The sequence below is a fragment of the Telmatherina bonti genome, assembly GCF_933228915.1.
Source record: "Telmatherina bonti genome assembly, chromosome: 10".
Classification (NCBI taxonomy): domain Eukaryota; kingdom Metazoa; phylum Chordata; class Actinopteri; order Atheriniformes; family Telmatherinidae; genus Telmatherina; species Telmatherina bonti.
Window position 1 is genome coordinate 41,917,571 of NC_136628.1, and position 70,969 is coordinate 41,988,539.

Here is a 70,969-nt window from a genome sequence, read left to right on the forward strand (position 1 = left end):
GGCCTGGAGCTGGCCTGGAGCTGGGCTGGTGCTGGGCTGGTGCTGGGCTGGTGCTGGGCTGGTGCTGGGCTGGTGCTGGCCTGGAGCTGGCCTGGAGCTGGCCTGGAGCTGGCCTGGAGCTGGCCTGGAGCTCACTTGGTGCTCACTTGGTGCTCACTTGGAGCTCACTTTGTGCTCGCCTGGAGCTAACTTGGTGCTCACTTGGTGCTCGCCTGGAGCTAACTTGGTGCTCGCTTGGTGCTCGCCTGGAGCTAGCTTGGTGCTAGCTTGGTGCTCGCCTGGAGCTAGCTTGGTGCTAGCTTGGTGCTAACCTGGAGCAAACCTGGTGCTACCTTGGTGCTAACTTGGTGCTAACCTGGAACTGGCCTGGTGCTAACCTGGAACTGGCCTGGTGCTAACTTGGAGCTGGCCTGGTGCTGGCCTGGAGCTGGCCTGGAGCTGGCCTGGAGCTGGGCTGGAGCTGGGCTGGAGCTGGGCTGGTGCTGGCCTGGAGCTGGCCTGGAGCTGGCCTGGAGCTGGGCTGGTGCTGGGCTGGTGCTGGGCTGGTGCTGGGCTGGTGCTGGGCTGGTGCTGGCCTGGAGCTGGCCTGGAGCTGGCCTGGAGCTGGCCTGGAGCTCACTTGGTGCTCACTTGGTGCTCACTTGGAGCTCACTTGGAGCTCACTTTGTGCTCGCCTGGAGCTAACTTGGTGCTCACTTGGTGCTCGCCTGGAGCTAACTTGGTGCTCGCTTGGTGCTCGCCTGGAGCTAGCTTGGTGCTAGCTTGGTGCTCGCCTGGAGCTAGCTTGGTGCTAGCTTGGTGCTAACCTGGAGCAAACCTGGTGCTACCTTGGTGCTAACTTGGTGCTAACCTGGTGCTAACCTGGAACTGGCCTGGTGCTAACCTGGAACTGGCCTGGTGCTAACTTGGAGCTGGCCTGGTGCTAACTTGGTGCTGGCCTGGAACTGGCCTGGTGCTAACCTGGAGCTAGCTTGGTGCTAATCTGGACCTGGCCTGATGCTAACTTGGTGCTGGCCTGGAGCTGGTGCGGTGCTCGCCTGGATTCTAACCTGGAGCTGTGCGAACTTGGTGCTAACTTGGTGCTGGCCTGGAGCTGACCTGGTGCTAACCTGGAGCTGGCCTGGAGCTGTACTAACTTGGTGCTAACCTGGTGCTGGCCTGGATCGGTGCTAACTTGGTGCTAACCTGGAGCTGGCCTGATGCTAACTTGCTGCTAACTTGGTGATGGCCTGGTGCTAACTTGGTGATGGCCTGGTGCTAACTTGGTGCTAACCTGGAGCTGGCCTGATGCTAACTTGCTGCTAACTTGGTGCTGGCCTGGTGCAAACTTGGTGCTGGCCTGGTGCTAACTTGGTGCTGGTGCTGGCCTGGAGCTGGCCTGGAGCTGGGCTGGTGCTAGCTTGGTGCTGGCCTGGAGCTGGGCTGGTGCTAGCTTGGTGCTGGCCTGGAGCTGGGCTGGTGCTGGCCTGGAGCTGGGCTGGTGCTGGCCTGGAGCTGGGCTGGTGCTGGCCTGGAGCTGACCTGGAGCTGACCTGGAGCTGGCCTGGTGCTGGCCTGGAGCTAGCTTGGTGCTGGCCTGGAGCTAACTTGGAGCTAACTTGGAGTTAACTTGGTGCTCACTTGGTGCTCGCCTGGAGCTAACTTGGTGCTAGCTTGGTGCTAACCTGGAGCAAACCTGGTGCTACCTTGGTGCTAGCTTGGTGCTAATCTGGACCTGGCCTGGAGCTGGCCTGGAGCTACCTTGGTGCTCACTTGGTGCTCGCCTGGAGCTAGCTTGGTGCTAACCTGGAGCAAACCTGGTGCTCACTTGGTGCTCGCCTGGAGCTAGCTTGGTGCTAACCTGGAGCAAACCTGGTGCTACCTTGGTGCTAACCTGGTGCTAACTTGGTGATGGCCTGGTGCTAACTTGGTGCTAACCTGGAGCTGGCCTGATGCTAACTTGCTGCTAACTTGGTGATGGCCTGGTGCTAACTTGGTGCTGGCCTGGTGCTAACTTGGTGCTGGTGCTGGCCTGGAGCTGGCCTGGAGCTGGCCTGGAGCTAACTTGGTGCTCACTTGGTGCTCGCCTGGAGCTAACTTGGTGCTAGCTTGGTGCTAACCTGGTGCTAACCTGGAACTGGCCTGGTGCTAACTTGGAGCTGGCCTGGTGCTAACTTGGTGCTGGCCTGGAACTGGCCTGGTGCTAACCTGGAGCTGGCCTGGAACTGGCCTGGTGCTAACCTGGAGCTAGCTTGGTGCTAATCTGGACCTGGCCTGGAGCTGGCCTGGAGCTACCTTGGTGCTCACTTGGTGCTCGCCTGGAGCTAGCTTGGTGCTAACCTGGAGCAAACCTGGTGCTACCTTGGTGCTAACTTGGTGCTAACTTGGTGCTCGCCTGGAGCTAGCTTGGTGCTAACCTGGAGCAAACCTGGTGCTACCTTGGTGCTAACTTGGTGCTACCTTGGTGCTAACCTGGTGCTAACCTGGAACTGGCCTGGTGCTAACTTGGAGCTGGCCTGGTGCTAACTTGGTGCTGGCCTGGTGCTAACTTGGTGCTGGCCTGGAACTGGCCTGGTGCTAACCTGGAGCTAGCTTGGTGCTAATCTGGACCTGGCCTGATGCTAACTTGGTGCTGGCCTGGAGCTGGTGTGGTGCTCGCCTGGATTCTAACCTAGAGCTGTGCGAACTTGGTGCTAACTTGGTGCTGGCCTGGAGCTGACCTGGTGCTAACCTGGAGCTGGCCTGGAGCTGTACTAACTTGGTGCTAACCTGGTGCTGGCCTGGATCTGTGCTAACTTGGTGCTAACCTGGAGCTGGCCTGATGCTAACTTGCTGCTAACTTGGTGATGGCCTGGTGCTAACTTGGTGCTGGCCTGGAGCTGGCCTGGTGCTAGCCTGGAGCTGGCCTGGAGCTGGCCTGGTGCTGGGCTGGTGCTGGGCTGGTGCTGGGCTGGCCTGGAGCTGGCCTGGAGCTGGCCTGGTGCTAACCTGGAGCTAGCTTGGTGCTAATCTGGACCTGGCCTGATGCTAACTTGGTGCTGGCCTGGAGCTGACCTGGTGCTAACCTGGAGCTGGCCTGGAGCTGTACTAACTTGGTGCTAACCTGGTGCTGGCCTGGATCGGTGCTAACTTGGTGCTAACCTGGAGCTGGCCTGATGCTAACTTGCTGCTAACTTGGTGATGGCCTGGTGCTAACTTGGTGCTGGCCTGGTGCTAACTTGGTGCTGGTGCTGGGCTGGTGCTAGCTTGGTGCTGGCCTGGAGCTGGGCTGGTGCTGGCCTGGAGCTGACCTGGTGCTGGCCTGGTGCTGGCCTGGAGCTAACTTGGAGCTAACTTGGAGTTAACTTGGTGCTCACTTGGTGCTCGCCTGGAGCTAACTTGGTGCTACCTTGGTGCTAACCTGGAGCAAACCTGGTGCTACCTTGGTGCTAACTTGGTGCTAACCTGGTGCTAACCTGGAACTGGCCTGGTGCTAACTTGGAGCTGGCCTGGTGCTAACTTGGTGCTGGCCTGGAACTGGCCTGGTGCTAACTTGGTGCTGGCCTGGAACTGGCCTGGTGCTAACCTGGAGCTGGCCTGGTGCTAACCTGGAGCTGGCCTGGTGCTAACCTGGAGCTAGCTTGGTGCTAATCTGGACCTGGCCTGGAGCTGGCCTGGAGCTAACTTGGAGCTGGCCTGGAGCTGGCCTGGAGCTAACTTGGTGCTCACTTGGTGCTCGCCTGGAGCTAACTTGGTGCTCGCCTGGAGCTAACTTGGTGCTCGCCTGGAGCTAACTTGGTGCTAGCTTGGTGCTAACCTGGAGCAAACCTGGTGCTACCTTGGTGCTAACTTGGTGCTAACCTGGTGCTAACCTGGAACTGGCCTGGTGCTAACTTGGTGATGGCCTGGAACTGGCCTGGTGCTAACCTGGAGCTAGCTTGGTGCTAATCTGGACCTGGCCTGATGCTAACTTGGTGCTGGCCTGGAGCTGGTGTGGTGCTCGCCTGGATTCTAACCTAGAGCTGTGCGAACTTGGTGCTAACTTGGTGCTGGCCTGGAGCTGACCTGGTGCTAACCTGGAGCTGGCCTGGAGCTGTACTAACTTGGTGCTAACCTGGTGCTGGCCTGGATCTGTGCTAACTTGGTGCTAACCTGGAGCTGGCCTGATGCTAACTTGCTGCTAACTTGGTGATGGCCTGGTGCTAACTTGGTGCTGGCCTGGAGCTGGCCTGGAGCTGGCCTGGTGCTAGCCTGGAGCTGGCCTGGTGCTGGGCTGGTGCTGGGCTGGTGCTGGGCTGGCCTGGAGCTGGCCTGGAGCTGGCCTGGTGCTAACCTGGAGCTAGCTTGGTGCTAATCTGGACCTGGCCTGATGCTAACTTGGTGCTGGCCTGGAGCTGACCTGGTGCTAACCTGGAGCTGGCCTGGAGCTGTACTAACTTGGTGCTAACCTGGTGCTGGCCTGGATCGGTGCTAACTTGGTGCTAACCTGGAGCTGGCCTGATGCTAACTTGCTGCTAACTTGGTGATGGCCTGGTGCTAACTTGGTGCTGGCCTGGTGCTAACTTGGTGCTGGTGCTGGCCTGGAGCTGGCCTGGAGCTGGGCTGGTGCTAGCTTGGTGCTGGCCTGGAGCTGGGCTGGTGCTGGCCTGGAGCTGACCTGGAGCTGACCTGGTGCTGGCCTGGAGCTGGCCTGGTGCTGGCCTGGAGCTAGCTTGGTGCTGGCCTGGAGCTAACTTGGAGCTAACTTGGAGTTAACTTGGTGCTCACTTGGTGCTCACTTGGTGCTCGCCTGGAGCTAACTTGGTGCTACCTTGGTGCTAACCTGGAGCAAACCTGGTGCTACCTTGGTGCTAACTTGGTGCTAACCTGGTGCTAACCTGGAACTGGCCTGGTGCTAACTTGGAGCTGGCCTGGTGCTAACTTGGTGCTGGCCTGGAACTGGCCTGGTGCCAACCTGGAGCTGGCCTGGTGCTAACCTGGAGCTGGCCTGGCGCTAACCTGGAGCTAGCTTGGTGCTAATCTGGACCTGGCCTGGAGCTGGCCTGGAGCTAACTTGGAGCTGGCCTGGAGCTGGCCTGGAGCTAACTTGGAGCTGGCCTGGAGCTGGCCTGGAGCTAACTTGGTGCTCACTTGGTGCTCGCCTGGAGCTAACTTGGTGCTCGCCTGGAGCTAACTTGGTGCTAGCTTGGTGCTAACCTGGAGCAAACCTGGTGCTACCTTGGTGCTAACTTGGTGCTAACCTGGTGCTAACCTGGAACTGGCCTGGTGCTAACTTGGTGATGGCCTGGAACTGGCCTGGTGCTAACCTGGAGCTAGCTTGGTGCTAATCTGGACCTGGCCTGATGCTAACTTGGTGCTGGCCTGGAGCTGGTGTGGTGCTCGCCTGGATTCTAACCTGGAGCTGTGCGAACTTGGTGCTAACTTGGTGCTGGCCTGGAGCTGACCTGGTGCTGACCTGGTGCTGGCCTGGAGCTGTACTAACTTGGTGCTAACCTGGTGCTGGCCTGGATCTGTGCTAACTTGGTGCTAACTTGGTGCTAACCTGGAGCTGGCCTGATGCTAACTTGCTGCTAACTTGGTGATGGCCTGGTGCTAACTTGGTGCTGGCCTGGTGCTAACTTGGTGCTGGTGCTGGCCTGGAGCTGGGCTGGAGCTGGGCTGGAGCTGGGCTGGTGCTGGCCTGGAGCTGGACTGGTGCTGGCCTGGAGCTGGCCTGGTGCTGGCCTGGAGCTGGCCTGGAGCTGGCCTGGAGCTCACTTGGTGCTCACTTGGTGCTCGCCTGGAGCTAACTTGGTGCTAGCTTGGTGCTAACCTGGAGCAAACCTGGTGCTACCTTGGTGCTAACCTGGTGCTAACCTGGAACTGGCCTGGTGCTAACTTGGAGCTGGCCTGGTGCTAACTTGGTGCTGGCCTGGAACTGGCCTGGTGCTAACCTGGAGCTAGCTTGGTGCTAACCTGGAGCTAGCTTGGTGCTAATCTGGACCTGGCCTGATGCTAACTTGGTGCTGGCCTGGAGCTGGTGCGGTGCTCGCCTGGATTCTAACCTGGAGCTGTGCGAACTTGGTGCTAACTTGGTGCTGGCCTGGAGCTGACCTGGTGCTAACCTGGAGCTGGCCTGGAGCTGTACTAACTTGGTGCTAACCTGGTGCTGGCCTGGATCGGTGCTAACTTGGTGCTAACCTGGAGCTGGCCTGATGCTAACTTGCTGCTAACTTGGTGATGGCCTGGTGCTAACTTGGTGCTAACCTGGAGCTGGCCTGATGCTAACTTGCTGCTAACTTGGTGATGGTCTGGTGCTAACTTGGTGCTGGCCTGGTGCTGGCCTGGAGCTGGCCTGGTGCTGGCCTGGAGCTACCATGGTGCTCACTTGGTGCTCGCCTGGAGCTAGCTTGGTGCTAACCTGGAGCAAACCTGGTGCTACCTTGGTGCTAGCTTGGTGCTCGCCTGGAGCTAGCTTGGTGCTAACCTGGAGCAAACCTGGTGCTACCTTGGTGCTCACTTGGTGCTCGCCTGGAGCTAGCTTGGTGCTAACCTGGAGCAAACCTGGAGCAAACCTGGTGCTAACTTGGTGCTAACTTGGTGCTAACTTGGTGCTAACCTGGTGCTAACTTGGAGCTGGCCTGGTGCTAACTTGGTGCTGGCCTGGTGCTAACTTGGTGCTGGCCTGGAACTGACCTGGTGCTAACCTGGAGCTAGCTTGGTGCTAATCTGGACCTGGCCTGGAGCTCGCCTGGATTCTAACCTAGAGCTGTGTGAACTTGGTGCTAACTTGGTGCTGGCCTGGAGCTGACCTGGTGCTAACCTGGAGCTGGCCTGGAGCTGTACTAACTTGGTGCTAACCTGGTGCTGGCCTGGATCTGTGCTAACTTGGAGCTGGCCTGATGCTAACTTGCTGCTAACTTGGTGATGGCCTGGTGCTAACTTGGTGCTGGCCTGGTGCTCACTTTGTGCTCGCCTGGAGCTAACTTGGTGCTCACTTGGTGCTCACTTGGTGCTCGCCTGGAGCTAACTTGGTGCTAGCTTGGTGCTAACCTGGAGCAAACCTGGTGCTACCTTGGTGCTAACTTGGTGCTAACCTGGTGCTAACTTGGTGCTGGCCTGGAACTGGCCTGGTGCTAACCTGGAGCTAGCTTGGTGCTAATCTGGACCTGGCCTGATGCTAACTTGGTGCTGGCCTGGAGCTGGTGCGGTGCTCGCCTGGATTCTAACCTGGAGCTGTGCGAACTTGGTGCTAACTTGGTGCTGGCCTGGAGCTGACCTGGTGCTAACCTGGAGCTGGCCTGGAGCTGTACTAACTTGGTGCTAACCTGGTGCTGGCCTGGATCGGTGCTAACTTGGTGCTAACCTGGAGCTGGCCTGATGCTAACTTGCTGCTAACTTGGTGATGGCCTGGTGCTAACTTGGTGATGGCCTGGTGCTAACTTGGTGCTGGTGCTAACTTGGTGATGGCCTGGTGCTAACTTGGTGCTGGTGCTAACTTGGTGCTGGCCTGGTGCTAACTTGGTGCTGGTGCTGGCCTGGAGCTGGGCTGGAGCTGGCCCGGTGCTGGCCTGGTGCTGGCCTGGAGCTGGCCTGGAGCTGGGCTGGAGCTGGCCCGGTGCTGGCCTGGTGCTGGCCTGGAGCTGGCCTGGTGCTCACTTGGTGCTCGCCTGGAGCTAACTTGGTGCTAGCTTGGTGCTACCTTGGTGCTAACTTGGTGCTAACCTGGAACTGGCCTGGTGCTAACTTGGAACTGGCCTGGTGCTAACCTGGAGCTAGCTTGGTGCTAATCTGGACCTGGCCTGATGCTAACTTGGTGCTGGCCTGGAGCTGGTGTGGTGCTCCACTGGATTCTAACCTGGAGCTGTGCGAACTTGGTGCTAACTTGGTGCTGGCCTGGAGCTGACCTGGTGCTAACCTGGTGCTGGCCTGGAGCTGTACTAACTTGGTGCTAACCTGGTGCTGGCCTGGATCGGTGCTAACTTGGTGCTAACCTGGAGCTGGCCTGATGCTAACTTGCTGCTAACTTGGTGATGGCCTGGTGCTAACTTGGTGATGGCCTGGTGCTAACTTGGTGCTAACCTGGAGCTGGCCTGATGCTAACTTGCTGCTAACTTGGTGATGGCCTGGTGCTAACTTGGTGATGGCCTGGTGCTAACTTGGTGATGGCCTGGTGCTAACTTGGTGATGGCCTGGTGCTAACTTGGTGCTGGCCTGGAACTGGCCTGGTGCTAACCTGGAGCTGGCCTGGAACTGGCCTGGTGCTAACCTGGAGCTGGCCTGGAACTGGCCTGGTGCTAACCTGGAGCTGGCCTGGAACTGGCCTGGTGCTAACCTGGAGCTGGCCTGGAACTGGCCTGGTGCTAACCTGGAGCTAGCTTGGTGCTAATCTGGACCTGGCCTGGAGCTGGCCTGGAGCTGGCCTGGAGCTCACTTGGTGCTCACTTGGTGCTAGCTTGGTGCTAGCTTGGTGCTAACCTGGTGCTAACTTGGTGCTAACTTGGTGCTAACCTGGAACTGGCCTGGTGCTAACTTGGAGCTGGCCTGGTGCTAACTTGGTGCTGGCCTGGAACTGGCCTGGTGCTAACCTGGAGCTAGCTTGGTGCTAATCTGGACCTGGCCTGATGCTAACTTGGTGCTGGCCTGGAGCTGGTGTGGTGCTCGCCTGGATTCTAACCTGGAGCTGTGCGAACTTGGTGCTAACTTGGTGCTGGCCTGGAGCTGACCTGGTGCTGGCCTGGAGCTGTACTAACTTGGTGCTAACCTGGTGCTGGCCTGGATCTGTGCTAACTTGGTGCTAACTTGGTGCTGGCCTGGATCTGTGCTAACTTGGTGCTAACTTGGTGCTAACCTGGAGCTGGCCTGATGCTAACTTGCTGCTAACTTGGTGAATGCCTGGTGCTAACTTGGTGATGGCCTGGTGCTAACTTGGTGCTGGCCTGGTGCTAACTTGGTGCTGGTGCTAACTTGGTGCTGGTGCTAACTTGGTGCTGGCCTGGTGCTAACTTGGTGCTGGTGCTGGCCTGGAGCTGGGCTGGAGCTGGCCTGGAGCTGGCCTGGTGCTGGACTGGTGCTGGCCTGGAGCTGGCCTGGAGCTCACTTGGTGCTCACTTGGTGCTCACTTGGTGCTCGCCTGGAGCTAACTTGGTGCTCGCTTGGTGCTAACTTGGTGCTAACTTGGAGCTGGCCTGGTGCTAACTTGGAGCTGGCCTGGTGCTAACTTGGTGCTGGCCTGGAACTGGCCTGGTGCTAACTTGGTGCTAGCTTGGTGCTGGCCTGGAGCTGGGCTGGTGCTGACCTGGAGCTGGCCTGGTGCTGGCCTGGTGCTGGCCTGGAGCTGGCCTGGTGCTGGCCTGGTGCTGGCCTGGAGCTGGCCTGGTGCTGGCCTGGAGCTAACTTGGTGCTCACTTGGTGCTCGCCTGGAGCTAACTTGGTGCTCACTTGGTGCTCACTTGGTGCTCGCCTGGAGCTAACTTGGTGCTAGCTTGGTGCTAACCTGGAGCAAACCTGGTGCTACCTTGGTGCTAACTTGGTGCTAACCTGGTGCTAACCTGGAACTGGCCTGGTGCTAACTTGGAGCTGGCCTGGTGCTAACTTGGTGATGGTGCTGGCCTGGAGCTGGCCTGGAGCTGGCCTGGTGCTAACTTGGTGCTGGCCTGGTGCTAGCCTGGTGCTAGCCTGGTGCTGGCCTGGTGCTGGCCTGGAGCTGGCCTGGTGCTGGCCTGGTGCTGGCCTGGTGCTGGCCTGGAGCTAACTTGGTGCTCGCTTGGTGCTCGCTTGGTGCTCGCCTGGAGCTAACTTGGTGCTAACCTGGAGCAAACCTGGTGCTACCTTGGTGCTAACCTGGTGCTAACCTGGAACTGGCCTGGTGCTAACTTGGTGCTGGCCTGGACCTGGCCTGATGCTAACTTGGTGCTGGCCTGGAGCTGGTGTGGTGCTCGCCTGGATTCTAACCTGGAGCTGTGCGAACTTGGTGCTAACTTGGTGCTGGCCTGGAGCTGACCTGGTGCTAACCTGGAGCTGGCCTGGAGCTGACCTGGTGCTAACCTGGAGCTGGCCTGGAGCTGTACTAACTTGGTGCTAACCTGGTGCTGGCCTGGATCTGTGCTAACTTGGTGCTAACCTGGAGCTGGCCTGATGCTAACTTGCTGCTAACTTGGTGATGGCCTGGTGCTAACTTGGTGATGGCCTGGTGCTAACTTGGTGCTAACCTGGAGCTGGCCTGATGCTAACTTGCTGCTAACTTGGTGCTGGCCTGGTGCTAACTTGGTGCTGGCCTGGTGCTGGCCTGGAGCTGGCCTGGTGCTGGCCTGAAGCTGGCCTGGTGCTGGCCTGGTGCTGGCCTGGTGCTGGCTTGGTGCTGGCCTGGTGCTGGCTTGGTGCTAGCTTGGTGCTGGCCTGGTGCTGGCCTGCTGCTAGCTTGGTGCTGGCCTGGTGCTGGCCTGGAGCTGGCTTGGAGCAGGCCTGGTGCTAGCTTGGTGCTGGCCTGGAGCTGGCTTGGAGCAGGCCTGGTGCTAACTTGGACCTAACCTGGAGCTAGCTTGGTGCTGGCCTGGTGCTAGCTTGGTGCTGGCCTGGTGCTAACTTGGTGCTAACTTGGACCTAACCTGGAGCTAGCTTGGAGCAGGCCTGGAGCTAGCTTGGTGCTGGCCTGGAGCTGGCTTGGAGCAGGCCTGGTGCTAAGTTGGACCTAACCTGGAGCTGGCTCGGAGCTGGTCTGGGGCTGGCCCGGTAGTGTAATTAATGAATATTCCCAACATAAACCTAAATATTCTAGTCATCTACTTTTGTCTGTTTAGGACCTTTTTATGAAGATGTGGGAAAATTACATTTAAATTGAAAATGTTTTGTGAAGGAATCTCTGTGTGTGCAGTGACTTCCTGTTCTGTCAGCAGCTGGAGAGGAGCCATCAGACTCACCAGTCTCCTCCTGGTCAAAGTTATTCCATCAGGGGTCCGCCAACTTCCAATGACAACGTGAACTATTGGCTGCGTCTCCAAATGGAAAGTGACCACACCGCAGGTAAGGAGACTAACCTGGGACCACGTTGAGCGTCACACTGCAGGAGACGCCAGCTGCAACAAAGAGCTTCATTAAGAACGTTGAGTTGAGGAACACTGTCTACCTGTTGAGGTTTTAACTTTTACAACTATATTGATCAGCTGATTGGCTGCTGGATTCCATACGCAGTCATGTGACTTCAAAAGACTTGCCTACTTCCTGTAAACAAAGTGCTGGACAACCAAAACCAGATGTGAGACCAGGTCTGAATGTTCACATGAGTCCAGCTGGCTCCCTTTTCACATCTATGATGTAAAAAATCTTATGTTGTCTAGTTCCTGGTTTCTGGACCCATCTGCTGGTGATCTCCTCCGGGTTTCCTGACTTTTCCACTCTGTTCTTGCAGATTCCGGCTCTGATGACCAGCAGGTTCCGGTATATTCTGACCAGCTCTTCTGGAATCCATATTGATGTTCCGCTTGAGACCCGTCTTCACGGATCCAAATCCTCATTTTTGAGGAAATGGAATGAGACCAGGCCCTCTGATCCGACATTTGTTGTTTCCTGGATTTTCTCATGTTTTTAAGACTACCTCACTGGGAGCAGGGATGTAATTGGACCGTCATCAAGCTTCATTCGTCCATCCAATGGTTGGTTGGACAGTAACACTGTGCACTTTATCACCTCTGTTTGTCCTGATCGGCATCGGATTGATGACCTTTCACTGCCTCACGTTGGAAAAGTCACCGTTTGTCACCCCGTCTTGGTCTCTGGTCCCCCTCGGCCTCACTTGGGCTCCTGGTGTCTTTGTATTGTCCTGAGTTTTTTTTTTTTTTTTCTTTTTTACTTTTTCTGCTGCTAGATTTTGTCGCGCAAACCTGAAAGATGTTACAAATAAAGATGTAAATAAAGTATTGGAATTCCAATGTTTTCTGTGAGCATTGAATGCACCTCTAGCAAGACCTGGTCTACATAATGTTTGTGTAAACTGTTCTCACATTAGGGGGGGGTCTGCAGCCCCACCGCTTCCAGCCAGGAGTTTCTCTATGCCTCGAAACACTCTGATGCAGATTTTATTATCAAGAAACCAATGCTGATTTGACACATTTTATTTAGCCAACGTATAAATTGTCTGAAAAAAAGACTAAAGGTGAAACACAATGTCGTTTCTGTCAATGTCATGTCGCGGCATTGTTAAATCGCAACGCCCTCGTGTCGCGGCGTCGTCAAATCGCAACGCCCTCGTGTCGCGGCGTCGTCAAATCGCAACGCCCTCGTGTCGCGGCGTCGTCAAATCGCAACGCCCTCGTGTCGCGGCGTCGTCAAATCGCAACGCCCTCGTGTCGCGGCGTCGTCAAATCGCAACGCCCTCGTGTCGCGGCGTCGTCAAATCGCAACGCCCTCGTGTCGCGGCGTCGTCAAGTCGCAACGCCCTCGTGTCGCGGCGTCGTCAAGTCGCAACGCCCTCGTGTCGCGGCGTCGTCAAGTCGCAACGCCCTCGTGTCGCGGCGTCGTCAAGTCGCAACGCCCTCGTGTCGCGGCGTCGTTAAGTCGCAACGCCCTCGTGTCGCGGCGTCGTTAAGTCGCAACGCCCTCGTGTCGCGGCGTCGTTAGGTCGCAACGCCCTCGTGTCGCGGCGTCGTTAGGTCGCAACGCCCTCGTGTCGCGGCGTCGTTAGGTCGCAACGCCCTCGTGTCGCGGCGTCGTTAGGTCGCAACGCCCTCGTGTCGCGGCGTCGTTAGGTCGCAACGCCCTCGTGTCGCGGCGTCGTTAAGTCGCACCGCCCTCGTGTCGCGGCGTCGTTAGGTCGCAACGCCCTCGTGTCGCGGCGTCGTTAGGTCGCAACGCCCTCGTGTCGCGGCGTCGTTAGGTCGCAACGCCCTCGTGTCGCAACGCCCTCGTGTCGCGGCGTCGTTAGGTCGCAACGCCCTCGTGTCGCGGCGTCGTTAGGTCGCAACGCCCTCGTGTCGCAACGCCCTCGTGTCGCGGCGTCGTTGGGTCGCAACGCCCTCGTGTCGCGGCGTCGTTGGGTCGCAACGCCCTCGTGTCGCGGCGTCGTTGGGTCGCAACGCCCTCGTGTCGCGGCGTCGTTGGGTCGCAACGCCCTCGTGTCGCGGCGTCGTTGGGTCGCAACGCCCTCGTGTCGCGGCGTCGTTGGGTCGCAACGCCCTCGTGTCGCGGCGTCGTTGGGTCGCAACGCCTTCCTTTCGCAGCGTCGTTGGGTGGCAAAGCCTTCCTTTCGCAGCGTCGTTGGGTGGCAACGCCTTCCTTTCGCAGCGTCGTTGGGTGGCAACGCCTTCATGTCGCAGCGTCGTTGGGTGGCAACGCCTTCATGTCGCAGCGTCGTTGGGTGGCAACGCCCTCATGTCGCAGCGTCGTTGGGTGGCAACGCCCTCATGTCGCAGCATCGTTGGGTCGCAACGCCCTCATGTCGCAGCATCGTTGGGTCGCAACGCCCTCATGTCGCAGCTTCGTTGGGTCGCAACGCCCTCATGTCGCAGCTTCGTTGGGTCGCAACGCCCTCATGTCGCAGCTTCGTTGGGTCGCAACGCCCTCATGTCGCAGCTTCGTTGGGTCGCAACGCCCTCATGTCGCAGCATCGTTGGGTCGCAACGCCCTCATGTCGCAGCATCGTTGGGTCGCAACGCCCTCATGTCGCAGCTTCGTTGGGTCGCAACGCCCTCATGTCGCAGCTTCGTTGGGTCGCAACGCCCTCATGTCGCAGCTTCGTTGGGTCGCAACGCCCTCATGTCGCAGCTTCGTTGGGTCGCAACGCCCTCATGTCGCAGCGTTGTTGGGTCACGATGCCCTCATGTCGCAGCGTTGTTGGGTCACGATGCCCTCATGTTGCAACACTTATGTTGCAGCATTAAGTCGCAACTCCCTCCTGTCTCAATGCCCTCCTGTTGCAGCATTGTTGGGTTACAAAGCCCTCACGTCGCAACATTCATGTCGCAGCATGGTTAGGTCATAATGCCTGTATGTCGCAGCATCGTTGGGTTACAACGCCCATGTCACAGCATGTTTGAGTCCCAATTCCATTTTCTTGCAACACCCTTATGTCGCATTATTGTGGGGTCGCAAGGCCCTCATGTCGCAGTATGGTTAGGTCGCAAAGCCCTCGTGTCACAGTATGGTTAGGTCGCAAGGCCCTCATGTCACAGTATGGTTAGGTCGCAAGGCCCTAATGTCGCAGTATGGTTAGGTCGCAAAGCCCTCATGTCGCAGTATGGTTAGGTCGCAAAGCCCTCGTGTCGCAGTATGGTTAGGTCGCAAGGCCCTCGTGTCGCAGTATGGTTAGGTCGCAAAGCCCTCGTGTCGCAGTATGGTTAGGTCGCAAGGCCCTCGTGTCGCAGTATGGTTAGGTCGCAAAGCCCTCGTGTCGCAGTATGGTTAGGTCGCAAGGCCCTAATGTCGCAGTATGGTTAGGTCGCAAAGCCCTCGTGTCGCAGTATGGTTAGGTCGCAAAGCCCTCGTGTCGCAGTATGGTTAGGTCGCAAAGCCCTCGTGTCGCAGTATGGTTAGGTCGCAAAGCCCTCGTGTCGCAGTATGGTTAGGTCGCAAGGCCCTCGTGCCGCAGTATGGTTAGGTCGCAAGGCCCTCGTGTCGCAGTATGGTTAGGTCGCAAAGCCCTCGTGTCGCAGTATGGTTAGGTCGCAAGGCCCTCGTGTCGCAGTATGGTTAGGTCGCAAGGCCCTCGTGTCGCAGTATGGTTAGGTCGCAAGGCCCTCGTGTCGCAGTATGGTTAGGTCGCAAGGCCCTCGTGTCGCAGTATGGTTAGGTCGCAAGGCCCTCGTGTCGCAGTATGGTTAGGTCGCAAGGCCCTCGTGTCGCAGTATGGTTAGGTCGCAAAGCCCTCGTGTCGCAGTATGGTTAGGTCGCAAGGCCCTCGTGTCGCAGTATGGTTAGGTCGCAAGGCCCTCGTGTCGCAGTATGGTTAGGTCGCAAGGCCCTCGTGTCGCAGTATGGTTAGGTCGCAAGGCCCTCGTGTCGCAGTATGGTTAGGTCGCAAGGCCCTCGTGTCGCAGTATGGTTAGGTCGCAAGGCCCTCGTGTCGCAGTATGGTTAGGTCGCATGGCCCTCGTGTCGCAGTATGGTTAGGTCGCATGGCCCTCGTGTCGCAGTATGGTTAGGTCGCATGGCCCTCGTGTCGCAGTATGGTTAGGTCGCAAAGCCCTCGTGTCGCAGTATGGTTAGGTCGCAAGGCCCTCGTGTCGCAGTATGGTTAGGTCGCAAGGCCCTAATGTCGCAGTATGGTTAGGTCGCAAGGCCCTCGTGTCGCAGTATGGTTAGGTCGCAAGGCCCTAATGTCGCAGTATGGTTAGGTCGCAAGGCCCTCGTGTCGCAGTATGGTTAGGTCGCAAGGCCCTCATGTCGCAGTATGGTTAGGTCGCAAGGCCCTAATGTCGCAGTATGGTTAGGTCGCAAAGCCCTCATGTCGCAGTATGGTTAGGTCGCAAGGCCCTCATGTCGCAGCACTGACAGGTCGCAAGGCCCTCGTGTCGCAGTATGGTTGGGTCGCAAGGCCCTCGTGTCGCAGTATGGTTAGGTCGCAAGGCCCTCGTGTCGCAGTATGGTTAGGTCGCAACGCCTTCATGTTGGAACATCGGTGGGTCGCAACGCCTTCATGTTGGAACATCGGTGGGTCGCAACGCTTTCATGTTGGAACATCGTTAGGTTGCAATGCCCTCATGTTGGAACATCGGTGGGTCGCAACGCCCTCGTGTCGCAACGGCGTCAAATCGCAACGCCCTCGTGTCGCGGCAGCGTCAAATCGCAACGCCCTCGTGTCGCGGCGTCGTCAAATCGCAACGCCCTCGTGTCGCGGCGTCGTCAAATCGCAACGCCCTCGTGTCGCGGCGTCGTCAAATCGCAACGCCCTCGTGTCGCGGCGTCGTCAAATCGCAACGCCCTCGTGTCGCGGCGTCGTCAAATCGCAACGCCCTCGTGTCGCGGCGTCGTCAAATCGCAACGCCCTCGTGTCGCGGCGTCGTCAAATCGCAACGCCCTCGTGTCGCGGCGTCGTCAAATCGCAACGCCCTCGTGTCGCGGCGTCGTCAAATCGCAACGCCCTCGTGTCGCAGTATGGTTAGGTCGCAAAGCCCTCGTGTCGCAGTATGGTTAGGTCGCAAAGCCCTCGTGTCGCAGTATGGTTAGGTCGCAAAGCCCTCGTGTCGCAGTATGGTTAGGTCGCAAAGCCCTCGTGCCGCAGTATGGTTAGGTCGCAAGGCCCTCGTGCCGCAGTATGGTTAGGTCGCAAGGCCCTCGTGTCGCAGTATGGTTAGGTCGCAAGGCCCTCGTGTCGCAGTATGGTTAGGTCGCAAGGCCCTCGTGTCGCAGTATGGTTAGGTCGCAAGGCCCTCGTGTCGCAGTATGGTTAGGTCGCAAGGCCCTCGTGTCGCAGTATGGTTAGGTCGCAAGGCCCTCGTGTCGCAGTATGGTTAGGTCGCAAGGCCCTCGTGTCGCAGTATGGTTAGGTCGCAAGGCCCTCGTGTCGCAGTATGGTTAGGTCGCAAGGCCCTCGTGTCGCAGTATGGTTAGGTCGCAAGGCCCTCGTGTCGCAGTATGGTTAGGTCGCAAGGCCCTCGTGTCGCAGTATGGTTAGGTCGCAAGGCCCTCGTGTCGCAGTATGGTTAGGTCGCAAGGCCCTCGTGTCGCAGTATGGTTAGGTCGCAAGGCCCTCGTGTCGCAGTATGGTTAGGTCGCAAGGCCCTCGTGTCGCAGTATGGTTAGGTCGCAAGGCCCTCGTGTCGCAGTATGGTTAGGTCGCAAGGCCCTCGTGTCGCAGTATGGTTAGGTCGCAAGGCCCTCGTGTCGCAGTATGGTTAGGTCGCAAGGCCCTCGTGTCGCAGTATGGTTAGGTCGCAAGGCCCTCGTGTCGCAGTATGGTTAGGTCGCAAGGCCCTCGTGTCGCAGTATGGTTAGGTCGCATGGCCCTCGTGTCGCAGTATGGTTAGGTCGCAAGGCCCTCGTGTCGCAGTATGGTTAGGTCGCAAAGCCCTCGTGTCGCAGTATGGTTAGGTCGCAAAGCCCTCGTGTCGCAGTATGGTTAGGTCGCAAAGCCCTCGTGTCGCAGTATGGTTAGGTCGCAAAGCCCTCGTGTCGCAGTATGGTTAGGTCGCAAGGCCCTAATGTCGCAGTATGGTTAGGTCGCAAGGCCCTAATGTCGCAGTATGGTTAGGTCGCAAGGCCCTCATGTCGCAGTATGGTTAGGTCGCAAGGCCCTCATGTCGCAGTATGGTTAGGTCGCAAGGCCCTCATGTCGCAGTATGGTTAGGTCGCAAAGCCCTCATGTCGCAGTATGGTTAGGTCGCAAGGCCCTCATGTCGCAGCACTGACAGGTCGCAAGGCCCTCATGTCGCAGTATGGTTAGGTCGCAAACCCTCATGTCGCAGTATGGTTGGGTCGCAAGGCCCTCGTGTCGCAGTATGGTTGGGTCGCAAGGCCCTCGTGTCGCAGTATGGTTGGGTCGCAAGGCCCTCGTGTCGCAGTATGGTTAGGTCGCAAGGCCCTCGTGTCGCAGTATGGTTAGGTCGCAAGGCCCTCGTGTCGCAGTATGGTTAGGTCGCAACGCCTTCATGTCGGAACATCGGTGGGTCGCAACGCCTTCATGTCGGAATATCGGTGGGTCGCAACGCCTTCATGTCGCAGCATCGTTGGGTCGCAACGCCTTCATGTCGCAGCATCGTTGGGTCGCAACGCCTTCATGTCGCAGCATCGTTGGGTCGCAACGCCTTCATGTCGCAGCATCGTTGGGTCGCAACGCCTTCATGTCTCAGCATCGTTGGGTCGCAACGCCTTCATGTTGGAACATCGGTGGGTCGCAACGCCTTCATGTTGGAACATCGGTGGGTCGCAACGCCTTCATGTTGGAACATCGGTGGGTCGCAACGCCTTCATGTTGGAACATCGGTGGGTCGCAACGCCTTCATGTTGGAACATCGGTGGGTCGCAACGCCTTCATGTTGGAACATCGGTGGGTCGCAACGCCTTCATGTTGGAACATCGGTGGGTCGCAACGCTTTCATGTTGGAACATCGTTAGGTTGCAATGCCCTCATGTTGGAACATCGGTGGGTCGCAACGCCCTCGTGTCGCAACGGCGTCAAATCGCAACGCCCTCGTGTCGCGGCGTCGTCAAATCGCAACGCCCTCGTGTCGCGGCGTCGTCAAATCGCAACGCCCTCGTGTCGCGGCGTCGTCAAATCGCAACGCCCTCGTGTCGCGGCGTCGTCAAATCGCAACGCCCTCGTGTCGCGGCGTCGTCAAATCGCAACGCCCTCGTGTCGCGGCGTCGTCAAATCGCAACGCCCTCGTGTCGCGGCGTCGTCAAGTCGCAACGCCCTCGTGTCGCGGCGTCGTCAAGTCGCAACGCCCTCGTGTCGCGGCGTCGTTAAGTCGCAACGCCCTCGTGTCGCGGCGTCGTTAAGTCGCAACGCCCTCGTGTCGCGGCGTCGTTAAGTCGCAACGCCCTCGTGTCGCGGCGTCGTTAGGTCGCAACGCCCTCGTGTCGCGGCGTCGTTAGGTCGCAACGCCCTCGTGTCGCGGCGTCGTTAGGTCGCAACGCCCTCGTGTCGCGGCGTCGTTAAGTCGCAACGCCCTCGTGTCGCGGCGTCGTTAAGTCGCAACGCCCTCGTGTCGCGGCGTCGTTAGGTCGCAACGCCCTCGTGTCGCGGCGTCGTTGGGTCGCAACGCCCTCGTGTCGCGGCGTCGTTGGGTCGCAACGCCCTCGTGTCGCGGCGTCGTTGGGTCGCAACGCCCTCGTGTCGCGGCGTCGTTGGGTCGCAACGCCCTCGTGTCGCGGCGTCGTTGGGTCGCAACGCCCTCGTGTCGCGGCGTCGTTGGGTCGCAACGCCCTCGTGTCGCGGCGTCGTTGGGTCGCAACGCCCTCGTGTCGCGGCGTCGTTGGGTCGCAACGCCCTCGTGTCGCGGCGTCGTTGGGTCGCAACGCCCTCGTGTCGCGGCGTCGTTTGGTCGCAACGCCCTCGTGTCGCGGCGTCGTTTGGTCGCAACGCCCTCGTGTCGCGGCGTCGTTTGGTCGCAACGCCCTCGTGTCGCGGCGTCGTTGGGTCGCAAAGCCTTCCTTTCGCAGCGTCGTTGGGTGGCAAAGCCTTCCTTTCGCAGCGTCGTTGGGTGGCAAAGCCTTCCTTTCGCAGCGTCGTTGGGTGGCAACGCCTTCATGTCGCAGCGTCGTTGGGTGGCAACGCCTTCATGTCGCAGCGTCGTTGGGTGGCAACGCCCTCATGTCGCAGCGTCCTTGGGTCGCAACGCCTTCATGTCGCAGCGTCGTTGGGTGGCAACGCCTTCATGTCGCAGCGTCGTTGGGTGGCAACGCCTTCATGTCGCAGCGTCGTTGGGTGGCAACGCCCTCATGTCGCAGCATCGTTGGGTGGCAACGCCCTCATGTCGCAGCTTCGTTGGGTGGCAACGCCCTCATGTCGCAGCTTCGTTGGGTCGCAACGCCCTCATGTCGCAGCATCGTTGGGTCGCAACGCCCTCATGTCGCAGCTTCGTTGGGTCGCAACGCCCTCATGTCGCAGCTTCGTTGGGTCGCAACGCCCTCATGTCGCAGCTTCGTTGGGTCGTAACGCCCTCATGTCGCAGCGTTGTTGGGTCACGATGCCCTCATGTTGCAACACTTATGTTGCAGCATTAAGTCGCAACTCCCTCCTGTCTCAATGCCCTCCTGTTGCAGCATTGTTGGGTTACAAAGCCCTCACGTCGCAACATTCATGTCGCAGCATTGTTGGGTTACAAAGCCCTCACGTCGCAACATTCATGTCGCAGCATGGTTAGGTCATAATGCCTGTATGTCGCAGCATCGTTGGGTTACAACGCCCATGTCACAGCATGTTTGAGTCCCAATTCCATTTTCTTGCAACACCCTTATGTCGCATTATTGTGGGGTCGCAAGGCCCTCATGTCGCAGTATGGTTAGGTCGCAAAGCCCTCGTGTCACAGTATGGTTAGGTCGCAAGGCCCTCATGTCACAGTATGGTTAGGTCGCAAGGCCCTAATGTCGCAGTATGGTTAGGTCGCAAAGCCCTCATGTCGCAGTATGGTTAGGTCGCAAGGCCCTAATGTCGCAGTATGGTTAGGTCGCAAGGCCCTCATGTCACAGTATGGTTAGGTCGCAAGGCCCTAATGTCGCAGTATGGTTAGGTCGCAAGGCCCTCATGTCACAGTATGGTTAGGTCGCAAGGCCCTCATGTCGCAGTATGGTTAGGTCGCGAAGCCCTCATGTCGCAGTATGGTTAGGTCGCAAAGCCCTCGTGTCGCAGTATGGTTAGGTCGCAAAGCCCTCGTGTCGCAGTATGGTTAGGTCGCAAGGCCCTAATGTCGCAGTATGGTTAGGTCGCAAAGCCCTCGTGTCGCAGTATGGTTAGGTCGCAAGGCCCTCGTGCCGCAGTATGGTTAGGTCGCAAGGCCCTCGTGTCGCAGTATGGTTAGGTCGCAAGGCCCTCGTGTCGCAGTATGGTTAGGTCGCAAGGCCCTCGTGTCGCAGTATGGTTAGGTCGCAAGGCCCTCGTGTCGCAGTATGGTTAGGTCGCAAGGCCCTCGTGTCGCAGTATGGTTAGGTCGCAAGGCCCTCGTGTCGCAGTATGGTTAGGTCGCAAGGCCCTCGTGTCGCAGTATGGTTAGGTCGCAAGGCCCTCGTGTCGCAGTATGGTTAGGTCGCAAAGCCCTCGTGTCGCAGTATGGTTAGGTCGCAAAGCCCTCGTGTCGCAGTATGGTTAGGTCGCAAAGCCCTCGTGCCGCAGTATGGTTAGGTCGCAAGGCCCTCGTGCCGCAGTATGGTTAGGTCGCAAGGCCCTCGTGCCGCAGTATGGTTAGGTCGCAAGGCCCTCGTGCCGCAGTATGGTTAGGTCGCAAGGCCCTCGTGTCGCAGTATGGTTAGGTCGCAAGGCCCTCGTGTCGCAGTATGGTTAGGTCGCAAGGCCCTCGTGTCGCAGTATGGTTAGGTCGCAAGGCCCTCGTGTCGCAGTATGGTTAGGTCGCAAGGCCCTCGTGTCGCAGTATGGTTAGGTCGCAAGGCCCTCGTGTCGCAGTATGGTTAGGTCGCAAGGCCCTCGTGTCGCAGTATGGTTAGGTCGCAAGGCCCTCGTGTCGCAGTATGGTTAGGTCGCAAGGCCCTCGTGTCGCAGTATGGTTAGGTCGCAAGGCCCTCGTGTCGCAGTATGGTTAGGTCGCAAGGCCCTCGTGTCGCAGTATGGTTAGGTCGCAAGGCCCTCGTGTCGCAGTATGGTTAGGTCGCAAGGCCCTCGTGTCGCAGTATGGTTAGGTCGCAAGGCCCTCGTGTCGCAGTATGGTTAGGTCGCAAGGCCCTCGTGTCGCAGTATGGTTAGGTGGCAAGGCCCTCGTGTCGCAGTATGGTTAGGTGGCAAGGCCCTCGTGTCGCAGTATGGTTAGGTCGCAAGGCCCTCGTGTCGCAGTATGGTTAGGTCGCAAGGCCCTCGTGTCGCAGTATGGTTAGGTCGCAAGGCCCTCGTGTCGCAGTATGGTTAGGTCGCAAGGCCCTCGTGTCGCAGTATGGTTAGGTCGCAAGGCCCTCGTGTCGCAGTATGGTTAGGTCGCAAGGCCCTCGTGTCGCAGTATGGTTAGGTCGCATGGCCCTCGTGTCGCAGTATGGTTAGGTCGCATGGCCCTCGTGTCGCAGTATGGTTAGGTCGCAAAGCCCTCGTGTCGCAGTATGGTTAGGTCGCAAAGCCCTCGTGTCGCAGTATGGTTAGGTCGCAAAGCCCTCGTGTCGCAGTATGGTTAGGTCGCAAAGCCCTCGTGTCGCAGTATGGTTAGGTCGCAAGGCCCTAATGTCGCAGTATGGTTAGGTCGCAAAGCCCTCGTGTCGCAGTATGGTTAGGTCGCAAGGCCCTAATGTCGCAGTATGGTTAGGTCGCAAGGCCCTCGTGTCGCAGTATGGTTAGGTCGCAAGGCCCTAATGTCGCAGTATGGTTAGGTCGCAAGGCCCTAATGTCGCAGTATGGTTAGGTCGCAAAGCCCTCATGTCGCAGTATGGTTAGGTCGCAAGGCCCTCATGTCGCAGCACTGACAGGTCGCAAGGCCCTCATGTCGCAGTATGGTTAGGTCGCAAACCCTCGTGTCGCAGTATGGTTGGGTCGCAAGGCCCTCGTGTCGCAGTATGGTTGGGTCGCAAGGCCCTCGTGTCGCAGTATGGTTGGGTCGCAAGGCCCTCGTGTCGCAGTATGGTTGGGTCGCAAGGCCCTCGTGTCGCAGTATGGTTGGGTCGCAAGGCCCTCGTGTCGCAGTATGGTTAGGTCGCAAGGCCCTCGTGTCGCAGTATGGTTAGGTCGCAAGGCCCTCGTGTCGCAGTATGGTTAGGTCGCAACGCCTTCATGTCGGAACATCGGTGGGTCGCAACGCCTTCATGTCGGAACATCGGTGGGTCGCAACGCCCTCGTGTCGCGGCGTCGTTGGGTCGCAACGCCCTCGTGTCGCGGCGTCGTTTGGTCGCAACGCCCTCGTGTCGCGGCGTCGTTTGGTCGCAACGCCCTCGTGTCGCGGCGTCGTTGGGTCGCAAAGCCTTCCTTTCGCAGCGTCGTTGGGTGGCAAAGCCTTCCTTTCGCAGCGTCGTTGGGTGGCAAAGCCTTCCTTTCGCAGCGTCGTTGGGTGGCAACGCCTTCATGTCGCAGCGTCGTTGGGTGGCAACGCCTTCATGTCGCAGCGTCGTTGGGTGGCAACGCCCTCATGTCGCAGCGTCGTTGGGTCGCAACGCCTTCATGTCGCAGCGTCGTTGGGTGGCAACGCCTTCATGTCGCAGCGTCGTTGGGTGGCAACGCCTTCATGTCGCAGCGTCGTTGGGTGGCAACGCCCTCATGTCGCAGCGTCGTTGGGTGGCAACGCCCTCATGTCGCAGCTTCGTTGGGTCGCAACGCCCTCATGTCGCAGCTTCGTTGGGTCGCAACGCCCTCATGTCGCAGCTTCGTTGGGTCGCAACGCCCTCATGTCGCAGCTTCGTTGGGTCGCAACGCCCTCATGTCGCAGCATCGTTGGGTCGCAACGCCCTCATGTCGCAGCTTCGTTGGGTCGCAACGCCCTCATGTCGCAGCTTCGTTGGGTCGCAACGCCCTCATGTCGCAGCATCGTTGGGTCGCAACGCCCTCATGTCGCAGCTTCGTTGGGTCGCAACGCCCTCATGTCGCAGCTTCGTTGGGTCGTAACGCCCTCATGTCGCAGCGTTGTTGGGTCACGATGCCCTCATGTTGCAACACTTATGTTGCAGCATTAAGTCGCAACTCCCTCCTGTCTCAATGCCCTCCTGTTGCAGCATTGTTGGGTTACAAAGCCCTCACGTCGCAACATTCATGTCGCAGCATTGTTGGGTTACAAAGCCCTCACGTCGCAACATTCATGTCGCAGCATGGTTAGGTCATAATGCCTGTATGTCGCAGCATCGTTGGGTTACAACGCCCATGTCACAGCATGTTTGAGTCCCAATTCCATTTTCTTGCAACACCCTTATGTCGCATTATTGTGGGGTCGCAAGGCCCTCATGTCGCAGTATGGTTAGGTCGCAAAGCCCTCGTGTCACAGTATGGTTAGGTCGCAAGGCCCTCATGTCACAGTATGGTTAGGTCGCAAGGCCCTAATGTCGCAGTATGGTTAGGTCGCAAAGCCCTCATGTCGCAGTATGGTTAGGTCGCAAGGCCCTAATGTCGCAGTATGGTTAGGTCGCAAGGCCCTAATGTCGCAGTATGGTTAGGTCGCGAAGCCCTCGTGTCGCAGTATGGTTAGGTCGCAAGGCCCTCGTGTCGCAGTATGGTTAGGTCGCAAGGCCCTCGTGTCGCAGTATGGTTAGGTCGCAAGGCCCTCGTGTCGCAGTATGGTTAGGTCGCAAGGCCCTCGTGTCGCAGTATGGTTAGGTCGCAAGGCCCTTGTGTCGCAGTATGGTTAGGTCGCAAGGCCCTCGTGTCGCAGTATGGTTAGGTCGCAAGGCCCTCGTGTCGCAGTATGGTTAGGTCGCAAGGCCCTCGTGTCGCAGTATGGTTAGGTCGCAAGGCCCTCGTGTCGCAGTATGGTTAGGTCGCAAGGCCCTCGTGTCGCAGTATGGTTAGGTCGCAAGGCCCTCGTGTCGCAGTATGGTTAGGTCGCAAGGCCCTCGTGTCGCAGTATGGTTAGGTCGCAAGGCCCTCGTGTCGCAGTATGGTTAGGTCGCAAGGCCCTCGTGTCGCAGTATGGTTAGGTCGCAAGGCCCTCGTGTCGCAGTATGGTTAGGTCGCAAGGCCCTCGTGTCGCAGTATGGTTAGGTCGCAAGGCCCTCGTGTCGCAGTATGGTTAGGTGGCAAGGCCCTCGTGTCGCAGTATGGTTAGGTCGCAAGGCCCTCGTGTCGCAGTATGGTTAGGTCGCAAGGCCCTCGTGTCGCAGTATGGTTAGGTCGCAAGGCCCTCGTGTCGCAGTATGGTTAGGTCGCAAGGCCCTCGTGTCGCAGTATGGTTAGGTCGCAAGGCCCTCGTGTCGCAGTATGGTTAGGTCGCAAGGCCCTCGTGTCGCAGTATGGTTAGGTCGCATGGCCCTCGTGTCGCAGTATGGTTAGGTCGCATGGCCCTCGTGTCGCAGTATGGTTAGGTCGCAAGGCCCTCGTGTCGCAGTATGGTTAGGTCGCAAAGCCCTCGTGTCGCAGTATGGTTAGGTCGCAAAGCCCTCGTGTCGCAGTATGGTTAGGTCGCAAAGCCCTCGTGTCGCAGTATGGTTAGTTCGCAAGGCCCTAATGTCGCAGTATGGTTAGGTCGCAAAGCCCTCGTGTCGCAGTATGGTTAGGTCGCAAGGCCCTAATGTCGCAGTATGGTTAGGTCGCAAGGCCCTAATGTCGCAGTATGGTTAGGTCGCAAAGCCCTCATGTCGCAGTATGGTTAGGTCGCAAGGCCCTCATGTCGCAGCACTGACAGGTCGCAATGCCCTCATGTCGCAGTATGGTTAGGTCGCAAACCCTCGTGTCGCAGTATGGTTGGGTCGCAAGGCCCTCGTGTCGCAGTATGGTTGGGTCGCAAGGCCCTCGTGTCGCAGTATGGTTGGGTCGCAAGGCCCTCGTGTCGCAGTATGGTTGGGTCGCAAGGCCCTCGTGTCGCAGTATGGTTGGGTCGCAAGGCCCTCGTGTCGCAGTATGGTTAGGTCGCAAGGCCCTCGTGTCGCAGTATGGTTAGGTCGCAAGGCCCTCGTGTCGCAGTATGGTTAGGTCGCAACGCCTTCATGTCGGAACATCGGTGGGTCGCAACGCCTTCATGTCGGAACATCGGTGGGTCGCAACGCCTTCATGTCGCAGCATCGTTGGGTCGCAACGCCTTCATGTCGCAGCATCGTTGGGTCGCAACGCCTTCATGTCTCAGCATCGTTGGGTCGCAACGCCTTCATGTTGGAACATCGGTGGGTCGCAACGCCTTCATGTTGGAACATCGGTGGGTCGCAACGCCTTCATGTTGGAATATCGGTGGGTCGCAACGCCTTCATGTTGGAACATCGGTGGGTCGCAACGCCTTCATGTTGGAACATCGGTGGGTCGCAACGCCTTCATGTTGGAACATCGGTGGGTCGCAACGCTTTCATGTTGGAACATCGTTAGGTTGCAATGCCCTCATGTTGGAACATCGTTAGGTTGCAATGCCCTCATGTTGGAACATCGGTGGGTCGCAACGCCCTCGTGTCGCAACGGCGTCAAATCGCAACGCCCTCGTGTCGCGGCGTCGTCAAATCGCAACGCCCTCGTGTCGCGGCGTCGTCAAATCGCAACGCCCTCGTGTCGCGGCGTCGTCAAATCGCAACGCCCTCGTGTCGCGGCGTCGTCAAATCGCAACGCCCTCGTGTCGCGGCGTCGTCAAATCGCAACGCCCTCGTGTCGCGGCGTCGTCAAATCGCAACGCCCTCGTGTCGCGGCGTCGTCAAATCGCAACGCCCTCGTGTCGCGGCGTCGTCAAATCGCAACGCCCTCGTGTCGCGGCGTCGTCAAATCGCAACGCCCTCGTGTCGCGGCGTCGTCAAATCGCAACGCCCTCGTGTCGCGGCGTCGTCAAATCGCAACGCCCTCGTGTCGCGGCGTCGTCAAATCGCAACGCCCTCGTGTCGCGGCGTCGTCAAATCGCAACGCCCTCGTGTCGCGGCGTCGTCAAATCGCAACGCCCTCGTGTCGCGGCGTCGTCAAATCGCAACGCCCTCGTGTCGCGGCGTCGTCAAATCGCAACGCCCTCGTGTCGCGGCGTCGTCAAATCGCAACGCCCTCGTGTCGCGGCGTCGTCAAATCGCAACGCCCTCGTGTCGCGGCGTCGTCAAATCGCAACGCCCTCGTGTCGCGGCGTCGTCAAATCGCAACGCCCTCGTGTCGCGGCGTCGTCAAATCGCAACGCCCTCGTGTCGCGGCGTCGTCAAATCGCAACGCCCTCGTGTCGCGGCGTCGTCAAATCGCAACGCCCTCGTGTCGCGGCGTCGTCAAATCGCAACGCCCTCGTGTCGCGGCGTCGTCAAATCGCAACGCCCTCGTGTCGCGGCGTCGTCAAATCGCAACGCCCTCGTGTCGCGGCGTCGTCAAATCGCAACGCCCTCGTGTCGCGGCGTCGTTAAATCGCAACGCCCTCGTGTCGCGGCATCGTTGGGTGGCAACGCCTTCCTTTCGCAGCATCGTTGGGTGGCAACGCCTTCATGTCGCAGCATCGTTGGGTGGCAAAACCTTCATGTCGCAGCATCGTTGGGTCGCAACGCCCTCATGTCGCAGCATCGTTGGGTCGCAACGCCCTCATGTCGCAGCATCGTTGGGTCGCAACGCCCTCATGTCGCAGCATCGTTGGGTCGCAACGCCCTCATGTCGCAGCATCGTTGGGTCGCAACGCCCTCATGTCGCAGCATCGTTGGGTCGTAACGCCCTCATGTCGCAGCGTTGTTGGGTCACGATGCCCTCATGTTGCAACACTTATGTTGCAGCATTAAGTCGCAACTCCCTCCTGTCTCAATGCCCTCCTGTTGCAGCATTGTTGGGTTACAAAGCCCTCACGTCGCAACATTCATGTCGCAGCATGGTTAGGTCATAATGCCTGTATGTCGCAGCATCGTTGGGTTACAACGCCCATGTCACAGCATGTTTGAGTCCCAATTCCATTTTCTTGCAACACCCTTATGTCGCATTATTGTGGGGTCGCAATGCTCTCATGTTGCAGTATGGTTAGATCGCAAGGCCCTCATGTCGCAGTATGGTTAGGTCGCAAGGCCCTAATGTCGCAGTATGGTTAGGTCGCAAGGCCCTAATGTCGCAGTATGGTTAGGTCGCAAGGCCCTCATGTCACAGTATGGTTAGGTCGCAAGGCCCTAATGTCGCAGTATGGTTAGGTCGCAAAGCCCTCGTGTCGCAGTATGGTTAGGTCGCAAAGCCCTCGTGTCGCAGTATGGTTAGGTCGCAAGGCCCTCGTGTCGCAGTATGGTTAGGTCGCATGGCCCTCGTGTCGCAGTATGGTTAGGTCGCATGGCCCTCGTGTCGCAGTATGGTTAGGTCGCAAGGCCCTCGTGTCGCAGTATGGTTAGGTCGCAAGGCCCTCGTGTCGCAGTATGGTTAGGTCGCAAGGCCCTCGTGTCGCAGTATGGTTAGGTCGCAAGGCCCTCGTGTCGCAGTATGGTTAGGTCGCAAGGCCCTCGTGTCGCAGTATGGTTAGGTCGCAAAGCCCTCGTGTCGCAGTATGGTTAGGTCGCAAAGCCCTCGTGTCGCAGTATGGTTAGGTCGCAAGGCCCTCGTGTCGCAGTATGGTTAGGTCGCAAGGCCCTCGTGTCGCAGTATGGTTAGGTCGCAAGGCCCTCGTGTCGCAGTATGGTTAGGTCGCAAGGCCCTCGTGTCGCAGTATGGTTAGGTCGCAAGGCCCTCGTGTCGCAGTATGGTTAGGTCGCAAGGCCCTCTTGTCGCAGTATGGTTAGGTCGCAAGGCCCTCATGTCGCAGTATGGTTAGGTCGCAAGGCCCTCATGTCGCAGTATGGTTAGGTCGCAAGGCCCTCATGTCGCAGTATGGTTAGGTCGCAAGGCCCTCATGTCGCAGTATGGTTAGGTCGCAAGGCCCTAATGTCGCAGTATGGTTAGGTCGCAAACCCTCATGTCGCAGTATGGTTAGGTCGCAAGGCCCTAATGTCGCAGTATGGTTAGGTCGCAAGGCCCTAATGTCGCAGTAAGGTTAGGTCGCAAAGCCCTCATGTCGCAGTATGGTTAGGTCGCAAGGCCCTAATGTCGCAGTATGGTTAGGTCGCAAGGCCCTAATGTCGCAGTATGGTTAGGTCGCAAAGCCCTCATGTCGCAGTATGGTTAGGTCGCAAGGCCCTAATGTCGCAGTATGGTTAGGTCGCAAGGCCCTAATGTCGCAGTATGGTTAGGTCGCAAGGCCCTCGTGTCGCAGTATGGTTAGGTCGCAAAGCCCTCGTGTCGCAGTATGGTTAGGTCGCAAAGCCCTCGTGTCGCAGTATGGTTAGGTCGCAAGGCCCTCGTGTCGCAGTATGGTTAGGTCGCAAGGCCCCCGTGTCGCAGTATGGTTAGGTCGCAAGGCCCTCGTGTCGCAGTATGGTTAGGTCGCAAAGCCCTCGTGTCGCAGCATCGTTGGGTCGCAAAGCCCTCGTGTCGCAGCATCGTTAGGTCGCAACGCCTTCGTGTCGCAGCATCGTTGGGTCGCAACGCCTTCATGTCGCAGCATCGGTGGGTCGCAACGCCTTCATGTCGGAACATCGGTGGGTCGCAACGCCTTCATGTCGGAACATCGGTGGGTCGCAACGCCTTCATGTCGGAACATCGGTGGGTCGCAACGCCTTCATGTCGGAACATCGGTGGGTCGCAACGCCTTCATGTCGGAACATCGGTGGGTCGCAACGCCTTCATGTCGGAACATCGGTGGGTCGCAACGCCTTCATGTCGGAACATCGGTGGGTCGCAACGCCTTCATGTCGGAATATCGGTGGGTCGCAACGCTTTCATGTCGGAACATCGGTGGGTCGCAACGCTTTCATGTTGGAACATCGTTAGGTTGCAATGCCCTCATGTTGGAACATCGGTGGGTCGCAACGCCTTCATGTCGCAGCATCGTTAGGTCGCAACATCCTCATGTCGCAGCATCGTTGGGTCGCAACATCCTCATGTCGCAGCATCGTTGGGTCGCAACGCCTTCATGTCGCAGCATCGTTGGGTCGCAACGCCTTCATGTCGCAGCATCGTTGGGTCGCAACGCCTTCATGTCGCAGCATCGTTGGGTCGCAACGCCTTCATGTCGCAGCATCGTTGGGTCGCAACGCCTTCATGTTGGAACATCGGTAGCTGGAAACGCCTTCATGTTGGAACATCGGTGGGTTGCAATGCCTTCATGTCGCAGCATCGTTAGGTCGCAACGCCTTCATGTCGGAACATCGGTTGGTCGCAACGCCTTCATGTTGGAACATCGGTTGGTCGCAACGCCTTCATGTTGGAACATCGTTGGGTCGCAACGCCTTCATGTTGGAACATCGGTTGGTCGCAACGCCTTCATGTTGGAACATCGGTAGCTGGAAACGCCTTCATGTTGGAACATCGTTGGGTCGCAACGCTTTCATGTTGGAACATCGGTTGGTCGCAACGCCTTCATGTTGGAACATCGGTAGCTGGAAACGCCTTCATGTTGGAACATCTGTGGGTTGCAACGCCTTCATGTCGCAGCATCGTTAGGTCGCAACGCCTTCATGTTGGAACATCGGTAGCTGGAAACGCCTTCATGTTGGAACATCGGTTGGTCGCAACGCCTTCATGTTGGAACATCGTTGGGTCGCAACGCCTGTCTGTCGCAGCATCGTTGGGTCGCAACACCTGTCTGTTGGAGCATCGTTACGTCACAACGCCCTCATGTCGCAGCATCGTTGGGTCGCAACGCCCTCATGTCGCAGCATCGTTGGGTCGCAACGCCCTCATGTCGCAGCATCGTTGGGTCGCAACGCCTGTCTGTCGCAGCATCGTTGGGTCGCAACGCCTGTCTGTCCCAGTATCGTTGGGTCGCAACGTCCTCATGTTAGAACATCGCTGGGTCGCAACGCCCTCATGTTGGAACATCGTTTGGTGGAAACGCCTTCATGTTGGAACATCGCTGGGTCGCAACGCCCTCATGTTGGAACATCGGTGGGTCGCAATGCCTTCATGTTGGAACATCGGTGGGTCGCAAAGCTTTCATGTTGGAACATCGTTAGGTCGCAACGCCCTCATGGTGGAACATCGTTAGGTCGCAACGCCCTCATGGTGGAACATCGTTAGGTCGCAACGTCCTCATGTTGGAACATCGTTAGGTGGAAACGCCTTCATGTTGGAACATCGCTGGGTCGCAACGCCCTCATGTTGGATCATCATTAGGTCGCAACGCCCTCATGTTGGAACATCGGTGGGTCGCAACGCCTTCATGTTGGATCATCGGTGGGTCGCAACGTCCTCATGTTGGAACATCGGTGCGTCGCAACGCCCTCATGTTGGAACATCGGTGGGTCGCAACGCCCTCATGTTGGAACATCGCTGCGTCGCAACGCCCTCATGTTGGAACATCGGTGGGTCGCAACGCCCTCATGTTGGAACATCGGTGGGTCGCAACGCCTTCATGTTGGAACATCGCTGCGTCGCAACGCCCTCATGTTGGAACATCGGTGGGTCGCAACGCCCTCACGTTGGAACATCGGTGGGTCGCAACGCCTTCATGTTGGAACATCGTTAGGTCGCAACGCCCTCATGTTGGAACATCGTTAGGTCGCAACGCCCTCATGTTGGAACATCGTTAGGTCGCAACGCCCTCATGTTGGAACATCGGTGGGTCGCAACGCCTTCGTGTTGGAACATCGGTGGGTCGCAACGCCTTCGTGTTGGAACATCGTTATGTCGCAACGCCCTCATGTTGGAACATCGGTGGGTCGCAACGCCTTCATGTTGGAACATCGGTGGGTCGCAACGCCCTCATGTTGGAACATCGTTAGGTCGCAACGCCCTCGTGTTGGAACATCGGTGGGTCGCAACGCCTTCATGTTGGAACATCGGTGGGTCGCAACGCCTTCGTGTTGGAACATCGTTAGGTCGCAACGCCCTCATGTTGGAACATCGGTGGCTCGCAACGCCTTCATGTTGGAACATCGGTGGCTCGCAACGCCTTCGTGTTGGAACATCGGTGGCTCGCAACGCCTTCGTGTTGGAACATCGTTAGGTCGCAACGCCCTCGTGTTGGAACATCGGTGGGTCGCAACGCCCTCGTGTTGGAACATCGGTGGGTCGCAACGCCTTCATGTTGGAACATCGGTGGGTCGCAACGCCCTCATGTTGGAACATCATTAGGTCGCAACGCCCTCATGTTGGAACATCGTTAGGTCGCAACGCCCTCGTGTTGGAACATCGTTAGGTCGCAACGCCCTCATGTTGGAACATCGTAAGGTCGCAACGCCCTCGTGTTGGAACATCGGTGGGTCGCAACGCCTTCATGTTGGAACATCGGTGGGTCGCAACGCCTTCGTGTTGGAACATCGGTGGGTCGCAACGCCCTCGTGTTGGAACATCGGTGGGTCGCAACGCCCTCGTGTTGGAACATCGGTGGGTCGCAACGCCTTCGTGTTGGAACATCGGTTGGTCGCAACGCCTTCATGTTGGAACATCGGTGGGTCGCAACGCCTTCGTGTTGGAACATCGGTGGGTCGCAACGCCCTCATGTTGGAACATCGGTGAGTCGCAACGCCTTCGTGTTGGAACATCGGTGGGTCGCAACGCCTTCGTGTTGGAACTTCGGTGGGTCGCAACGCCCTCATGTCGCAGCATCGTTGGGTCGCAACGCCTGTCTGTCACAGCATGATTAGGTCGCAACGCCTTCCTGTTGGAACATCGGTGGGTCGCAACGCCTGTCTGTCGCAGCATCGTTGGGTCGCAACGCCCTCATGTTGGAACATCGGTGGGTCGCAACGCCTTCATGTCGGAACATCGGTGGCTCGCAACGCCTTCATGTTGGAACATCGGTGGCTCGCAACGCCTTCGTGTTGGAACATCGGTGGCTCGCAACGCCTTCGTGTTGGAACATCGTTAGGTCGCAACGCCCTCGTGTTGGAACATCGGTGGGTCGCAACGCCCTCGTGTTGGAACATCGGTGGGTCGCAACGCCTTCGTGTTGGAACATCGGTGGGTCGCAACGCCTTCGTGTTGGAACATCGGTGGGTCGCAACGCCTTCGTGTTGGAACATCGGTGGGTCGCAATGGCCTCATGTTGGAACATCGGTGGGTCGCAACGCCCTCATGTTGGAACATCGGTGGGTCGCAACGCCCTCATGTTGGAACATCGGTTGGTCGCAACGCCCTCATGTTGGAACATCGTTAGGTCGCAACGCCCTCATGTTGGAACATCGTTAGGTCGCAACGCCCTCGTGTTGGAACATCGGTGGGTCGCAACGCCTTCATGTTGGAACATCGGTGGGTCGCAACGCCTTCGTGTTGGAACATCGTTAGGTCGCAACGCCCTCATGTTGGAACATCGGTGGCTCGCAACGCCTTCATGTTGGAACATCGGTGGCTCGCAACGCCTTCGTGTTGGAACATCGGTGGCTCGCAACGCCTTCGTGTTGGAACATCGTTAGGTCGCAACGCCCTCGTGTTGGAACATCGGTGGGTCGCAACGCCTTCATGTTGGAACATCGGTGGGTCGCAACGCCTTCATGTTGGAACATCGGTGGGTCGCAACGCCCTCATGTTGGAACATCATTAGGTCGCAACGCCCTCATGTTGGAACATCGTTAGGTCGCAACGCCCTCGTGTTGGAACATCGCTAGGTCGCAACGCCCTCATGTTGGAACATCGTTAGGTCGCAACGCCCTCGTGTTGGAACATCGGTGGGTCGCAACGCCTTCATGTTGGAACATCGGTGGGTCGCAACGCCTTCGTGTTGGAACATCGGTGGGTCGCAACGCCCTCGTGTTGGAACATCGGTGGGTCGCAACGCCCTCGTGTTGGAACATCGGTGGGTCGCAACGCCTTCGTGTTGGAACATCGGTGGGTCGCAACGCCTTCATGTTGGAACATCGGTGGGTCGCAACGCCTTCGTGTTGGAACATCGGTGGGTCGCAACGCCCTCATGTTGGAACATCGGTGAGTCGCAACGCCTTCGTGTTGGAACATCGGTGGGTCGCAACGCCTTCGTGTTGGAACATCGGTGGGTCGCAACGCCTTCGTGTTGGAACTTCGGTGGGTCGCAACGCCCTCATGTCGCAGCATCGTTGGGTCGCAACGCCTGTCTGTCACAGCATGATTAGGTCGCAACGCCTTCCTGTTGGAACATCGGTGGGTCGCAACGCCTGTCTGTCGCAGCATCGTTGGGTCGCAACGCCCTCATGTTGGAACATCGGTGGGTCGCAACGCCTTCATGTCGGAACATCGGTGGGTCGCAACGCCTTCATGTCGGAACATCGGTGGGTCGCAACGCCTTCGTGTTGGAACTTCGGTGGGTCGCAACGCCTTCGTGTTGGAACATCGGTGGGTCGCAACGCCTTCGTGTTGGAACATCGGTGGGTCGCAACGCCTTCGTGTTGGAACATCGGTGGGTCGCAACGGCCTCATGTTGGAACATCGGTGGGTCGCAACGCCCTCATGTTGGAACATCGGTGGGTCGCAACGCCCTCATGTTGGAACATCGGTGGGTCGCAACGCCCTCATGTTGGAACATCGGTTGGTCGCAACGCCCTCATGTTGGAACATCGTTAGGTTGCAACGCCTTCATGTTGGAACATCCGTGGATTGCAACGCCTTCATGTTGGAACATCCGTGGATTGCAACGCCTTCATGTTGGAACATCGTTAGGTCGCAACGCCTTCGTGTATGAACATCCGTGGATTGCAACGCCTTCATGTTGGAACATCGTTAGGTCGCAACGCCTTCATGTTGGAACATCATTAGGTCGCAACGCCCTCATGTTGGAACATCGTTAGGTCGCAACGCCCTCATGTTGGAACATCGTTAGGTTGCAACGCCTTCATGTTGGAACATCCGTGGATTGCAACGCCTTCATGTTGGAACATCGTTGGGTCGCAACGCCTGTCTATCGCAGCATCGTTGGGTCGCAACACCTCTCTGTTGGAGCATCGTTAGGTCGCAACGCCCTCATGTTGGAACATCGTTAGGTCGCAACGCCCTCATGTTGGAACATCGTTAGGTTGCAACGCCTTCATGTTGGAACATCCGTGGATTGCAACGCCTTCATGTTGGAACATCGTTGGGTCGCAACACCTCTCTGTTGGAGCATCGTTAGGTCGCAACGCCCTCGTCGCAGTATCGTTGGGTCGCAACGCCTGTCTGTCACAGCATCATTAGGTCGCAACGCCTTCCTGTTGGAACATCGGTGGGTCGCAACGCCTGTCTGTCGCAGCATCGTTGGGTCGCAACGCCCTCATGTTGGAACATCGGTGGGTCGCAACGCCTTCATGTCGGAACATCGGTGGGTCGCAACGCCAGTCTGTCGCAGCATCGTTGGGTCGCAACGCCCTCATGTTGGAACATCGGTGGGTCGCAACGCCCTCATGTTGGAACATCGGTGGGTCGCAACGCCTTCATGTTGGAACATCGGTGGGTCGCAACGCCTGTCTGTCGCAGCATCGTTGGGTCGCAACACCTCTCTGTTGGAGCATCTTTACGTCACAACGCCTTGATGTCGCAGCATCGTTGGGTCGCAACGCCCTCATGTCGCAGCATCGTTGGGTCGCAACGCCCTCATGTCGCAGCATCGTTGGGTCGCAACGCCCTCATGTCGCAGCATCGTTGGGTCGCAACACCTCTCTGTTGGAGCATCGTTGGGTCGCAACGCCTTAATGTTGGAACATCGTTAGGTCCCAACGCCCTCATGTTGGAACATCGTTAGGTTGCAACGCCTTCATGTTGGAACATCGTTAGGTCGCAACGCCCTCATGTTGGAACATCGGTGGGTCGCAACGCCTTCATGTTGGAACATCGGTGGGTCGCAACGCCCTCATGTTGGAACATCGTTAGGTCGCAACGCCTTCATGTTGGAACATCGGTGGGTCGCAACGCCTTCGTGTTGGAACATCGGTGGGTCGCAACGCCCTCATGTTGGAACATCGTTAGGTCGCAACGCCTTCATTTTGGAACATCGGTGGGTCGCAACGCCTTCATGTTGGAACATCGGTGGGTCGCAACGCCCTCATGTTGGAACATCGTTAGGTCGCAACGCCTTCATGTTGGAACATCGGTGGGTCGCAACGCCTTCGTGTTGGAACATCGGTGGGTCGCAACGCCCTCATGTTGGAACATCGTTAGGTCGCAACGCCTTCATTTTGGAACATCGGTGGGTCGCAACGCCTTCATGTTGGAACATCGGTTGGTCGCAACGCCTTCATGTTGGAACATCGTTGGGTCGCAACGCCTGTCTATCGCAGCATCGTTGGGTCGCAACACCTCTCTGTTGGAGCATCGTTAGGTCGCAACGCCCTCATGTCGCAGCATCGTTGGGTCGCAACGCCTGTCTGTCACAGCATCCTTAGGTCGCAACGCCCTCATGTTGGAACATCGGTGGGTCGCAACGCCTTCATGTTGGAACATCGGTGGGTCGCAACGCCTTCCTGTTGGAACATCGGTGGGTCGCAACGCCTTCATGTTGGAACATCGGTGGGTCGCAACGCCTTCATGTTGGAACATCGGTGGGTCACAATGCCTTCATGTTGGAACATCGGTGGGTCGCAATGCCTTCATGTTGGAACATCGGTGGTTCGCAACGCCTTCATGTTGGAACATCGGTGGGTCGCAACGCCTTCATGTCGCAGCATCGTTCCGTCGCAACGCCTTCATGTTGGAAGATCGGTGGGTCACAATGCCTTCATGTTGGAACATCGGTGGGTCACAACGCCTTCATGTCGCAGCATCGTTAGGTCGCAACATCCTCATGTCGCAGCATTGTTGGGTCGCAATATCCTCATGTCGCAGCATTGTTGGGTCGCAACATCCTCATGTCGCAGCATGGTTAGGTCGCAACGCCTTCATGTTGGAACATTGGTGGGTCGCAACGCCTTCATGTCGCAGCATCGTTCCGTCGCAACGCCCTCATGTCACAGCATCGTTGGGTCGCAACATCCTCATGTCGCAGCATCGTTGGGTCGCAACATCCTCATGTCGCAGCATGGTTAGGTCGCAACATCCTCATGTCGCAGCATCGTTAGGTCACAACATCCTCATGTCGCAGCATCGTTGGGTCGCAACATCCTCATGTCGCAGCATCGTTGGGTCACAACATCCTCATGTCGCAGCATGGTTAGGTCGCAACATCCTCATGTCGCAGCATGGTTAGGTCGCAACATCCTCATGTCGCAGCATCGTTGGGTCGCAACATCCTCATGTCGCAGCATCGTTGGGTCACAACATCCTCATGTCGCAGCATCGTTGGGTCGCAACATCCTCATGTCGCAGCATCGTTGGGTCACAACATCCTCATGTCGCAGCATGGTTAGGTCGCAACATCCTCATGTCGCAGCATCGTTGGGTCGCAACGCCTTCATGTTGAAACATTGGTGGGTCGCAACGCCTTCATGTCGCAGCATCTTTCTGTCGCAACATCCTCATGTCACAGCATTGTTGGGTCGCAACGCCTTCATGTCGCAGCATCTTTCTGTCGCAACATCCTCATGTCGCAGCATCGTTGGGTCGCAACGCCTTCATGTCGCAGCATCGTTGGGTCGCAACGCCTTCATGTCGCAGCATCGTTGGGTCGCAACGCCTTCATGTCGCAGCATCGTTGGGTTGCAACGCCTTCATGTCGCAGCATCGTTGGGTCGCAACGCCTTCATGTCGCAGCATCGTTGGGTCGCAACGCCTTCATGCCACAGCATGGTTAGGTCGCAACATCCTCATGTCGCAGCATCGTTGGGTCGCAACATCCTCATGTCGCAGCATCGTTAGGTCGCAACGCCTTCATGCCACAGCATGGTTAGGTCGCAACATCCTCATGTCGCAGCATGGTTAGGTCGCAACATCCTCATGTCGCAGCATGGTTAGGTCACAACATCCTCATGTCGCAGCATGGTTAGGTCACAACATCCTCATGTCGCAGCATCGTTAGGTCGCAACGCCTTCATGCCACAGCATCGTTAGGTCGCAACGCCTTCATGCCACAGCATGGTTAGGTCGCAACATCCTCATGTCGCAGCATGGTTAGGTCACAACATCCTCATGTCGCAGCATCGTTGGGTCGCAACATCCTCATGTCGCAGCATCGTTAGGTCGCAACGCCTTCATGCCACAGCATGGTTAGGTCGCAACATCCTCATGTCGCAGCATGGTTAGGTCACAACATCCTCATGTCGCAGCATCGTTGGGTCGCAACATCCTCATGTCGCAGCATGGTTAGGTCGCAACATCCTCATGTCGCAGCATGGTTAGGTCGCAACATCCTCATGTCGCAGCATGGTTAGGTCGCAACATCCTCATGTCGCAGCATCGTTAGGTCACAACATCCTCATGTCGCAGCATCGTTGGGTCGCAACGCCTTCAAGTCGCAGCATCGTTGGGTCGCAACGCCTTCATGTCGCAGCATCGTTGGGTCGCAACGCCTTCATGTCGCAGCATCGTTGGGTCGCAACGCCTTCATGTCGCAGCATCGTTGGGTCGCAACGCCTTCATGTCGCAGCATCGTTGGGTCGCAATGCCTTCATGTCGCAGCATCGTTGGGTCGCAACGCCTTCATGTCGCAGCATCGTTGGGTCGCAACGCCATCATGTCGCAGCATTATAAGGTCGCAACGCCCTCATGTCGCAGCATTATAAGGTCGCAACGCCTTCATGTCGCAGCATCGTTCCGTCGCAACGCCCTCATGTCGCAGCATTATAAGGTCGCAACGCGCTCATGTCGCAGCATTATAAGGTCGCAACGCCCTCATGTCGCAGCATTATAAGGTCGCAACGCCCTCATGTCGCAGCATTATAAGGTCGCAACGCCCTCACGTCGCAGCATTATAAGGTCGCAACGCCCTCATGTCGCAGCATTATAAGGTCGCAACGCCTTCATGTCGCAGCATCGTTAGGTCGCAACGCCCTCATGTCGCAGCATTATAAGGTCGCAACGCCTTCATGTCGCAGCATCGTTCCGTCGCAACGCCTTCATGCCGCAGCATCGTTAGGTCGCAACGCCTTCATGCCGCAGCATCGTTGGGTCGCAACGCCTTCATGTCGCAGCATTATAAGGTCGCAACGCCTTCATGTCGCAGCATCGTTCCGTCGCAACGCCTTCATGTCGCAGCATCGTTAGGTCGCAACGCCTTCATGTCGCAGCATCGTTAGGTCGCAACGCCTTCATGCCGCAGCATCGTTGGGTCGCAACGCCTTCATGTCGCAGCATTATAAGGTCGCAACGCCTTCATGTCGCAGCATCGTTCCGTCGCAACGCCTTCATGTCGCAGCATTGTAAGGTCGCAACGCCTTCATGTCGCAGCATCGTTCCGTCGCAACGCCTTCATGCCGCAGCATCGTTGGGTCGCAACGCCTTCATGCCACAGCATCGTTGGGTCGCAACGCCCTCATGTCGCAGCATCGTTGGGTCGCAACGCCCTCATGTCGCAGCATCGTTGGGTCGCAACGCCCTCATGTCGCAGCATCGTTGGGTCGCAACGCCCTCATGTCGCAGCATTGTAAGGTCGCAACGCCCTCATGTCGCAGCATCGTTAGGTCGCAACGCCTTCATGTCGCGGCATCGTTAGGTCGCAACGCCTCACGTCGTGGCATCGTTAGGTCGCAACGCCTCACGTCGTAGCATCGTTAGGTCGCAACGCCTTCATGTCGTGGCATCGTTAGGTCGCAACGCCCTCATGTCGCAGCATCGTTAGGTCGCAACGCGTCATGTCGCGGCATCGTTAGGTCGCAACGCCTTCATGCCGCAGCATCGTTGGGTCGCAACGCCTTCATGTCGCAGCATTATAAGGTCGCAACGCCTTCATGTCGCAGCATTATAAGGTCGCAACGCCTTCATGTCGCAGCATTATAAGGTCGCAACGCCTTCATGTCGCAGCATTATAAGGTCGCAACGCCTTCATGTCGCAGCATTATAAGGTCGTAACGCCTTCATGTCGCGGCATCGTTAGGTCGCAACGCCTTCATGTCGTGGCATCGTTAGGTCGCAACGCCTCACGTCGTGGCATCGTTAGGTCGCAACGCCTCACGTCGTGGCATCGTTAGGTCGTAACGCCTTCATGTCGCAGCATTATAAGGTCGTAACGCCTTCATGTCGCGGCATCGTTAGGTCGCAACGCCTTCATGTCGCAGCATCGTTAGGTCGCAACGCCTCACGTCGTGGCATCGTTAGGTCGCAACGCCTCACGTCGTGGCATCGTTAGGTCGCAACGCCTCACGTCGTGGCATCGTTAGGTCACAACGCCTTCATGTTGCAGCATCGTTAGGTCGCAACGCCCTCATGTCGCAGCATCTTTCTGTCGCAACATCCTCATGTCACAGCATTGTTGGGTCGCAACGCCTTCATGTCGCAGCATCTTTCTGTCGCAACATCCTCATGTCGCAGCATCGTTGGGTTGCAACGCCTTCATGTCGCAGCATCGTTGGGTCGCAACGCCTTCATGTCGCAGCATCGTTGGGTTGCAACGCCTTCATGTCGCAGCATGGTTAGGTCGCAACATCCTCATGTCGCAGCATGGTTAGGTCGCAACATCCTCATGTCGCAGCATCGTTAGGTCACAACATCCTCATGTTGCAGCATGGTTAGGTCGCAACATCCTCATGTCGCAGCATGGTTAGGTCGCAACATCCTCATGTCGCAGCATGGTTAGGTCGCAACATCCTCATGTCGCAGCATGGTTAGGTCACAACATCCTCATGTCGCAGCATCGTTGGGTCGCAACATCCTCATGTCGCAGCATCGTTAGGTCGCAACGCCTTCATGTCGCAGCATCGTTGGGTCGCAACGTCTTCATGTCGCAGCATCGTTGGGTCGCAACGCCTTCATGTCGCAGCATCGTTGGGTCGCAACGCCTTCATGTCGCAGCATCGTTGGGTCGCAACGCCTTCATGTCGCAGCATGGTTAGGTCGCAACATCCTCATGTCGCAGCTTGTTGGGTCGCAACGCCTTCATGCCACAGCATGGTTAGGTCGCAACATCCTCATGTCGCAGCATCGTTAGGTCACAACATCCTCATGTCGCAGCATGGTTAGGTCACAACATCCTCATGTCGCAGCATCGTTGGGCCGCAACATCCTCATGTCGCAGCATGGTTAGGTCGCAACATCCTCATGTCGCAGCATGGTTAGGTCGCAACATCCTCATGTCACAGCATTGTTGGGTCGCAACGCCTTCATGTCGCAGCATCGTTGGGTCGCAACGCCTTCATGTCGCAGCATCTTTCTGTCGCAACATCCTCATGTCACAGCATTGTTGGGTCGCAACGCCTTCATGTCGCAGCATTATAAGGTCGCAACGCCTTCATGTCGCAGCATTATAAGGTCGCAACGCCTTCATGTCGCAGCATTATAAGGTCGCAACGCCTTCATGTCGCAGCATCGTTAGGTCGCAACGCCTTCATGTCGTGGCATCGTTAGGTCGCAACGCCTCACGTCGTGGCATCGTTAGGTCGCAACGCCTCACGTCGTGGCATCGTTAGGTCGCAACGCCTCACGTCGTGGCATCGTTAGGTCGCAACGCCTCACGTCGTGGCATCGTTAGGTCACAACGCCTTCATGTTGCAGCATCGTTAGGTCGCAACGCCCTCATGTCGCAGCATCTTTCTGTCGCAACATCCTCATGTCACAGCATTGTTGGGTCGCAACGCCTTCATGTCGCAGCATCTTTCTGTCGCAACATCCTCATGTCGCAGCATCGTTGGGTTGCAACGCCTTCATGTCGCAGCATCGTTGGGTCGCAACGCCTTCATGTCGCAGCATCGTTGGGTTGCAACGCCTTCATGTCGCAGCATGGTTAGGTCGCAACATCCTCATGTCGCAGCATGGTTAGGTCGCAACATCCTCATGTCGCAGCATCGTTAGGTCACAACATCCTCATGTTGCAGCATGGTTAGGTCGCAACATCCTCATGTCGCAGCATGGTTAGGTCACAACATCCTCATGTCGCAGCATCGTTGGGTCGCAACATCCTCATGTCGCAGCATCGTTAGGTCGCAACGCCCTCATGTCGCAGCATCGTTGGGTCGCAACGCCTTCATGTCGCAGCATCGTTGGGTCGCAACGCCTTCATGTCGCAGCATGGTTAGGTCGCAACATCCTCATGTCGCAGCTTGTTGGGTCGCAACGCCTTCATGCCACAGCATGGTTAGGTCGCAACATCCTCATGTCGCAGCATCGTTAGGTCACAACATCCTCATGTCGCAGCATGGTTAGGTCGCAACATCCTCATGTCGCAGCATCGTTGGGCCGCAACATCCTCATGTCGCAGCATGGTTAGGTCGCAACATCCTCATGTCGCAGCATGGTTAGGTCGCAACATCCTCATGTCGCAGCATGGTTAGGTCACAACATCCTCATGTCACAGCATTGTTGGGTCGCAACGCCTTCATGTCGCAGCATCGTTGGGTCGCAACGCCTTCATGTCGCAGCATCTTTCTGTCGCAACATCCTCATGTCACAGCATTGTTGGGTCGCAACGCCTTCATGTCGCAGCATCTTTCTGTCGCAACATCCTCATGTCGCAGCATCGTTGGGTCGCAACGCCTTCATGTCGCAGCATCGTTGGGTCGCAACGCCTTCATGTCGCAGCATCGTTGGGTCGCAACGCCTTCATGTCGCAGCATCGTTGGGTCGCAACGCCTTCATGTCGCAGCATCGTTGGGTTGCAACGCCTTCATGTCGCAGCATCGTTGGGTCGCAACGCCTTCATGTCGCAGCATCGTTGGGTCGCAACGCCTTCATGTCGCAGCATGGTTAGGTCGCAACATCCTCATGTCGCAGCTTGTTGGGTCGCAACGCCTTCATGCCACAGCATGGTTAGGTCGCAACATCCTCATGTCACAGCATCGTTAGGTCGCAACATCCTCATGTCGCAGCATCGTTGGGTCGCAACATCCTCATGTCGCAGCATCGTTAGGTCGCAACGCCCTCATGTCGCAGCATCGTTGGGTCGCAACGCCTTCATGTCGCAGCATCGTTGGGTCGCAACGCCTTCATGTCGCAGCATCGTTGGGTCGCAACGTCTTCATGTCGCAGCATCGTTGGGTCGCAACGCCTTCATGTCGCAGCATGGTTAGGTCGCAACATCCTCATGTCGCAGCTTGTTGGGTCGCAACGCCTTCATGCCACAGCATGGTTAGGTCGCAACATCCTCATGTCGCAGCATGGTTAGGTCGCAACATCCTCATGTCGCAGCATGGTTAGGTCGCAACATCCTCATGTCGCAGCATCGTTGGGTCGCAACATCCTCATGTCGCAGCATCGTTAGGTCGCAACGCCTTCATGTCGCAGCATCGATGGGTCGCAACGCCTTCATGTCGCAGCATCGTTGGGTCGCAACGTCTTCATGTCGCAGCATCGTTGGGTCGCAACGCCTTCATGTCGCAGCATCGTTGGGTCGCAACGCCTTCATGTCGCAGCATGGTTAGGTCGCAACATCCTCATGTCGCAGCATCGTTAGGTCACAACATCCTCATGTCGCAGCATGGTTAGGTCACAACATCCTCATGTCGCAGCATCGTTGGGTCGCAACATCCTCATGTCGCAGCATGGTTAGGTCGCAACATCCTCATGTCGCAGCATGGTTAGGTTGCAACATCCTCATGTCGCAGCATCGTTAGGTCACAACATCCTCATGTCACAGCATCGTTGGGTCGCAACGCCTTCATGTCGCAGCATCGTTGGGTCGCAACGCCTTCAAGTCGCAGCATCGTTGGGTCGCAACGCCTTCATGTCGCAGCATCGTTGGGTCGCAACGCCTTCATGTCGCAGCATCGTTGGGTCGCAACGCCTTCATGCCGCAGCATCGTTGGGTCGCAACGCCTTCATGTCGCAGCATCGTTGGGTCGCAACGCCTTCATGTCGCAGCATCGTTGGGTCGCAATGCCTTCATGTCGCAGCATCGTTGGGTCGCAACGCCTTCATGTCGCAGCATGGTTAGGTCGCAACGCCCTCATGTCGCAGCATTATAAGGTCACAACGCCCTCATGTCGCAGCATTATAAGGTCACAACGCCTCACGTCGCGGCATGGTTAGGTCGCAACGCCTTCATGTCGCAGCATCGTTAGGTCGCAACGCCCTCATGTCGCAGCATTATAAGGTCGCAACGCCCTCATGTCGCAGCATTATAAGGTCGCAACGCCTTCATGTCGCAGCATCGTTGGGTCGCAACGCCCTCATGTCGCAGCATTATAAGGTCGCAACGCGCTCATGTCGCAGCATTATAAGGTCGCAACGCCCTCATGTAGCAGCATTATAAGGTCGCAACGCCCTCATGTCGCAGCATTATAAGGTCGCAACGCCCTCACGTCGCAGCATTATAAGGTCGCAACGCCCTCATGTCGCAGCATTATAAGGTCACAACGCCTCACGTCGCGGCATCGTTAGGTCGCAACGCCTTCATGTCGCAGCATCGTTGGGTCGCAACGCCCTCATGTCGCAGCATTATAAGGTCGCAACGCCCTCATGTCGCAGCATTATAAGGTCGCAACGCCCTCATGTCGCAGCATTATAAGGTCGCAACGCCTTCATGTCGCAGCATCGTTCCGTCGCAACGCCTTCATGCCGCAGCATCGTTGGGTCGCAACGCCTTCATGCCGCAGACTCGTTGGGTCGCAACGCCTTCATGCCGCAGCATCGTTGGGTCGCAACGCCTTCATGTCGCAGCATTATAAGGTCGCAACGCCTTCATGTCGCAGCATCGTTGGGTCGCAACGCCTTCATGCCGCAGCATCGTTGGGTCGCAACGCATTCATGCCACAGCATCGTTGGGTCGCAACGCCTTCATGCCACAGCATCGTTGGGTCGCAACACCTTCATGTCGCAGCATCGTTGGGTCGCAACGCCTTCATGCCACAGCATCGTTGGGTCGCAACGCCTTCACGTCGCAGCATCGTTAGGTCGCAACGCCTCACGTCGCAGCATCGTTAGGTCGCAACGCGTCACGTCGCGGCATCGTTAGGTCACAACGCCTCACGTCGTGGCATCGTTAGGTCGCAACGCCCTCATGTCGCGGCATTATAAGGTCGCAACGCGTCACGTCGTGGCATCGTTAGGTCGCAACGCCTCACGTCGTGGCATCGTTAGGTCGCAACGCCCTCATGTCGCAGCATTATAAGGTCGCAACGCCCTCATGTCGCAGCATCGTTAGGTCGCAACGCCTTCATGTCGCAGCATTATAAGGTCACAACGCCTCACGTCGCGGCATCGTTAGGTCGCAACGCCTTCATGTCGCAGCATCGTTCGGTCGCAACGCCCTCATGTCGCAGCATTATAAGGTCGCAACGCCGTCATGTCGCAGCATCGTTGGGTCGCAACGCCTTCATGTCGCAGCATCGTTCCGTCGCAACGCCCTCATGTCGCAGCATTATAAGGTCGCAACGCCTTCATGTCGCAGCATCGTTAGGTCGCAACGCCTTCATGTCGCAGCATCGTTCCGTCGCAACGCCCTCATGTCGCAGCATCGTTGGGTCGCAACGCCTTCATGTCGCAGCATCGTTGGGTCGCAACGCCTTCATGTCGCAGCATCGTTCTGTCGCAACGCCCTCATGTCGCAGCATCGTTGGGTCGCAACGCCTTCATGTCGCAGCATCGTTCCGTCGCAACGCCTTCATGTCGCAGCATCGTTCTGTCGCAACGCCCTCATGTCGCAGCATTATAAGGTCGCAACGCCTTCATGTCGCAGCATCGTTAGGTCGCAACGCCCTCATGTCGCAGCATTATAAGGTCGCAACGCCTTCATGTCGCAGCATCGTTCCGTCGCAACGCCCTCATGTCGCAGCATCGTTGGGTCGCAACGCCTTCATGTCGCAGCATCGTTGGGTCGCAACGCCTTCATGCCACAACATCGTTGGGTCGCAACGCCTTCATGTCGCAGCATTATAAGGTCGCAACGCCTTCATGTCGCAGCATCGTTCCGTCGCAACGCCCTCATGTCACAGCATCGTTGGGTCGCAACGCCTTCATGTCGCAGCATCGTTGGGTCGCAACGCCCTCATGTCGCAGCATCGTTGGGTCGCAACGCCTTCATGTCGCAGCATCGTTGGGTCGCAACGCCTTCATGTCGCAGCATCGTTGGGTCGCAACGCCCTCATGTCGCAGCATCGTTGGGTCGCAACGCCTTCATGTAGCAGCATCGTTGGGTCGCAACGCCTTCATGTCGCAGCATCGTTGGGTCGCAACGCCTTCATGTCGCAGCATCGTTGGGTCGCAACGCCTTCATGTCGCAGCATCGTTGGGTCGCAACGCCTTCATGCCGCAGCATCGTTGGGTCGCAACGCCCTCATGTCGCAGCATTATAAGGTCGCAACGCCCTCATGTCGCAGCATTATAAGGTCGCAACGCCCTCATGTCGCAGCATTATAAGGTCGCAACACCTTCATGTCGCAGCATCGTTAGGTCGCAACGCCCTCATGTCGCAGCATTATAAGGTCGCAACGCCTTCATGTCGCAGCATCGTTCCGTCGCAACGCCTTCATGTCGCAGCATCGTTCCGTCGCAACGCCTTCATGCCGCAGCATCGTTGGGTCGCAACGCCTTCATGTCGCAGCATCGTTCCGTCGCCACGCCTTCATGCCGCAGCATCGTTGGGTCGCAACGCCTTCATGCCGCAGCATCGTTGGGTCGCAACGCCTTCATGCCGCAGCATCGTTGGGTCGCAATGCCTTCATGTCGCAGCATTATAAGGTCGCAACGCCTTCATGTCGCAGCATCGTTCCGTCGCAACGCCTTCATGCCGCAGCATCGTTAGGTCGCAACGCCTCACGTCGTGGCATCGTTAGGTCGCAACGCCTTCATGTCGCAGCATCGTTAGGTCGCAACGCCTTCATGTCGCAGCATCGTTAGGTCGCAACGCCTTCATGTCGCAGCATCGTTAGGTCGCAACGCCTTCATGTCGCAGCATCGTTAGGTCGCAACGCCTCACGTCGTGGCATCGTTAGGTCGCAACGCCCTCATGTCGCGGCATTATAAGGTCGCAACGCGTCACGTCGTGGCATCGTTAGGTCGCAACGCCTCACGTCGTGGCATCGTTAGGTCGCAACGCCCTCATGTCGCAGCATTATAAGGTCGCAACGCCCTCATGTCGCAGCATCGTTAGGTCGCAACGCCGTCATGTCGCAGCATTATAAGGTCGCAACGCCTCACGTCGCGGCATTATAAGGTCGCAACGCCCTCATGTCGCAGCATTATAAGGTCGCAACGCCCTCATGTCGCAGCATTATAAGGTCGCAACGCCCTCATGTCGCAGCATTATAAGGTCGCAACGCCTCACGTCGCAGCATTATAAGGTCGCAACGCCCTCATGTCGCAGCATTATAAGGTCGCAACGCCCTCATGTCGCAGCATTATAAGGTCGCAACGCCCTCATGTCGCAGCATCGTTAGGTCGCAACGCCGTCATGTCGCAGCATTATAAGGTCGCAACGCCGTCATGTCGCAGCATCGTTAGGTCGCAACGCCCTCATGTCGCAGCATTATAAGGTCGCAACGCCTCACGTCGCGGCATCGTTAGGTCGCAACGCCCTCATGTCGCAGCATTATAAGGTCGCAACGCCCTCATGTCGCAGCATCGTTAGGTCGCAACGCCCTCATGTCGCAGCATCGTTGGGTCGCAACGCCGTCATGTCGCAGCATTATAAGGTCGCAACGCATTCATGTCGCAGCATCGTTCCGTCGCAACGCCCTCATGTCGCAGCATTATAAGGTCACAACGCCTTCATGTCGCAGCATCGTTAGGTCGCAACGCCCTCATGTTGCAGCATTATAAGGTCGCAACGCCTTCATGTCGCAGCATCGTTAGGTCACAACATCCTCATGTCACAGCATCGTTGGGTCGCAACGCCTTCATGCCACAACATCGTTGGGTCGCAACGCCTTCATGTCGCAGCATTATAAGGTCGCAACGCCTTCATGTCGCAGCATCGTTCCGTCGCAACGCCCTCATGTCACAGCATCGTTGGGTCGCAACGCCTTCATGTCGCAGCATCGTTGGGTCGCAACGCCTTCATGTCGCAGCATCGTTAGGTCGCAACGCCTTCATGTCGCAGCATTATAAGGTCGCAACGCCTTCATGTCGCAGCATCGTTGGGTCACAACATCCTCATGTCACAGCATCGTTGGGTCGCAACGCCCTCATGTCGCAGCATCGTTGGGTCGCAACGCCTTCATGCCACAGCATCGTTGGGTCGCAACGCCTTCATGCCACAACATCGTTGGGTCGCAACGCCTTCATGTCGCAGCATTATAAGGTCGCAACGCCTTCATGTCGCAGCATCGTTCCGTCGCAACGCCCTCATGTCACAGCATCGTTGGGTCGCAACGCCCTCATGTCGCAGCATCGTTGGGTCGCAACGCCTTCATGTCGCAGCATCGTTGGGTCGCAACGCCTTCATGTCGCAGCATCGTTGGGTCGCAACGCCTTCATGTCGCAGCATCGTTGGGTCGCAACGCCGTCATGTCGCAGCATCGTTAGGTCGCAACGCCGTCATGTCGCAGCATTGTTGGGTCGCAACGCCCTCATGTCGCAGCATTATAAGGTCGCAACGCCGTCATGTCGCAGCATCGTTAGGTCGCAACGCCGTCATGTCGCAGCATTATAAGGTCGCAACGCCTTCATGTCGCAGCATCGTTCCGTCGCAACGCCCTCATGTCGCAGCATTATAAGGTCGCAACGCCTTCATGTCGCAGCATCGTTAGGTCGCAACGCCCTCATGTCGCAGCATTATAAGGTCGCAACGCCTTCATGTCGCAGCATCGTTCCGTCGCAACGCCCTCATGTCGCAGCATTATAAGGTCGCAACGCCTTCATGTCGCAGCATTATAAGGTCGCAACGCCTTCATGTCGCAGCATCGTTAGGTCGCAACGCCCTCATGTCGCAGCATTATAAGGTCGCAACGCCTTCATGTCGCAGCATTATAAGGTCGCAACGCCTTCATGTCGCAGCATCGTTAGGTCGCAAGGCCTTCATGCCGCAGCATCGTTGGGTCGCAACGCCTTCATGCCACAACATCGTTGGGTCGCAACGCCCTCATGCCACAGCATCGTTGGGTCGCAACGCCTTCATGCCACAACATCGTTGGGTCGCAACGCCTTCATGTCGCAGCATTATAAGGTCGCAACGCCTTCATGTCGCAGCATCGTTCCGTCGCAACGCCCTCATGTCACAGAATCGTTGGGTCGCAACGCCTTCATGTCGCAGCATCGTTGGGTCGCAACGCCCTCATGTCGCAGCATCGTTGGGTCGCAACGCCTTCATGTCGCAGCATCGTTGGGTCGCAACGCCTTCATGTCGCAGCATCGTTGGGTCGCAACGCCTTCATGTCGCAGCATCGTTGGGTCGCAACGCCTTCATGTCGCAGCATCGTTGGGTCGCAACGCCGTCATGTCGCAGCATCGTTAGGTCGCAACGCCGTCAAGTCGCAGCATTATAAGGTCGCAACGCCTTCATGTCGCAGCATCGTTAGGTCGCAACGCCCTCATGTCGCAGCATTATAAGGTCGCAACGCCTTCATGTCGCAGCATCGTTAGGTCACAACATCCTCATGTCACAGCATCGTTGGGTCGCAACGCCTTCATGCCACAACATCGTTGGGTCGCAACGCCTTCATGTCGCAGCATTATAAGGTCGCAACGCCTTCATGTCGCAGCATCGTTCCGTCGCAACGCCCTCATGTCACAGCATCGTTGGGTCGCAACGCCTTCATGTCGCAGCATCGTTGGGTCGCAACGCCCTCATGTCGCAGCATCGTTGGGTCGCAACGCCTTCATGTCGCAGCATCGTTGGGTCGCAACGCCTTCATGTCGCAGCATCGTTGGGTCGAAACGCCTTCATGTCGCAGCATCGTTGGGTCGCAACGCCTTCATGCCGCAACATCGTTGGGTCGCAACGCCTTCATGCCGCAGCATCGTTGGGTCGCAACGCCTTCATGCCGCAGCATCGTTGGGTCGCAATGCCTCACGTCGTGGCATCGTTAGGTCGCAACGCCCTCATGTCGCGGCATTATAAGGTCGCAACGCGTCACGTCGTGGCATCGTTAGGTCGCAACGCCTCACGCCGTGGCATCGTTAGGTCGCAACGCCCTCATGTCGCAGCATTATAAGGTCGCAACGCCCTCATGTCGCAGCATCGTTAGGTCGCAACGCCCTCATGTCGCAGCATAGTTGGGTCGCAACGCCGTCATGTCGCAGCATTATAAGGTCGCAACGCCTCACGTCGCGGCATCGTTAGGTCGCAACGCCCTCATGTCGCAGCATTATAAGGTCGCAACGCCCTCATGTCGCAGCATCGTTAGGTCGCAACGCCCTCATGTCGCAGCATCGTTGGGTCGCAACGCCGTCATGTCGCAGCATTATAAGGTCACAACGCCTCACGTCGCGGCATCGTTAGGTCGCAACGCCTTCATGTCGCAGCATCGTTGGGTCGCAACGCCGTCATGTCGCAGCATTATAAGGTCGCAACGCATTCATGTCGCAGCATCGTTCCGTCGCAACGCCCTCATGTCGCAGCATTATAAGGTCGCAACGCCTTCATGTCGCAGCATCGTTAGGTCGCAACGCCCTCATGTCGCAGCATTATAAGGTCGCAACGCCTTCATGTCGCAGCATCGTTAGGTCACAACATCCTCATGTCACAGCATCGTTGGGTCGCAACGCCCTCATGCCACAGCATCGTTGGGTCGCAACGCCTTCATGCCACAACATCGTTGGGTCGCAACGCCTTCATGTCGCAGCATTATAAGGTCGCAACGCCTTCATGTCGCAGCATCGTTCCGTAGCAACGCCCTCATGTCACAGCATCGTTGGGTCGCAACGCCTTCATGTCGCAGCATCGTTGGGTCGCAACGCCCTCATGTCGCAGCATCGTTGGGTCGCAACGCCGTCATGTCGCAGCATCGTTAGGTCGCAACGCCGTCATGTCGCAGCATTGTTGGGTCGCAACGCCTTCATGTCGCAGCATCGTTCCGTCGCAACGCCCTCATGTCGCAGCATTATAAGGTCGCAACGCCTTCATGTCGCAGCATCGTTCCGTCGCAACGCCCTCATGTCGCAGCATTATAAGGTCGCAACGCCTTCATGTCGCAGCATCGTTAGGTCACAACATCCTCATGTCACAGCATCGTTGGGTCGCAACGCCTTCATGCCACAACATCGTTGGGTCGCAACGCCTTCATGTCGCAGCATTATAAGGTCGCAACGCCTTCATGTCGCAGCATCGTTGGGTCGCAACGCCTTCATGTCGCAGCATTATAAGGTCGCAACGCCTTCATGTCGCAGCATCGTTCCGTCGCAACGCCCTCATGTCACAGCATCGTTGGGTCGCAACGCCTTCATGTCGCAGCATCGTTGGGTCGCAACGCCCTCATGTCGCAGCATCGTTGGGTCGCAACGCCTTCATGTCGCAGCATCGTTGGGTCGCAACGCCTTCATGTCGCAGCATCGTTGGGTCGAAACGCCTTCATGTCGCAGCATCGTTGGGTCGCAACGCCTTCATGCCGCAACATCGTTGGGTCGCAACGCCTTCATGCCGCAGCATCGTTGGGTCGCAACGCCTTCATGCCGCAGCATCGTTGGGTCGCAACGCCTCACGTCGTAGCATCGTTAGGTCGCAACGCCCTCATGTCGCAGCATCGTTAGGTCGCAACGCGTCACGTCGTGGCATCGTTAGGTCGCAACGCCTTCATGTCGCAGCATTATAAGGTCGCAACGCCTTCATGTCGCAGCATCGTTGGGTCGCAACGCCTTCATGTCGCAGCATCGTTAGGTCGCAACGCCTCACGTCGTGGCATCGTTAGGTCGCAACGCCCTCATGTCGCGGCATTATAAGGTCGCAACGCCCTCATGTCGCAGCATCGTTAGGTCGCAACGCCCTCATGTCGCAGCATCGTTAGGTCGCAACGCCCTCATGTCGCAGCATCGTTGGGTCGCAACGCCGTCATGTCGCAGCATTATAAGGTCACAACGCCTCACGTCGCGGCATCGTTAGGTCGCAACGCCTTCATGTCGCAGCATCGTTGGGTCGCAACGCCGTCATGTCGCAGCATTATAAGGTCGCAACGCATTCATGTCGCAGCATCGTTCCGTCGCAACGCCCTCATGTCGCAGCATTATAAGGTCGCAACGCCTTCATGTCGCAGCATCGTTAGGTCGCAACGCCCTCATGTCGCAGCATTATAAGGTCGCAACGCCTTCATGTCGCAGCATCGTTAGGTCACAACATCCTCATGTCACAGCATCGTTGGGTCGCAACGCCCTCATGCCACAGCATCGTTGGGTCGCAACGCCTTCATGCCACAACATCGTTGGGTCGCAACGCCTTCATGTCGCAGCATTATAAGGTCGCAACGCCTTCATGTCGCAGCATCGTTCCGTAGCAACGCCCTCATGTCACAGCATCGTTGGGTCGCAACGCCTTCATGTCGCAGCATCGTTGGGTCGCAACGCCCTCATGTCGCAGCATCGTTGGGTCGCAACGCCGTCATGTCGCAGCATCGTTAGGTCGCAACGCCGTCATGTCGCAGCATTGTTGGGTCGCAACGCCTTCATGTCGCAGCATCGTTCCGTCGCAACGCCCTCATGTCGCAGCATTATAAGGTCGCAACGCCTTCATGTCGCAGCATCGTTAGGTCGCAACGCCCTCATGTCGCAGCATCGTTCCGTCGCAACGCCCTCATGTCGCAGCATTATAAGGTCGCAACGCCTTCATGTCGCAGCATCGTTAGGTCGCAACGCCCTCATGTCGCAGCATTATAAGGTCGCAACGCCTTCATGTCGCAGCATCGTTGGGTCACAACATCCTCATGTCACAGCATCGTTGGGTCGCAACGCCCTCATGTCGCAGCATCGTTGGGTCGCAACGCCTTCATGCCACAGCATCGTTGGGTCGCAACGCCTTCATGTCGCAGCATTATAAGGTCGCAACGCCTTCATGTCGCAGCATCGTTCCGTCGCAACGCCCTCATGTCACAGCATCGTTGGGTCGCAACGCCCTCATGTCACAGCATCGTTGGGTCGCAACGCCTTCGTGTCGCAGCATCGTTGGGTCGCAACGCCTTCATGTCGCAGCATCGTTGGGTCGCAACGCCTTCATGTCGCAGCATCGTTGGGTCGCAACGCCTTCATGCCGCAACATCGTTGGGTCGCAACGCCTTCATGCCGCAGCATCGTTGGGTCGCAACGCCTTCATGCCGCAGCATCGTTGGGTCGCAACGCCTCACGTCGTAGCATCGTTAGGTCGCAACGCCCTCATGTCGCAGCATCGTTAGGTCGCAACGCGTCACGTCGTGGCATCGTTAGGTCGCAACGCCTCACGTCGTGGCATCGTTAGGTCGCAACGCCCTCATGTCGCAGCATTATAAGGTCGCAACGCCCTCATGTCGCAGCATCGTTAGGTCGCAACGCCCTCATGTCGCAGCATTATAAGGTCACAACGCCTCACGTCGCGGCATCGTTAGGTCGCAACGCCTTCATGTCGCAGCATCGTTGGGTCGCAACGCCCTCATGTCGCAGCATTATAAGGTCGCAACGCCGTCATGTCGCAGCATCGTTAGGTCGCAACGCCGTCATGTCGCAGCATTATAAGGTCGCAACGCCTTCATGTCGCAGCATCGTTCCGTTGCAACGCCCTCATGTCGCAGCATTATAAGGTCGCAACGCCTTCATGTCGCAGCATCGTTAGGTCGCAACGCCTTCATGTCGCAGCATCGTTAGGTCGCAACGCCCTCATGTCGCAGCATTATAAGGTCGCAACGCCTTCATGTCGCAGCATCGTTAGGTCGCAACGCCCTCATGTCGCAGCATTATAAGGTCGCAACGCCTTCATGTCGCAGCATCGTTCCGTCGCAACGCCCTCATGTCGCAGCATTATAAGGTCGCAACGCCTTCATGTCGCAGCATCGTTAGGTCGCAACGCCCTCATGTCGCAGCATTATAAGGTCGCAACGCCTTCATGTCGCAGCATCGTTAGGTCGCAACGCCTTCATGCCGCAGCATCGTTGGGTCGCAACGCCTTCATGCCACAACATCGTTGGGTCGCAACGCCCTCATGCCACAGCATCGTTGGGTCGCAACGCCTTCATGCCACAACATCGTTGGGTCGCAACGCCTTCATGTCGCAGCATTATAAGGTCGCAACGCCTTCATGTCGCAGCATCGTTCCGTCGCAACGCCCTCATGTCACAGCATCGTTGGGTCGCAACGCCCTCATGTCGCAGCATCGTTGGGTCGCAACGCCTTCATGTCGCAGCATCGTTGGGTCGCAACGCCTTCATGTCGCAGCATCGTTGGGTCGCAACGCCTTCATGTCGCAGCATCGTTAGGTCGCAACGCCGTCAAGTCGCAGCATCGTTCCGTCGCAACGCCCTCATGTCGCAGCATTATAAGGTCGCAACGCCTTCATGTCGCAGCATCGTTAGGTCGCAACGCCCTCATGTCGCAGCATTATAAGGTCGCAACGCCTTCATGTCGCAGCATCGTTAGGTCACAACATCCTCATGTCACAGCATCGTTGGGTCGCAACGCCCTCATGCCACAGCATCGTTGGGTCGCAACGCCTTCATGCCACAACATCGTTGGGTCGCAACGCCTTCATGTCGCAGCATTATAAGGTCGCAACGCCTTCATGTCGCAGCATCGTTCCGTCGCAACGCCCTCATGTCACAGCATCGTTGGGTCGCAACGCCTTCATGTCGCAGCATCGTTGGGTCGCAACGCCCTCATGTCGCAGCATCGTTGGGTCGCAACGCCTTCATGTCGCAGCATCGTTGGGTCGCAACGCCTTCATGTCGCAGCATCGTTGGGTCGCAACGCCTTCATGTCGCAGCATCGTTGGGTCGCAACGCCTTCATGCCGCAACATCGTTGGGTCGCAACGCCTTCATGCCGCAGCATCGTTGGGTCGCAACGCCTTCATGCCGCAGCATCGTTAGGTCGCAACGCCCTCATGTCGCAGCATCGTTAGGTCGCAACGCGTCACGTCGTGGCATCGTTAGGTCGCAACGCCCTCATGTCGCAGCATTATAAGGTCGCAACGCCCTCATGTCGCAGCATTATAAGGTCGTAACGCCCTCATGTCGCAGCATCGTTAGGTCGCAACGCCCTCATGTCGCAGCATTATAAGGTCACAACGCCTCACGTCGCGGCATCGTTGGGTCGCAACGCCCTCATGTCGCAGCATTATAAGGTCGCAACGCCTTCATGTCGCAGCATCGTTGGGTCGCAACGCCTTCATGCCGCAGCATCGTTGGGTCGCAACGCCTTCATGTCGTGGCATCGTTAGGTCGCAACGCCCTCACGTCGCAGCATCGTTAGGTCGCAACGCCTCACGTCGTGGCATCGTTAGGTCGCAACGCCTCACGTCGTGGCATCGTTAGGTCGCAACGCCTCACGTCGTGGCATCGTTAGGTCGCAACGCCTCACGTCGTGGCATCGTTAGATCGCAACGCCTCACGTCGTGGCATCGTTAGGTCGCAACGCCTCACGTCGTGGCATCGTTAGGTCGCAACGCCTCACGTCGTGGCATCGTTAGGTCGCAACGCCTCACGTCGTGGCATCGTTAGGTCGCAACGCCCTCATGTCGCAGCATTATAAGGTCGCAACGCCCTCATGTCGCAGCATCGTTAGGTCGCAACGCCCTCATGTCGCAGCATTATAAGGTCACAACGCCTCACGTCGCGGCATCGTTAGGTCGCAACGCCTTCATGTCGCAGCATCGTTGGGTCGCAACGCCCTCATGTCGCAGCATTATAAGGTCGCAACGCCCTCATGTCGCAGCATTATAAGGTCGCAACGCCTTCATGTCGCAGCATCGTTCCGTCGCAACGCCCTCATGTCGCAGCATCGTTGGGTCGCAACGCCTTCATGTCGTGGCATCGTTAGGTCGCAACGCCTCACGTCGTGGCATCGTTAGGTCGCAACGCCTCACGTCGTGGCATCGTTAGGTCGCAACGCCTCACGTCGTGGCATCGTTAGGTCGCAAAGCCCTCATGTCGCAGCATTATAAGGTCGCAACGCCCTCATGTCGCAGCATTATAAGGTCGCAACGCCCTCATGTCGCAGCATTATAAGGTCGCAACGCCCTCATGTCGCAGCATTATAAGGTCGCAACGCCCTCATGTCGCAGCATTATAAGGTCGCAAGGCCTTCATGTCGCAGCATCGTTCCGTCGCAACGCCCTCATGTCGCAGCATCGTTAGGTCGCAACGCCTTCATGTCGCGGCATCGTTCCGTCGCAACGCCCTCATGTCGCAGCATTATAAGGTCGCAACGCCTTCATGTCGCAGCATCGTTAGGTCGCAACGCCTTCATGCCACATCGTTCCGTCGCAACGCCCTCATGTCGCAGCATCGTTGGGTCGCAACGCCCTCATGCCGCAGCATCGTTAGGTCGCAACGCCTCACGTCGTGGCATCGTTAGGTCGCAACGCTTCACGTCGTGGCATCGTTAGGTCGCAACGCCTCACGTCGTGGCATCGTTAGGTCGCAACGCCTCACGTCGTGGCATCGTTAGGTCGAAACGCCCTCATGTCGCAGCATTATAAGGTCGCAACGCCCTCATGTCGCAGCATTATAAGGTCGCAACGCCCTCATGTCGCAGCATCGTTAGGTCGCAACGCCCTCATGTCGCAGCATTATAAGGTCACAACGCCTCACGTCGCGGCATCGTTGGGTTGCAACGCCCTCATGTCGCAGCATTATAAGGTCGCAACGCCGTCATGTCGCAGCATTATAAGGTCGCAACGCCTTCATGTCGCAGCATCGTTCCGTCGCAACGCCCTCATGTCGCAGCATCGTTGGGTCGCAACGCCTTCATGCCGCAGCATCGTTGGGTCGCAACGCCTTCATGCCGCAACATCGTTGGGTCGCAACGCCTTCATGCCGCAGCATCGTTGGGTCGCAACGCCTTCATGCCGCAGCATCGTTGGGTCGCAACGCCTTCATGTCGTGGCATCGTTAGGTCGCAACGCGTCACGTCGTGGCATCGTTAGGTCGCAACGCCTCACGTCGTGGCATCGTTTGGTCGCAACGCCTCACGTCGTGGCATCGTTTGGTCGCAACGCCCTCATGTCGCAGCATTATAAGGTCGCAACGCCCTCATGTCGCAGCATCGTTAGGTCGCAACGCCCTCATGTCGCAGCATTATAAGGTCGCAACGCCTCACGTCGCGGCATCGTTAGGTCGCAACGCCTTCATGTCGCAGCATTATAAGGTCGCAACACCTTCATGTCGCAGCATCGTTAGGTTGCAACGCCTCACGTCGTGGCATTGTTAAGTCGCAACGCCTCACGTCGCAGCATCGTTAGGTCGCAACGCCCTCATGTCGCAGCATTGTTAGGTCGCAACGCCTTCATGTCGCAGCATCGTTAGGTCGCAACGCCTTCATGTCGCAGCATCGTTAGGTCGCAACGCCTTCATGTCGCAGCATCGTTGGGTCGCAACGCCTTCATATCACAGCATCGTTGGGTCGCAACGCCTTCATGCCTCAGCATCGTTGGGTCGCAACGCCTTCATGCCGCAGCATCGTTAGGTCGCAACGCCTTCATGTCGTGGCATCGTTAGGTCGCAACGCCTTCATGTCGTGGCATCGTTAGGTCGCAACGCCTCACGTCGTGGCATCGTTAGGTCGCAACGCCTCACGTCGTGGCATCGTTAGGTCGCAACGCCTCACGTCGTGGCATCGTTAGGTCGCAACGCCTCACGTCGTGGCATCGTTAGGTCGCAAAGCCCTCATGTCGCAGCATTATAAGGTCGCAACGCCCTCATGTCGCAGCATCGTTAGGTCGCAACGCCCTCATGTCGCAGCATTATAAGGTCACAACGCCTCACGTCGCGGCATCGTTAGGTCGCAACGCCTTCATGTCACAGCATCGTTGGGTCGCAACGCCCTCATGTCGCAGCATTATAAGGTCGCAACGCCCTCATGTCGCAGCATCGTTAGGTCGCAACGCCCTCATGTCGCAGCATTATAAGGTCACAACGCCTCACGTCGCGGCATCGTTAGGTCGCAACGCCTTCATGTCACAGCATCGTTAGGTCGCAACGCCCTCATGTCGCAGCATTATAAGGTCGCAACGCCCTCATGTCGCAGCATCGTTAGGTCGCAACGCCCTCATGTCGCAGCATCGTTAGGTCGCAACGCCCTCATGTCGCAGCATCGTTAGGTCGCAACGCCTCACGTCGCAGCATCGTTAGGTCGCAACGCCTTCATGCCGCAGCATCGTTGGGTCGCAACGCCTTCATGCCGCAGCATCGTTGGGTCGCAACGCCTCACGTTGTAGCATCGTTAGGTCGCAACGCCCTCATGTCGCACCATCGTTAGGTCGCAACGCGTCACGTCGTGGCATCGTTAGGTCGCAATGCCCTCATGTCGCAGCATTATAAGGTCGCAACGCCTCACGTCGCGGCATCGTTAGGTCGCAACGCCTCACGTCGTGGCATCGTTAGGTCGCAACGCCTCACGTCGTGGCATCGTTAGGTCGCAACGCCTTCATGTCGCAGCATCGTTGGGTCGCAACGCCTTCATGTCACAGCATCGTTGGGTCGCAACGCCTCACGTCGTGGCATCGTTAGGTCGCAAAGCCCTCATGTCGCAGCATTATAAGGTCGCAACGCCCTCATGTCGCAGCATCGTTAGGTCGCAACGCCCTCATGTCGCAGCATTATAAGGTCACAACGCCTCACGTCGCGGCATCGTTAGGTCGCAACGCCTCACGTCGTGGCATCGTTAGGTCGCAACGCCTCACGTCGTGGCATCGTTAGGTCGCAAAGCCCTCATGTCGCAGCATTATAAGGTCGCAACGCCCTCATGTCGCAGCATCGTTAGGTCGCAACGCCCTCATGTCGCAGCATTATAAGGTCACAACGCCTCACGTCGCGGCATCGTTAGGTCGCAACGCCTTCATGTCACAGCATCGTTGGGTCGCAACGCCCTCATGTCGCAGCATTATAAGGTCGCAACGCCGTCATGTCGCAGCATTATAAGGTCGCAACGCCTTCATGTCGCAGCATCGTTCCGTCGCAACGCCCTCATGTCGCAGCATTATAAGGTCGCAACGCCTTCATGTCGCAGCATCGTTCCGTCGCAACGCCCTCATGTCGCAGCATCGTTGGGTCGCAACGCCCTCATGTCGCAGCATTATAAGGTCGCAACGCCTTCATGCCACAACATCGTTCCGTCGCAACGCCCTCATGTCGCAGCATCGTTGGGTCGCAACGCCCTGTTGCCGCAGCATCGTTGGGTCGCAACGCCCTCATGTCGCAGCATTATAAGGTCGTAACGCCTTCATGTCACAGCATCGTTAGGTCGCAACGCCCTCATGTCGCAGCATTATAAGGTCGCAACGCCCTCATGTCGCAGCATCGTTAGGTCGCAACGCCCTCATGTCGCAGCATCGTTAGGTCGCAACGCCCTCATGTCGCAGCATCGTTAGGTCGCAACGCCTCACGTCGCAGCATCGTTAGGTCGCAACGCCTTCATGCCGCAGCATCGTTGGGTCGCAACGCCTTCATGCCGCAGCATCGTTGGGTCGCAACGCCTCACGTCGTAGCATCGTTAGGTCGCAACGCCCTCATGTCGCACCATCGTTAGGTCGCAACGCGTCACGTCGTGGCATCGTTAGGTCGCAATGCCCTCATGTCGCAGCATTATAAGGTCGCAACGCCTCACGTCGCGGCATCGTTAGGTCGCAACGCCTCACGTCGTGGCATCGTTAGGTCGCAACGCCTCACGTCGTGGCATCGTTAGGTCGCAACGCCTTCATGTCGCAGCATCGTTGGGTCGCAACGCCTTCATGTCACAGCATCGTTGGGTCGCAACGCCCTCATGTCGCAGCATCGTTGGGTCGCAACGCCTTCATGTCACAGCATCGTTAGGTCGCAAAGCCCTCATGTCGCAGCATTATAAGGTCGCAACGCCCTCATGTCGCAGCATCGTTAGGTCGCAACGCCCTCATGTCGCAGCATTATAAGGTCACAACGCCTCACGTCGCGGCATCGTTAGGTCGCAACGCCTCACGTCGTGGCATCGTTAGGTCGCAACGCCTCACGTCGTGGCATCGTTAGGTCGCAAAGCCCTCATGTCGCAGCATTATAAGGTCGCAACGCCCTCATGTCGCAGCATCGTTAGGTCGCAACGCCCTCATGTCGCAGCATTATAAGGTCACAACGCCTCACGTCGCGGCATCGTTAGGTCGCAACGCCTTCATGTCACAGCATCGTTGGGTCGCAACGCCCTCATGTCGCAGCATTATAAGGTCGCAACGCCGTCATGTCGCAGCATTATAAGGTCGCAACGCCTTCATGTCGCAGCATCGTTCCGTCGCAACGCCCTCATGTCGCAGCATTATAAGGTCGCAACGCCTTCATGTCGCAGCATCGTTCCGTCGCAACGCCCTCATGTCGCAGCATCGTTGGGTCGCAACGCCCTCATGTCGCAGCATTATAAGGTCGCAACGCCTTCATGCCACAACATCGTTCCGTCGCAACGCCCTCATGTCGCAGCATCGTTGGGTCGCAACGCCCTGTTGCCGCAGCATCGTTGGGTCGCAACGCCCTCATGTCGCAGCATTATAAGGTCGTAACGCCTTCATGTCGCAGCATCGTTAGGTCGCAACGCCCTCATGTCGCAGCATTATAAGGTCGCAACGCCTTCATGCCACAACATCGTTCCGTCGCAACCCCCTCATGTCGCAGCATCGTTAGGTCGCAACGCTTTCATGTCGCAGCATCGTTGGGTCGCAACGCCTTCATGCCGCAGCATCGTTGGGTCGCAACGCCTTCATGCCGCAGCATCGTTAGGTCGCAACGCCTTCATGTCGCAGCATCGTTAGGTCGCAACGCCTTCATGTCGCAGCATCGTTGGGTCGCAACGCCTCACGTCGTAGCATCGTTAGGTCGCAACGCCTTCATGTCGCAGCATCGTTAGGTCGCAACGCCTTCATGTCGCAGCATCGTTAGGTCGCAACGCCTCACGTCGCAGCATCGTTAGGTCGCAACGCCTCACGTCGTAGCATCGTTAGGTCGCAATGCCCTCATGTCGCAGCATCGTTAGGTCGCAACGCCTTCATGTCGCAGCATCGTTAGGTCGCAACGCCTCACGTCGCAGCATCGTTGGGTCGCAACGCTTTCATGTCGCAGCATCGTTGGGTCGCAACGCCTTCATGTCGCAGCATCGTTGGGTCGCAACGCCTTCATGCCGCAGCATCGTTAGGTCGCAACGCCTTCATTCCGCAGCATCATTGGGTCGCAACGCCTTCATGCCGCAGCATTATAAGGTCGCAACGCCTTCATGTCGCAGCATCGTTAGGTCGCAATGCCTCACGTCGCAGCATCGTTAGGTCGCAACGCCTCACGTCGCAGCATCGTTAGGTCGCAACGCCTCACGTCGCAGCATCGTTAGGTCGCAACGCCTCACGTCGTAGCATCGTTAGGTCGCAACGCCTTCATGTCGCAGCATCGTTAGGTCGCAACGCCTCACGTCGCAGCATCGTTAGGTCACAACGCGTCACGTCGTGGCATCGTTAGGTCGCAATGCCCTCATGTCGCAGCATCGTTAGGTCGCAACGCCTCACGTCGCAGCATCGTTAGGTCACAACGCGTCACGTCGTGGCATCGTTAGGTCGCAATGCCCTCATGTCGTGGCATCGTTAGGTCGCAACGCCTTCATGCCACAACATCGTTCCGTCGCAACGCCCTCATGTCGCAGCATCGTTGGGTCGCAACGCCTTCATGTCGCAGCATCGTTGGGTCGCAACGCCTTCATGTCGCAGCATCGTTGGGTCGCAACGCCTTCATGCCGCAGCATCGTTAGGTCGCAACGCCCTCATGTCGCAGCATGATTAGGTCGCAACGCCTCACGTCGTGGCATCGTTAGGTCGCAACGCCCTCATGTCGCAGCATTATAAGGTCGCAACGCCTCACGTCGCAGCATCGTTAGGTCGCAACGCCTCACGTCGCAGCATTATAAGGTCGCAACGCCTTCATGTCGCAGCATCGTTAGGCCGCCACTCGTCACGTCGCGGCATCGTTAGGCCGCCACTCGTCACGTCGTGGCATCGTTAGGTCGCAACGCCTCACGTCGTAGCATCGTTAGGTCGCAATGCCCTCATGTCGCAGCATCGTTGGGTCGCAACGCGTCACGTCGTGGCATCGTTAGGTCGCAACGCCTCACGTCGTGACATCGTTAGGTCGCAACGCCCTCATGTGGCAGCATTATAAGGTCGCAACGCCCCATGTCGCAGCATCGTTAGGTCGCAACGCCCTCATGTCGCAGCATCGTTAGGTCGCAACGCCCTCATGTCGCAGCATTATAAGGTCACAACGCCTCACGTCGCGGCATCGTTAGGTCGCAACGCCTTCATGTCGCAGCATCGTTGGGTGGCAACGCCCTCATGTCGCAGCATTATAAGGTCGCAACGCCGTCATGTCGCAGCATTATAAGGTCGCAACGCCTTCATGTCGCAGCATCGTTCCGTCGCAACGCCCTCATGTCGCAGCATTATAAGGTCGCAACGCCTTCATGTCGCAGCATCGTTGGGTCGCAACGCCCTCATGTCGCAGCATTATAAGGTCGCAACGCCTTCATGCCACAACATCGTTCCGTCGCAACGCCCTCATGTCGCAGCATCGTTGGGTCGCAACGCCTTCATGTCGCAGCATCGTTCCGTCGCAACGCCCTCATGTCGCAGCATTATAAGGTCGCAACGCCTTCATGTCGCAGCATCGTTAGGTCGCAACGCCCTCATGTCGCAGCATTATAAGGTCGCAACGCCTTCATGCCACAACATCGTTCCGTCGCAACGCCCTCATGTCGCAGCATCGTTGGGTCGAAACGCCCTCATGCCGCAGCATCGTTAGGTCGCAACGCCTCACGTCGTGGCATCGTTAGGTCGCAACGCCTCACGTCGTGGCATCGTTAGGTCGCAACGCCTCACGTCGTGGCATCGTTAGGTCGCAACGCCCTCATGTCGCAGCATTATAAGGTCGCAACGCCCTCATGTCGCAGCATCGTTAGGTCCCAACGCCCTCATGTCGCAGCATTATAAGGTCACAACGCCTCACGGCGCGGCATCGTTGGGTCGCAACGCCCTCATGTCGCAGCATTATAAGGTCGCAACGCCCTCATGTCGCAGCATTATAAGGTCGCAACGCCTTCATGTCGCAGCATCGTTCCGTCGCAACGCCCTCATGTCGCAGCATCGTTGGGTCGCAACGCCTTCATGCCGCAGCATCGTTGGGTCGCAACGCCTTCATGCCGCAGCATCGTTGGGTCGCAACGCCTTCATGCCGCAGCATCGTTGGGTCGCAACGCCTTCATGCCGCAGCATCGTTGGGTCGCAACGCCTCACGTCGTAGCATCGTTAGGTCGCAACGCCCTCATGTCGCAGCATCGTTAGGTCGCAACGCGTCACGTCGTGGCATCGTTAGGTCACAACGCCTCACGGCGCGGCATCGTTGGGTCGCAACGCCCTCATGTCGCAGCATTATAAGGTCGCAACGCCCTCATGTCGCAGCATCGTTAGGTCGCAACGCGTCACGTCGTGGCATCGTTAGGTCACAACGCCTCACGGCGCGGCATCGTTGGGTCGCAACGCCTTCATGTCGCAGCATTATAAGGTCGCAACGCCTTCATGTCGCAGCATCGTTCCGTCGCAACGCCCTCATGTCGCAGCATCGTTGGGTCGCAACGCCTTCATGCCGCAGCATCGTTGGGTCGCAACGCCTTCATGCCGCAGCATCGTTGGGTCGCAACGCCTTCATGCCGCAGCATCGTTGGGTCGCAACGCCTTCATGCCGCAGCATCGTTGGGTCGCAACGCCTTCATGCCGCAGCATCGTTGGGTCGCAACGCCTCACGTCGTAGCATCGTTAGGTCGCAACGCCCTCATGTCGCAGCATCGTTAGGTCGCAACGCGTCACGTCGTGGCATCGTTAGGTCGCAACGCCTCACGTCGTGGCATCGTTAGGTCGCAACGCCTTCATGTCGCAGCATTATAAGGTCGCAACACCTTCATGTCGCAGCATCGTTAGGTTGCAACGCCTCACGTCGTGGCATTGTTAAGTCGCAACGCCTCACGTCGCAGCATCGTTAGGTCGCAACGCCCTCATGTCGCAGCATTGTTAGGTCGCAACGCCTTCATGCCTCAGCATCGTTGGGTCGCAACGCCTTCATGCCGCAGCATCGTTAGGTCGCAACGCCTTCATGTCGCAGCATCGTTGGGTCGCAACGCCTTCATGTCACAGCATCGTTGGGTCGCAACGCCTTCATGCCGCAGCATCGTTAGGTCGCAACGCCTTCATGTCGTGGCATCGTTAGGTCGCAACGCCTTCATGTCGTGGCATCGTTAGGTCGCAACGCCTCACGTCGTGGCATCGTTAGGTCGCAACGCCTCACGTCGTGGCATCGTTAGGTTGCAACGCCTCACGTCGTGGCATCGTTAGGTCGCAACACCTCACGTCGTGGCATCGTTAGGTCGCAAAGCCCTCATGTCGCAGCATTATAAGGTCGCAACGCCCTCATGTCGCAGCATCGTTAGGTCGCAACGCCCTCATGTCGCAGCATTATAAGGTCACAACGCCTCACGTCGCGGCATCGTTAGGTCGCAACGCCTTCATGTCACAGCATCGTTGGGTCGCAACGCCCTCATGTCGCAGCATTATAAGGTCGCAACGCCCTCATGTCGCAGCATCGTTAGGTCACAACGCCTCACGTCGCGGCATCGTTAGGTCGCAACGCCTTCATGTCACAGCATCGTTAGGTCGCAACGCCCTCATGTCGCAGCATTATAAGGTCGCAACGCCCTCATGTCGCAGCATCGTTAGGTCGCAACGCCCTCATGTCGCAGCATTATAAGGTCGCAACGCCCTCATGTCGCAGCATCGTTAGGTCGCAACGCCCTCATGTCGCAGCATTATAAGGTCGCAACGCCTCACGTCGCGGCATCGTTAGGTCGCAACGCCTTCATGTCGCAGCATTATAAGGTCGCAACACCTTCATGTCGCAGCATCGTTAGGTTGCAACGCCCTCATGTCGCAGCATTGTTAGGTCGCAACGCCTTCATGTCGCAGCATCGTTAGGTCGCAACGCCTTCATGTCGCAGCATCGTTAGGTCGCAACGCCTTCACGTCGTGGCATCGTTGGGTCGCAACGCCTTCATGCCGCAGCATCGTTAGGTCGCAACGCCTTCATGTCGTGGCATCGTTAGGTCGCAACGCCTTCATGTCGTGGCATCGTTAGGTCGCAACGCCTCACGTCGTGGCATCGTTAGGTCGCAACGCCTCACGTCGTGGCATCGTTAGGTCGCAACGCCTCACGTCGTGGCATCGTTAGGTCGCAACGCCTCACGTCGTGGCATCGTTAGGTCGCAAAGCCCTCATGTCGCAGCATTATAAGGTCGCAACGCCCTCATGTCGCAGCATTATAAGGTCACAACGCCTCACGTCGCGGCATCGTTAGGTCGCAACGCCTCACGTCGTGGCATCGTTAGGTCGCAACGCCTCACGTCGTGGCATCGTTAGGTCGCAAAGCCCTCATGTCGCAGCATTATAAGGTCGCAACGCCCTCATGTCGCAGCATCGTTAGGTCGCAACGCCCTCATGTCGCAGCATTATAAGGTCACAACGCCTCACGTCGCGGCATCGTTAGGTCGCAACGCCTTCATGTCACAGCATCGTTGGGTCGCAACGCCCTCATGGCGCAGCATTATAAGGTCGCAACGCCGTCATGTCGCAGCATTATAAGGTCGCAACGCCTTCATGTCGCAGCATCATTCCGTCGCAACGCCCTCATGTCGCAGCATTATAAGGTCGCAACGCCTTCATGTCGCAGCATCGTTAGGTCGCAACGCCCTCATGTCGCAGCATTATAAGGTCGCAACGCCTTCATGCCACAACATCGTTCCGTCGCAACGCCCTCATGTCGCAGCATCGTTGGGTCGCAACGCCCTGTTGCCGCAGCATTATAAGGTCGCAACGCCTTCATGCCACAACATCGTTCCGTCGCAACCCCCTCATGTCGCAGCATCGTTAGGTCGCAACGCCTTCATGTCGCAGCATCGTTGGGTCGCAACGCCTTCATGCCGCAGCATCGTTGGGTCGCAACGCCTTCATGCCGCAGCATCGTTAGGTCGCAACGCCTTCATGTCGCAGCATCGTTAGGTCGCAACGCCTTCATGTCGCAGCATCGTTAGGTCGCAACGCCTTCATGTCGCAGCATCGTTAGGTCGCAACGCCTCACGTCGCAGCATCGTTAGGTCGCAACGCCTCACGTCGTAGCATCGTTAGGTCGCAATGCCCTCATGTCGCAGCATCGTTAGGTCGCAACGCCTTCATGTCGCAGCATCGTTAGGTCGCAACGCCTCACGTCGCAGCATCGTTGGGTCGCAACGCTTTCATGTCGCAGCATCGTTGGGTCGCAACGCCTTCATGTCGCAGCATCGTTGGGTCGCAACGCCTTCATGCCGCAGCATCATTGGGTCGCAACGCCTTCATGCCGCAGCATCGTTAGGTCGCAACGCCTTCATGCCGCAGCATCATTGGGTCGCAACGTGTTCATGTCGCAGCATCGTTAGGTCGCAACGCCTCACGTCGCAGCATCGTTAGGTCGCAACGCCTCACGTCGCAGCATCGTTAGGTCGCAACGCCTCACGTCGTAGCATCGTTAGGTCGCAACGCCTTCATGTTGCAGCATCGTTAGGTCGCAACGCCTCACGTCGCAGCATCGTTAGGTCGCAACGCCTCACGTCGCAGCATCGTTAGGTCGCAACGCCTCACGTCGTAGCATCGTTAGGTCGCAACGCCTTCATGTCGCAGCATCGTTAGGTCGCAACGCCTCACGTCGCAGCATCGTTAGGTCGCAACGCCTCACGTCGTAGCATCGTTAGGTCGCAATGCCCTCATGTCGCAGCATCGTTAGGTCGCAATGCCCTCATGTCGCAGCATCGTTAGGTCGCAACGCCTTCATGTCGCAGCATCGTTAGATCGCAACGCCTCACGTCGCAGCATCGTTAGGTCGCAACGCCTCACGTCGTAGCATCGTTAGGTCGCAATGCCCTCATGTCGCAGCATCGTTACGTCGCAGCATCGTTAGGTCGCAACGCCTCACGTCGCAGCATCGTTAGGTCGCAACGCCTTCATGCCGCAGCATCATTGGGTCGCAACGTGTTCATGCCGCAGCATTATAAGGTCGCAACGCCTTCATGTCGCAGCATCGTTAGGTCGCAACGCCTCACGTCGCAGCATCGTTAGGTCGCAACGCCTCACGTCGCAGCATCGTTAGGTCGCAACGCCTCACGTCGTAGCATCGTTAGGTCGCAACGCCTTCATGTTGCAGCATCGTTAGGTCGCAACGCCTCACGTCGCAGCATCGTTAGGTCGCAACGCCTCACGTCGCAGCATCGTTAGGTCGCAACGCCTCACGTCGTAGCATCGTTAGGTCGCAACGCCTTCATGTCGCAGCATCGTTAGGTCGCAACGCCTCACGTCGCAGCATCGTTAGGTCGCAACGCCTCACGTCGTAGCATCGTTAGGTCGCAATGCCCTCATGTCGCAGCATCGTTAGGTCGCAATGCCCTCATGTCGCAGCATCGTTAGGTCGCAACGCCTTCATGTCGCAGCATCGTTAGATCGCAACGCCTCACGTCGCAGCATCGTTAGGTCGCAACGCCTCACGTCGTAGCATCGTTAGGTCGCAATGCCCTCATGTCGCAGCATCGTTACGTCGCAGCATCGTTAGGTCGCAACGCCTCACGTCGCGGCATCGTTAGGTCACAACGCGTCACGTCGTGGCATCGTTAGGTCGCAACGCCTCACGTCGCAGCATCGTTAGGTCACAACGCGTCACGTCGTGGCATCGTTAGGTCGCAATGCCCTCATGTCGCAGCATCGTTAGGTCGCAACGCCTCACGTCGCAGCATCGTTAGGTCACAACGCGTCACGTCGTGGCATCGTTAGGTCGCAATGCCCTCATGTCGCAGCATCGTTGGGTCGCAACGCCTTCATGTCGCAGCATCGTTGGGTCGCAACGCCTTCATGTCGCAGCATCGTTGGGTCGCAACGCCTTCATGTCGCAGCATCGTTGGGTCGCAACGCCTTCATGCCGCAGCATCGTTAGGTCGCAACGCCCTCATGTCGCAGCATCGTTAGGTCGCAACGCCCTCATGTCGCAGCATTATAAGGTCGCAACGCCTCACGTCGCAGCATCGTTAGGTCGCAACGCCTCACGTCGCAGCATTATAAGGTCGCAACGCCTTCATGTCGCAGCATCGTTAGGTCGCAACGCCTCACGTCGCGGCATGGTTAGGCCGCCACTCGTCACGTCGTGGCATCGTTAGGTCGCAACGCCTCACGTCGTAGCATCGTTAGGTCGCAATGCCCTCATGTCGCAGCATCGTTGGGTCGCAACGCGTCACGTCGTGGCATCGTTATGTCGCAACGCCCTCATGTCGCAGCATTATAAGGTCGCAACGCCCCATGTCGCAGCATCGTTAGGTCGCAACGCCCTCATGTCGCAGCATCGTTAGGTCGCAACGCCCTCATGTCGCAGCATTATAAGGTCACAACGCCTCACGTCGCGGCATCGTTAGGTCGCAACGCCTTCATGTCGCAGCATCGTTGGGTCGCAACGCCCTCATGTCGCAGCATTATAAGGTCGCAACGCCGTCATGTCGCAGCATTATAAGGTCGCAACGCCTTCATGTCGCAGCATCGTTCCGTCGCAACGCCCTCATGTCGCAGCATTATAAGGTCGCAACGCCTTCATGTCGCAGCATCGTTGGGTCGCAACGCCCTCATGTCGCAGCATTATAAGGTCGCAACGCCTTCATGCCACAACATCGTTCCGTCGCAACGCCCTCATGTCGCAGCATCGTTGGGTCGCAACGCCTTCATGTCGCAGCATCGTTCCGTCGCAACGCCCTCATGTCGCAGCATTATAAGGTCGCAACGCCTTCATGTCGCAGCATCGTTGGGTCGCAACGCCCTCATGTCGCAGCATTATAAGGTCGCAACGCCTTCATGCCACAACATCGTTCCGTCGCAACGCCCTCATGCCGCAGCATCGTTGGGTCGCAACGCCTTCATGTCGCAGCATCGTTGGGTCGCAACGCCTTCATGCCGCAGCATCGTTGGGTTGCAACGCCTCACGTCGTGGCATCGTTAGGTCGCAACGCCTTCATGTCGCAGCATCGTTGGGTCGCAACGCCTTCATGCCGCAGCATCGTTGGGTTGCAACGCCTCATGTCGCAGCATCGTTAGGTCGCAACGCCTCATGTCGCAGCATCGTTAGGTCGCAACGCCTCACGTAGCAGCATCGTTAGGTCGCAACGCCTTCATGTCGCAGCATCGTTAGGTCGCAACGCCCTCATGTCGCAGCATTATAAGGTCACAACGCCTCACGTCGCGGCATCGTTAGGTCGCAACGCCTTCATGTCGCAGCATCGTTGGGTCGCAACGCCCTCATGTCGCAGCATTATAAGGTCGCAACGCCGTCATGTCGCAGCATTATAAGGTCGCAACGCCTTCATGTCGCAGCATCGTTAGGTCGCAACGCCTTCATGTCGCAGCATCGTTGGGTCGCAACGCCCTCATGTCGCAGCATTATAAGGTCGCAACGCCTTCATGTCGCAGCATTATAAGGTCGCAACGCCTTCATGCCACAACATCGTTCCGTCGCAACGCCCTCATGTCGCAGCATCGTTGGGTCGCAACGCCTTCATGTCGCAGCATTATAAGGTCGCAACGCCTTCATGTCGCAGCATCGTTAGGTCACAACGCGTCACGTCGTGGCATCGTTAGGTCGCAATGCCCTCATGTCGCAGCATCGTTAGGTCGCAACGCCCTCATGTCGCAGCATCGTTAGGTTGCAACGCCTTCATGTCGCAGCATCGTTAGGTCGCAACGCCTTCACGTCGCAGCATCGTTAGGTCGCAACGCCGTCATGTCGCAGCATTATAAGGTCACAACGCCTTCATGTCGCAGCATCGTTCCGTCGCAACGCCCTCATGTCGCAGCATTATAAGGTCGCAACGCCTTCATGTCGCAGCATCGTTAGGTCGCAACGCCCTCATGTCGCAGCATTATAAGGTCGCAACGCCTTCATGCCACAACATCGTTCCGTCGCAACGCCCTCATGTCGCAGCATCGTTGGGTCGCAACGCCTTCATGTCGCAGCATTATAAGGTCGCAACGCCTTCATGTCGCAGCATCGTTAGGTCGCAACGCCCTCATGTCGCAGCATTATAAGGTCGCAACGCCTTCATGCCACAACATCGTTCCGTCGCAACGCCCTCATGTCGCAGCATCGTTGGGTCGCAACGCCTTCATGTCGCAGCATTATAAGGTCGCAATGCCCTCATGTCGCAGCATCGTTAGGTCGCAACGCCTTCATGCCACAACATCGTTCCGTGGCAACGCCCTCATGTCGCAGCATCGTTGGGTCGCAACGCCTTCATGTCGCAGCATCGTTGGGTCGCAACGCCTTCATGTCGCAGCATCGTTGGGTCGCAACGCCTTCATGTCGCAGCATCGTTGGGTCGCAACGCCTTCATGCCGCAGCATCGTTGGGTCGCAACGCCTCACGTCGTGGCATCGTTAGGTCGCAACGCCTCACGTCGTGGCATCGTTAGGTCGCAACGCCCTCATGTCGCAGCATTATAAGGTCGCAACGCCCTCATGTCGCAGCTTCGTTGGGTCGCAACGCCCTCATGTCGCAGCTTCGTTGGGTCGCAACGCCTTCATGTCGCAGCATCGTTGGGTCGCAACGCCTTCATGCCGCAGCATCGTTGGGTCGCAACGCCCTCATGTCGCAGCATTATAAGGTCGCAACGCCTTCATGTCGCAGCATCGTTAGGTCACAACGCGTCACGTCGTGGCATCGTTAGGTCGCAATGCCCTCATGTCGCAGCATTATAAGGTCGCAACGCCCTCATGTCGCAGCATCGTTGGGTCGCAACGCCTTCATGTCGCAGCATCGTTGGGTCGCAACGCCTTCATGCCGCAGCATCGTTGGGTCGCAACGCCTTCATGTCGCAGCATTATAAGGTCGCAACGCCTTCATGTCGCAGCATCGTTAGGTCACAACGCGTAACGTCGTGGCATCGTTAGGTCGCAATGCCCTCATGTCGCAGCATCGTTAGGTCGCAACGCGTCACGTCGCAGCATCGTTAGGTCACAACGCGTCACGTCGTGGCATCGTTAGGTCACAATGCCCTCATGTCGCAGCGTTAGGTCGCAACGCCTCACGTCGCAGCATCGTTAGGTCGCAACGCCCTCATGTCGCAGCATTATAAGGTCGCAACGCCTCACGTCGCAGCATCGTTAGGTCGCAACGCGTCACGTCGTGGCATCGTTAGGTCGCAACGCCTCACGTCGTGGCATCGTTAGGTCGCAACGCCTCACGTCGTAGCATCGTTAGGTCGCAACGCCTCACGTCGTGGCATCGTTAGGTCGCAACGCCTTCATGTCGCAGCATTATAAGGTCGCAACACCTTCATGTCGCAGCATCGTTAGGTCGCAACGCCTCACGTCGCAGCATCGTTAGGTCGCAACGCGTCACGTCGTGGCATCGTTAGGTCGCAACGCCTCACGTCGTAGCATCGTTAGGTCGCAACGCCTCACGTCGCAGCATCGTTAGGTCGCAACGCCTTCATGCCACAACATCGTTCCGTCGCAACGCCCTCATGTCGCAGCATCGTTGGGTCGCAACGCCTCACGTCGTGGCATCGTTAGGTCACAACGCGTCACGTCGTGGCATCGTTAGGTCGCAATGCCCTCATGTCGCAGCATCGTTAGGTCGCAACGCGTCACGTCGCAGCATCGTTAGGTCACAACGCGTCACGTCGTGGCATCGTTAGGTCACAATGCCCTCATGTCGCAGCGTTAGGTCGCAACGCCTCACGTCGCAGCATCGTTAGGTCGCAACGCCCTCATGTCGCAGCATTA